Genomic DNA, 72,089 nt, shown 5'->3' with positions numbered 1-72,089 from the left:
AATAGTGCATTACAGATGAAACACAAGTATCTATCTTATAAGCGTGTAAGTAAGACCTTTGTGACCAGTCTTAGTTTATGTGTTTTGTGTCACATGGCAATTCTTGTTTTGGAAGACGCTGGGTTCACTGGTTACGCTTGAGACCATATGGCCAACCGTCACATTGTCATGGCTGCTCTGGTTTTACTGTTCATGCTGTAGTATTTTACATTGTGATTACTGGTCTCATTTTTCGGTGCATAGGTTGTATGTGAATGTGTAATCTCACAATGATATTCTATCATAATTAAAGATGTACAGCATAGAGAGTAAAACTGGCCAATGGTCACATGTAACCGGGGAAATAAGACATCTAGTCAGTTTGCCTGTCCGGGTTTTATTCTAACTGTTCAGTAAATGCATAAATGGTGCCGATTTACACGCCCCCTAGCACCACCATGACATATATGGCAAAGTACTCTTTTGCAATGCTTTATTCACTCGCTAATCATATATATAGATTAAGTGCCCTTTGGTTAGTGAGTTAATCAGCGTCAAGTCCGACATTCGTATACCACTCGTAGATCATGAAGCCGCAAGCCGATAACCACAAGACCCATTTCCAAAACAATAAGCTTAAAGCTTATACTTACTTAAACAGAGAACATTGACAGACATCCGTCTGACAATAATTCGAAAGTGATGATTTCATGCAAATATAGTTGTGGTATCTACATGTATCCGGCCATGCAGCCCTCGTAGATAGCCGACTATCTGCCTTCGGGTAGATTCTAAAACATCAGTTCTGAGTCAGAGCTTAATCCTTGACTGAAGATCGTCCATTCATCCATTCTGCCACACAGAGAAGAGACAATCGTTTAATGTATTGTTTGAAATAAAATATCCACGTCGAAAAATTCCATTGCGAGAGCGAGGTTTGTATTTTATGTTAAATGTGATGACAGAGCATTAGAGTAATTATAGACCAGTGATTTTTGCTTACCTAATTTTGCTGAAGTTATGGGGTTACTACTTAAGTCTTTACATGAACAGTTAAAATAAGACCCTAACTCAGGAACATTGACAAGAGGTCGTATTTCACCAGTTACGTGTGACCATTTGCCAATCATCACAATGCCGTCTCTGCTCTCGTTTTACTCTCTATATGCTGTAAGTCTTTTATCATATTGTAAGGAAGTAGCTTTGGTTGACTGTGTCTCAAATGAAACTCTAGCCAAATTCCCTGCATCGTCAAAAACTGCTGACAGCATTTTTATTTTACATGTTACTAGTTTTATTTACTATTTATTTATTGTTTCTTACATATTCCTTTTGAACTAATATTTATGTTTATATAAGCGTTACACGCAACATGTCTTCGCCATTGAACACTATACATTGACGCCCCTAAGTGGAATCAGATATCGTTGTGAAACAGATCGCCAGAAAAACCAGTCTAATCTATACTCCTGTCTAAGGTACCTGGCGTTGCGAGACAACTTTTGAATTTATACGAAGCAATTAGTACTCTTTAGATTTGTGGCGCACTGAGCGAAAAACCTATGGCTGTGATGGAAATGTCATGGTTTAATCTTGATTAATTCTGTGACTGATTTGTCCACTCAACCATGACACATTCATCAAAACGAATGCATGGCAGTGGTGTTTCCCGTGCATCTTTTTTTTTTCAAGTGTAACCTTTACAGAATGTAAATATCCCGACCAAAGACTATATTAACATTAAGCCACTGCTGGTGTTGGTTTCAAAGACCTTAATTGCGTTTTTGTTCGAGCACAGTTAATCACGATTGCCCGGGTTTTCGCCAATGAATGGACGGGGTGATAAATTGACATGGCGGAAAGACACCGAGCGAGCTGGTACGCTTTGAAGCCCAACCTTGATGGAAAGGGCATATTGTATCATGCCGTAAATCTGTTTGAAAAGCGGGTTTTAAGCAGCTTTTACCTGGGCGTATTTACAAAGCAGCAGGCGGCGGGTGACACCTCGCGTGACGGTGAGACATCAGTTGGGACGAACTTTCAGAACGTAAAATGGACGCTGGAAATGTACATTATTAGCTATTATTACATTTCCCGGGTTCATTGCTTTTTCCGGGTACCACTGGGTCTCGGATTTCCGGAAACAGTAAAGCCAGGCGATAAAGCTTTCCCTGCACCGTGAAGCACGTATAGTTTATCATGGGACGTGGCCTGATTGACCTAAAGATCTGTGTTGTCTCCCAATGAGAGAAAAGTAGCGTTGCGATGTTGGCTGGCTAAAAAAGACGTATCACTGTCAATTTAGAAGAAAGGCTTTTAAATGCATTCCAAAAAAAGAATAATTTTCCATTTGTTTAACCCATTCGATCATTTTATCCAATTACAACCGGTGGTTGATGGGAGAGACAACTTCTAAGCTCAGAATTTTATGTTATTTCTGTCCTAAAGGGAGACATCTTTATGGAGTAATCCAGTGACATTGAACTGGGTTAAAATCAAGACCGAAGACAGAAGGTTGTGACTCGCAATTTCCAACGGATACAAAGTTGATAAGTGGCAGATTCCACGTGTTTTCTCAATGGACTAGTTTCAAAGTTTGAGCTAGTCATAGGTCGAAATAACCCAGGTGATGTATTACTCTTTATCGACAATAAAGACGACAATCGTCAAGCCGAACGAAGACATGATAATTGGTGGGATGTGTGCGAGATCACGTGATACACCTGGGCGCATATTGGTTCGCGTGCATTTCCCGTCACGACTAACAAAAGTTATTACACCCTTTATTGCTATTGCTTGTTGACATAACAGGTATCACATCGAAGTTTTACCTGGTCAACTTGATTGTTCCTATGCTGTGTGTTTTTACCTGTAATATTCCAATTAGTTGTCCGCTTCCCGATATTGAAAGGAAATCTGCCATTACGAAGGCGCATGGTTGATGGCCGCCCATCGTTCATCAAACCTCGATAGGTTATTTGTAAAGAGCTTCCGGTGAAAACTCATACCTTGACAGATTTTAAACATTAGGTCTGCATGGAGTATTTGCTTTGCTTTTCTCCTGCACAATCACAAGTCGAAAGATCGGCGATGACCCAGGCGCGTTTAGATGAAAGTGGCTTCCTGACACAAGTAGGCTTTTCCCTACATGTCGATCAGTTAGCCCTCCGCCACGCAATATACCCATTGAAATCTGCTCCCTACAACGCCGATACGACATCTCTGTATTCTGTTACACTGTTGTCAGTACACAAATGGTTAAACAGAGACAACACTCAGACAACGTTATATTTCGTAAGAATAGTAATTTGTATTTTCCGATCGCGTGTGGTTTGATGATTTTCAGTGCATGAATTTCGCGTGGTGTACTTTATAACATGAAAACACGACATTTTGATGTCTTGTCACAATCTACAACAGACAACATTCACGCATCGTGATAATGGTACATGAGAGTGTAGTTGTTAGGAAGTGCACCCCCATAGCACTCGACAAATTTCAAATGAAAATGGATTCGGCATCATTGCATAACTACAAATATCATTTTATTTCAGCTTCAGAAAGACGCTGTAAAGAAATTGCCAATTGTCTGGTTGTTTACGAAAACAGACCGTGATTACATAGACACAAAAAAAAAAACAGAACATAAGACGAGAGTACAGAGAATAAAATCATAGCATCGCCGACAGTTTGCATGGCAGTTGGCAAATGGTCACACGTATAACCGGTAAAATCCTTCCCGTTCATTGTTTATGTAATTTTATAAAGTTTTTTTTCGTTCAACTCAATAATGCAAGGTGTGCATAAACAACTGTATACGTTTTATATATCAATGTCTCCTTTTTGAGAGACAAATTTCTCTGGTTATGGTGTTGATCTTATGTTTTGTCCCTGTCACAAAAACACAGGGTTTTTAGCTTTGGAGATCCAGTTTGCAAGAGAAGGCCTATACTTTAAAAAATCAATTTGCTAGATTTAATGGAATATTCTATTTGTTCCTACATGTAACTGTACAGAACTGAATAAGGCTTTACAGATACGTTGCATACTTTAAAAAAATTCTATGTTGGTACCATAGAAAAAGGCCATGCACATACACATGTATTCATATTCAAATTTTTTGATCATTGGATCTGTTGTTCAGAAGTGTATGAGAAGAAAAGTCATAGAGGACGGCATCTCAATTTTAATCATATTATCATACAACATCTATGTATAACATGTTAGTCGAGACTATAGCTATAAGATATTATAGCTATATATTATATAAGATATTATAGCTATATAGGGCAAATATCCAGGGCATTATCTAATGAAATCAGTCATTGGTACGAATTGTTGATTGCATACTTAATCAGTCAAGAGTATACAGTGCATAAGAGTCTCACATGAAGTTAACAATTATTGTAATCATCGGCGTTAAGAATTTCTGGCGTCCTTTTTCCATTACTACAATTTAATGGCGTGTATATTCATCGAGCTAACAGATATGGGAATATAGAACACGAATAGTTACCAATACTACAATTTCTTGCCTATACTTTAAAAAATCAATTTGCTAGATTTAATGGAATATTCTATTTGTTCCTACATGTAACTGTACAGAACTGAATAAGGCTTTACAGATACGTTGCATACTTTAAAAAAATTCTATGTTGGTACCATAGAAAAAGGCCATGCACATACACATGTATTCATATTCAAATTTTTTGATCATTGGATCTGTTGTTCAGAAGTGTATGAGAAGAAAAGTCATAGAGGACGGCATCTCAATTTTAATCATATTATCATACAACATCTATGTATAACATGTTAGTCGAGACTATAGCTATAAGATATTATAGCTATATATTATATAAGATATTATAGCTATATAGGGCAAATATCCAGGGCATTATCTAATGAAATCAGTCATTGGTACGAATTGTTGATTGCATACTTAATCAGTCAAGAGTATACAGTGCATAAGAGTCTCACATGAAGTTAACAATTATTGTAATCATCGGCGTTAAGAATTTCTGGCGTCCTTTTTCCATTACTACAATTTAATGGCGTGTATATTCATCGAGCTAACAGATATGGGAATATAGAACACGAATAGTTACCAATACTACAATTTATGTACACAGATTGAATACATATTATATACCAAAATGTATTGTGTTCTTTCCGTATGTCACGGGATCAATCTAATCGTGAAATCCGATATTCGTATACCAATTGTAAACCTCGAAAGGGTAAATACTTTTACTTAATTTCTTGCATTATTTACATTCTCACTTGTTCATATAGACTTATGCCTGAACAGATGCAGCGAAAGAAGGATTTATCAGGCATCATCGCGTTGCTTATTTGTAAAGATGAGAACAATTTGTTAATTCACGAGCCGACTTATAGAGTGTTCCCATTTCATGACTCTTTAATTCATTTATCAATGTTTTTTAAAATTACCCTTCTTGACACTTGGAGGTTAGGAACACAGACATTTGGATTTTCGCACAGTTATTAGTCAATGTTGTTTGAAACATAGGCCGAGACTGCAAACAAATGGCTACATCTTCACGCATATGCACCCACCAGATGTGACGAGAAACTCCTTCCGAAGCACTGGGAACTCGTGTTAAAGTGTTTAAATAGTCAACTTAACTTAATAATGGCACGTTCAGTTAAGTGGTACTAATAAAATTGAGCTGTGGGAAGGTCTTTCATGATTTGTCTCAGACCAACGTCTTCCAGTGTGATCTCTTCATATTGTGCTTGGACTAGGTTGAGTGAATAGGTATTATATAACGTAAAATAGCTGCGGTCACCGTGACCTAAATGGACAAGCATATAGTTACATCATGAAGCATACACATAATTGTAACGTTTCTCCCTGTGTTGCCTACGTAATATATTCAAGACATGAAAAAAATGTCAAATATAAATTTAGAGACACCATTAGTCATAAAACAGCACTATAATATTTCTTTTTTAATTATCTTTTATTGCCTGAGGTTGGTGCACGTTTAATTTTAAAAGCCATTTCTCCAAATCAATCATCATTTTTTCGAGAAATGTCAAGTCTTACTTATGCGTGCGAAGAGCAGAAACGCGAACAATCCCCACGGTGTTGGTTTCCGGCCGTCAGTTAAACGATCGACAGTCTATCATCTGCACGCGCTGGCTCGTCCATATAAGGCAGAGCACGTGCAAATGGCGGTTCCTTCGTGAACAGGTTGGAAGCGTGTGTCCGACCAAGCTGTCAGCTCGAGACCCTGATTGATAACAACTGTATCTATGACTTGGAAATGTCTCGCTTTATTTACATTGTTGAATGTCGCTCTGGCTGATTTGCTTGCGATTTAATCTGCCTAGATTGATTCCAATTGATCTAAACCTCATAATTAGATTGCGCTGACCAGCTTGCCTTCGATAGGGCGCCCAGTCCGCAAAGAGACCGTTATAATATCCTGCATGTTTCCTCGTGTTCGTAGCTGTTTAATTCGCCAAAGCACTTGAGGTTTGGCGGTCGTCTGGTGGCCACGTCCATCGTGTTACTCACGCACGAGCCTCGAGTTAATCTTGGAGCGATGATTATCAGCTGGTGAAAACAATTGGGACATGTTTCAGCTGAAGACATGATGGTGAAAACATCTGTAAAAAGCAGCGTGAACTGCGCCCTGCCGTATGTTCCACAAACCGTGGATTTGCCACATACTGGCATCATTTTATGCACAACCTGATCTCAGTTGTAACTGTTCTCATCTTGGCCATTCCCGTGCCACGCCAGCTCGTTGGAACCGATATATGGATGATGCAAAGGAACATTCTTTATGCCTGTGAATTGTGAACGTGACAACAAATCTAACAGGAACTTTTCCACCAAACATCCAAATAAATCACACTAATTGTCTGACCGAAAATTTTTATTTTATCGGTCCACTGTTTCCGGAAGCTGACTATTACTGTGATGAATTCCACGTAAGCAAATTATACACCATTATACGTACTATGATGTGATAAACTGTGGTCAAAGTTGAAAGGTCGAGTATTATTATGTTCCTTAAAAATAAATGTGGGCGCCAATTATTCGCTTAATTTCTACAGTATCAGTCAATTATAATTCATGTCGGAAAAAAAGGCCGACATAATCGTGCCAGAGCAGCATCGGCGCGTACGTCAACCTTCTTCTATACGATGTGCCTATCCAAAAGGCCGGTTTTTGATGATATTTTATTGGCAACGGTTTCTGCATGACAAAGACTTGCTAAACCAACTCCTCATTATATGTACGTTTATTTGGCGCGATAAAGCCCATAATCTCTTGTTATAGATCACTACATAATTTCCCCGGGGACAAACACCGCATAATACAAGCTATCGTCTGCGGCGAGATCGAGACGTGAAGAAGTCTTTTTCCCTTGAGACATTCGTTAACTCGATCCCGATTGTTTTTCTTACCCGCCTAAGAATTTTGTGAACGGCCCTCGTTGATTCGCCGCCTGTCCATGCATAAACCGGGAATTTCAATGAGTGTTGTTAAAAACTTCGTCGAGAGCGAATCTTTGAGTTGATCAACTCGACATATGGAACAATATGGCTCTCTACAAAAGGGTTAATGACGCTCTCAGGTATGTCGTTCAGAGAGTGAGACTTGTGACGATGAGAGCGATACTGCACCTAAAGCTATAGGCTTGGACAGACGGCAAAAACACGCGACTTTCGCCGACAGGCATATAAAGACTGCATATTAAGGTTTTGATGTCGATCTGTACATCCCTATTCCGAAAGCAAAGCTTAATGCTAACAGCGATGGGGGCACCATAGTGGAGAAAGGATAATAAGCACTGAGGCATTTGTTGAAGATGAATCCGGACTTGGGCATAATAGACAAAATATTTGTTTCCAACATTAATGAAATGCATTTCTCTTCATGTCCATTGAGATTTTTTTCAGTTGTTTGTGGAATTTTCTGTGGAATTAGGTTAGACTTTGATGGCTTGTGATATTGGACTGTTTATAATATTGTATACTACTGTGCATTATTTTAAATGTAGATTTTAGTGAATTGTTGATTAAGGCAGTGGTGCATTAGTATAACAAATACAGTGCAAAGTAGTACATACTATACAAATACTTATCTAAACAGAGGTGAGAAAAGTGTCTCTCTGATACCTTATTTTAATGGGAATGAAGGATTAAGAATCTGTAATATACAATGTTGAAACAGAATAGATTAAGTAGACATTTTCAAAACACAAAATTCTTATAATTATAAGAAATATAATATCTTATAAAAATATAATAATTATAAATTCTAATATGAAAAAATGATGAACCTTACAAGTTTGCGTATTGTTAAAATTGATAAAAGACTTTGGTGAGATGATATTTTTCAATATTATGTAATGTTCTTAATTACTGAAAGTCGTATGAAATATTTCCTTCTTTTTTACATCGTCTATTGAACGTCAGCAATAATAACTTATGTTTAAAACATTATGAATTTCTCATTTTATTTATCTCATTATTGTGTAATTTTCTTTTATTGATTCATCATATGTGGCTGTTCATATATTTTATGTGGAATTTAAATCTAAAATACACTGGAAAATTTAGCTTTTTTCGAATTTTTCATACTGTGTATTGCCAGGATACTGCTGACATAATGCTGTCTTGGCCTTACAATGTGGTCATATCATACATCATATATACTATAGCATGGTGCTGCATGTGTTCACAGTTTGTGTTTATACGGTACCTTAGACCTTCGTACTTCTTCAATAAAAAAACTTCAGGAATAAAATCATCCATTTCGAAACAAAGGAGACACATTTTGTCAGATTCGAGGGACTTGTAATCAACAATAAACATGTCAAATATTACATGGTGGCCTATTTTTGATTTATGCACTTTCTCAAAATGAGAATTTCGCAAGATGAACAAAGCCCGACTAGCTTTATTTAAAAAAAAATAGAAAAATGCAAACGCACTCTCTGGTCGATGTGGGGAGATAAAACAGAGCGGAAATGGGCTTTTAGTCGTCTGGCGTAAACAAATCTGCCAATCATTCACCCATAAATTTGCGTCATTTTCAGTCGTTTTCAGTGCTTCATATTATGCTCGCGTGGCTCTGTAAAACCTTTCAAAATCTGACCAATTCCGAACAATCAAAACAAAAGTTTGATGGCTACGAGAACAAAAAAGTGATAATTTGCTGCCACATGCAAAAATGTGAGGCTTGCCTGAGAATAGCTCAGCCACGGTTCGTGTCGCGTTTGTACAAGAGGACAGGGTCAGCACGATGACGGTAAGTGAAAAGACAATATACTCATTCGCCACGGGAGCCAGGGGACTGTCCGCAGGAGATGGCTGTTTATGCAGTCATTATCTTCTCGAAAGATTGCCAGCTGTTGACCTGAAATCATAATTCTCTAACCGCACTCAATTTGGCCACGCTGAAACTGTCCAATATTTACCCTGTTCGGACAACGGGCTGCGTTAGACAATACTCCATAACGTGCAATTCTTAAACGACTTGGTCACCAGGTGGCGTGATAAGTGACACGTGTTGGAACGTCATCTCTAAGCCCTTACAGTTCGCTCAATGTTTGAAGCTAGATATCCTTGTGACGAGGGATAACTCATTCAGAACAACACCTCGAAGTATGGAGATCGATAAGTCGCTATATATGTTTGAGGATTTCGACACAGTACTAAATCACAACAAAAATCCCTTTCACATTTAAATGCACGAAAAAATATATAAGAAAGCACAAAATTATGTTACAATTAAAACATGCTTTTAGTCTTTATGGAACTTCAATTCACTATGTGTTTTGCACGGGTCAGTGTTAAAATGGGCTCGCCTACACAAGGTGTGATTTATTAGTGCCAAATCCAAGACACTGTTTCACAAGTTTGGGTTAATGACTTTAAAAAATCAATGCCATTTTGACGTAAAGAATACAGACGCCATTTCATAATACACCACTATGCCACTATACGCGATTACTTACGAGAGTAAACTGGCACGCTTCATGGTATTCGACCACCGAGGCTTGATAACACAGATTTTTATCTGAAAACCCCAATCGACTGATCAGAAAGCGTGTACCAAAGTGGTGTTTACAAAGCAATACATGGTTCGGAAACAACGGCTTAACAATAATGTAAGGGTCTGATCAAAATCGACGGAAACAATACGGGTTCATCAGAGTAAAGACGGGTTAGAGTGCTGAGCCAATGCGATATGACAAGATTCAAAGCTCGAGAGAAAGGGATTCACAGCTTTCCAGTTTGATTGTTTGCAAAGCAATTACAAAGATCGCAAAACGCTTGTTTTGTGCTTAAAATGCTATAATAATAGAATGGAAAATTCAATCAGTGTGCAATATATCACAATCAATTAACTAAAAGCACTAATAGACCCATTTCATAATTTAAATGCGTCTCCGCTTAAACGAAGCGTACAGATGCTATGATCTGCCTATACGTGACTTTGTGAACCTAAGTGTTCAAAGTTTAACGTCATCGCTAAAATGCGATAACTGATGAAATGTATTTCACCATCACATTAATAGGTTTCAACGACAGCATTCAGGTACCTCCAATATGCGTTGTTTACTACCATAATGTTCATGATATTGACCTTTGATATCTATTACCCTCAATACATTGTTAAACTTATTAACCTAAATGTGTGCATCGTTCAAATATATTTAGTAGATAAAACTTTTAAAATTGTTCCCTATGTATACTTTAAACAATGGTACTGTATTACGCCAAATGAAAAGTAAAAACCGCCATTGAGTAAATATGAAATTGTAGTGTTTGTCAAGTAATATAATCATTGAGTATGAATGAGTATTATTTCCCAAAGATGTCGCAATATGTTAGTTAAACATACAGATACAACAAAGTAAGGGCTGTGTGGTTTTATCGAAACACTGAACCTTACGAATCCTGAATGGTGTACTCATGAATAAGTTCGAAAAAGAGGAAGATGCGAGACCTTGTCTTTAGCTTTGCTAAAGAAAGGGCGTGTCATACCCGTTATATGTAAAACATCTGTTGACATCAACATCGAGATTCATGAGGTAATTACGCAAGTGACCTGTGACTTACCTTCAATTAATTGATTGACATTTTTACATCCATAATACTTCTTCTCTTGCTACAATTCCATGCGTGGTGTTGCATTGAATAACCACTACAGAAGACACCCACCAGACACCAGCCCCAGTACACAATCTGTTGACAACCTGTTACATTTTGATTTCAATTAGAACATGTGTTATTCGACAGTAACACTGGGTGGCCAGATAGAGCGATGAAAATCTGATTTAACTACTGGTCCAATATATGGACTATTAAAAAGTATGGTGCATTTGATGTATAAACGGTTCCTAACAGCCAACTTTCAATATCTTTAATTAGATTTGTTTGCCGTGGTGCAGTAAAAATAGTTTATCAATAACATTGAGACATATCATAAAGGAAACGAATATATGTCTCAAAAAAGTTTCACTAGTGAATATGGAAACTGACTAACAAAATTTTCAATACAAATTTCGAAATGCACCACAACCAAAATGCGTGCACGGTATCGTGTTTTCGATGATTATTATGTCACTTACTTTTTAATTTACGTATAGTTGTGTATGTACATATTTTACGAATAATTTTTCAATAAATGGTAAAACAAATATGTACACTTTACTCGCCATGCGGTAGTCTTTTCTATTCAGCTAATTATTATTGAGGTCAATCTGAATATTCAGACTGGACGAATGTGAAGACCGAGTTCCAATTTACAGCTACATCATTTAGAAAGTTGATGCTTTCTGCATAAAATGATGGAGAAAAAGTCAGTCAGTCACAAAGCAGTTTCTAATTGGTACATATATGTAAAGAAGCGAATATGTAATTATATGTCATATAGAAATAAATATAGAAATACCATTCCAACAAAATGTATCATTTGCTGAGCGGTTAAATCTATAGTTCAGCATTGTGTTTGGGAGAACTTGGCTTGCTATACAGTGTTCTTGTATATGCAGTTCAGTTATTTAGATTTCGCAAGTACGTTTTTTCTAGTGAGCTAACAAACAGATATGCAACATTGAAATTTTGACAAAACGATTTACTTATATTTGTATATATAAATCAATGAGTTTCTGACCTCTTTTATGGGCACACGCAATTTGTACCATGCCACCTGCGACTAAAAGAATCTTATGACTCTTTAACTTTGACAGCATTACGTAAAACTGATCCAAGCCAACACAGTTACGACGAAGGTGGGATTATATATACATAACTTCTTCATATGTTCCTCGGTATTTCGAGTTGCCAAACAACAATGTTATTTTTATCATTGTCCGTGATTTCCATGGGATCTCTGCTACTTATATTGCTGTAAGTGGTATTCGCTCCGTTTGGTGAAATGGCAAGAAAATCAAGGTATAAAATAAAATTTAGTTGACCTAATTACATTTTTGTGTAGTACTGTTCATATTATGGACATCACTGCCTGTAATAAAGGATTGCTATTATTATAATTGCCCTTACTTTCGGCTTGGGAAAATTCAGTTTACACAGGTATACCTGTGTTAATGTAACATACAGTTTACCATCATTTTGAGTTTATGTGATTGATATATAGTTATTAGATCAAATGTACTAATGGCTAGATAATGTTTAAAATAAGATGAATGCATAATGGATATCGTGTTTATTATTGCATCCTTGTTGCATTGTGTCGTAACTGTACAAAAATGAAGACGGAAATCTTCCAAAGTGACATCTGTTATGCAGATTATTTAAAGAAATATTTTAAAGCATCGAAACTAATTTTGTTTTTTCACACTTCACGCGAAGATTGGATTTCTAACAGTACATCTCTGCATCACGCTAAGTTCATCACATATCTCTTAAAGAATAAAGCACGGAGAATATAGCTATAGCAGCGGACACCGTGTGATAGTTGGCAAATGGTCACACGTATCATGTAAACTTACAGCTTACAACACCCTAGCAGAACAAATTAGATGAAAACATGCAGTTATAATTGTACTGATTACAAAATCTTTTATTAGAAGGTACTTCATTTATTTATTCCAATTATATGTTTATTAATCACAACTCATAATTATATTTCAAAGAAAGTTATTTCGGTATTTATCTTTTCTGTTTTTGTTTGCGAAATAAGTTGCCTATATTACTATAATTATATTATTGTTATATTTCAACAGACACCAAGGGGATACTAAGATCAAAACTGTGGAGGAGTAAGTGCAAGGCTATGGCCGTGTCCGCTGTTAAATATGCACGAACAAGGGTTATGCCCCTTGTTTCATGTTTCCCGAATGCATCCGATATAGAACATGGGAGCCTAAAAAACTGCTGCTTCTGCTCAAACTAGAACTAAGATCAGTCTCCATATTCACGTAAACAAAACATGAATGGCCTTCCTCGACCTTTTCTTTCAGATATTGATATTATGACTTTTGTATTGTGTTAATGTGATTGTATGTTAAATGTGATGACAATACAGCATTTCGAGTACTTCTGGATTAGTGACGTCTAATAAATTGCATTTAACATCACTGCATTTTTTTTGTTTTTACCCAATTCTGTTTTTTTAAATCACTAAAGTGGTCAGGCTTGACCAGCCTCTTGAAGTATACGAAGAGAGGAATCATTTAAACCTTGATCTAAACCCACCTTCCACACGTATCACTTCATCAGAATATATGAGAATTTTGCCAAGGTTCTGATTTATCGAGGCTTTGTTATATGTGTCACAGTGGAATTTGAAAGCGGATGTCTCTATATATACTGGATATCTGCTCCCATTACGCCTCCCACCGCAAGACACACTGACGTTCTCCCGCCCAGGAACGGCATCAGTTTAAAGGATAACATAATGTAATGAACTTCATGTAAAGCCACATCAACATCGCGAATGGAAATATTCGATTTCGATGGTTGTAAAGAAATACACACGTCAACAATCGATCAGAGTCAAGTTCAATCGCATTTTGGTATCATTTTAGTATAGCCCAAATAATTACCTTTCACAAAATAAGTCTTTGTGCGTTTCACCGTTCACAATCGGTAATTAAGTTCTCAAAACTTATGATGAGGGTCCTTTAATAACTTTTTGAAACTTTTTAATAAATATTACACATATTAGTGAGATATTTTCTTAAAGACAACACTTTGAGCCATTCGTGGCAAATGGATAAAATTTTATTTGATTGGTGAATATGGATTTGTTCCCAATATCTATGATCATATACTCTCTTCAAAAAATAGTGAAAGACATGCTCTACATGTTTATGACATAAGGCATATTTTGACATCTTCAAAGTACTAAATGCTAAAATACTGATTGCAAAAAAATCGAACGACTTTTGGCAAAGAATGAAACCAATGTGTAAGTTACCGCCTTAGGAATCGGTGTCCAACTTTGATGATCACTCACCTTTGCCCTCTTTTTTCACCTTGGTCGCTTTGCGACCTCTGTGACAAACGACAGCTTCTACTTATTATCAGCTTAAACACCTCAACCTTACGCGGTAGCTCTTACCTGTTTTCATGGAAATGTTTATTTTATTATTAGTTATATATAAATGAGCATGTCAATTGTGACAAAATGTGTATATTTGCTCACTTTGTGGAAGACCTTCCAACGTGCGGCGAAAGCCAACGTGAGAGAAAGGGAGCATGAGCTGAACTTGAACTCACAGCAGCCCCATTCGTGAGAGGCATTTTCCCCTTTAGCAATGGTCTTCATCATTTGTGTCAGTTATGGCGCTGACAGCCACTATTTGTCTGAACGAATTATCTCCCTTACATTGAGATTTGTGACAGCTCATCTGACTTCGTCGAAAGTAATGCTTAATCACTTGAAATCCTGATCAAGTTGAAATCAACTCGAAATTGTAAAAGAATCTATCAGCGTGAAACACCTAAAGTGTGTCCAAAATGATTTACTCACAACCATTCGGGTAAAAACTCTGTAAACTCATATTAAAACTGATGCTCACACTCCCCCGCATTAGGCTGTGGAAATATATTATTTCGAAATAAAAAAAATATCCAGGTCCCAGGATCACGAATCTGTCTCAGATTTAAGTCAGACTTAGTCTTAAATTATGGCATTATTACAGAATTCAAATTTGACCTTAAACGCAAATTTTTAAGTTTGTGAAGAAAGTCTAAGAAAAATCTTAGTATTAATACAAGAATTCCTGCATTAAGTTAAATTTTAACACAATGAAGTATTTTGAATTCAAAATTATTACGCTTAAGTAAAACTAAAGACAGCTTTGTAAACTTGTGATCTTAAGGTTATCGAATGGGTCACCAGCTGCGGAATACGCAGGATTTGGGGGCTGATGGAGTGCAGATGAAAAGTATATTATTTGGTGCTGTGTCAGCTGGCAAGCTAACATATTTATGATGGGCGTCTTGCACTGTTTACTTCTCAAGACTAGTTTGAACTAGGGAAGGGGTTTTGGTCTGAGCTGGTGAGTGTTTTTTTATTTCACTTTTGTGCCAAAACGCACTGTTTAAGGAGAAAGACCGTGAAAGCCATATCCCATAAAAAACGTATATTGGTGGAAACACATTCGGCACAATACACCTACATGTTATGTCTTTGGCTTGACTCTGCAACAGAGACACCTTTTGGTAAACTCAGATCAAGCATACTTTTTCACTCGAAGTTCATGACCCACAGCACAGAGCAAAAGCAGAGCTGCGATCGACGACATTGCGATAATTGCCATATGGTCACACTAAGCGGTGAAATACTGCCCCTTGTCATTATACTCCACTCAACGAAGATGGGGCTGGTGTTGGGGGTGTAGGAATCACCCTGTATGTTCATCTATGTCTATCAATCTGAATGTTTGTAGACAAGATTCTTAGCAGGCGGTTTTATTGATTAAACTTAACATACATCTAGCCTGTAATATAGTACATTTTGACAATTACACCCATTTAGAACTTTTGCTTAATTGTGCTTTTACATGATTCATGTTTTGTCCATGCTACTCCTGTAAAGTACTCAACCTGTTCTATGAAACATAGCATACATTTTCCCTGTCATCTAAACTTGTGCACAAATCGGATAATTATTTTCATAATTACTCCCAGTACTTTGTGCAATAAAGGATTTTCATGTACACAGATTTTGTTCATAGAGCTCAAGCAGCTAAAGTATGGCACCAGTTTCACTGAAACAATGCGCATATACATCTTTTATATCATCTAAACATCTACACTTTTGATAATAATATGATCATTATTTTCATTTATATTATGTGCTTAGAACTTCAATTAGTCATTTAGACTACTCTAAACATACACAAATATTTCCCGCTGTATTCTCTTCTGATTGCTACATTTCTCCATTCAAACTGGATATACCAGTGTGCAATCAATACACACCACGAATGATCCATGAAACAATCTGTGTGAAGCCAAACTAAACCAACATGATGTCCTGTCAGTTTTTAAAAATGTTTTCTGTGGTTTTTGGCTCTATATTCATGGAAATGTTGAGGGATGGGTTGGGGTATTTCGGACAAACGGATTCTAGTTGTGTATCATTTTTGGTTTCGTTACTATACTTTGTTATACTTTATGCCAACACAACATTACATTCACGTACATATGCCTGTTCTGTAATTAACTTGTAAACAATTTAAAGGGATTTTTATGGTCCTAACCTATAAATCCTTTGTTGTACTATAATCAGTACAGTTACGGACGACTGGTAGAACTTTATTTATAAACAAAATGACAAGCGTCCGATTACAACAAAAATCTGGTAGTAGTACACGTTTTAAATAGGTTTCTTGCAAGAAACTTTTATTCTAAGTGTGTAGTTTGCATGTACATTTATATTCTTTTTTAGAGTAAGACTTTCGGTATATACAGGTAATTCACATTGTAGTCTTCCGTTACACAGTTCATATGAGATACCAAAACCAGTGTCTGCTCTTACGCCGCATCTGTGACAAACGACATAATGGTAAATGGCTTAATAGTTAAAGGCAAATACTATATAGTTACACAGTAATACCCTTGGGTACTGTATACATGCCCTTTTCCAGATGCTGTACGTCATGGAAATAATTATATTGTATTCTTGCGTAAACCAGAATAATGCTGGTGGGCATTTTCCATACATAATTTTGCTTATTCTAATCAGTACTAGGAACCGATTGATTTGCCATTTAAGCATTATAAGCGAAGAGTTAGAATCAAACCCTGAGGTAACCTGATTATATATGCCGGATTTCATCGGATTCCACAATGTCTTTACTGCTGTGATTTTACTCATCAAATGATGTGAAACCTAACCTGTACTGAAAGACTTTCAATGCTGCATTAATTGTAACATGACACTTCGAACTCCGGTTATTATGTCTAATTTACTTTCTGCTCACTTGCTCACTCTGCACAATGACAACCGAAAGGGATTCGTCACTGGTTGTGTCCTAACATTTGTTTCATGATAGCAGTGTTTCATGCAGTTGGCATCCACAGAGTAACAACAGATATTACAGTGATGAGTCAGTTATTCGTTTTCTACAAATAAGGTCACATGGTATTTTCACATGTGGTAGTTTTCATTGGGGTAAAAATAACATATGGTTGGTAATACGAAAATACTGTAGGGACTTTCAACAAAACAGATCGAAATAAAACTATAACAAAACTGATGCATGCTGGGACGTAGGATAATTCAAATCTTCTACAACCATATTATTTTTTAAATTCAATGAAAATACTTAAACTGTAACACTGAGAGAGTCTTATGAGTGTAATGAAATTAACAACACATCAATAAGCTAGTCTCGAAGTTTAAATATTTATAAGATATCACTATGAGTACTGTGAACATTACTGGGAATTCATTGCTATGTTTCGTTATTTTCGTCAGAAAATAAGTGGAATGCAAGAGAGGTCATGTGAAAATGTGCGTTACACTGATTTGTCGGCAGAAAAATTTCAGATGGGTGCGATAATGGTGACAGAGATTACCTTAAATAGGCATGGCAACAATTATAAAACTAAAACTGGTACAATAATAGGTTAATAACGCATTTTCCACAAAACTTTACCTACTAAAGAGGGTTTTTATTCCATTAAATGGCCTGCAGTTTTGCATGAAGGCACTCTGTATATAAACCGCGCTTCAACGATTAAACACAGACTCGAGCTTCCCAGATAGAGCAGTCAAGATGAAGGTTTATATCCAGTTGTGTCTTGTTGGTATTCTGTGTGCTATTGCCAGCGCGGTAAGTTTCTCTAACAGTCTTGTATCTGTACAAAAACGACAGCGATTTCCTGTCACCCTGCCTTTACCACAATATATAGCTTCAAAGTCAGCGTTGTAAATTACCCATCTGTGTTTAGTTAAAAATTTACCGAAAATATGGCATATTTCTGACGTGTTATGTCTCGCCTTGTTACATTTGTTTGATTTTATGTGTGTTGTGTGACAGATGAAATCATTGTCGCAAGACAATTACATCAAATCATAAAAGTGCAACTAGCATATTTTACTTGAAGTCTCTTAAATTTACAATAAGTATACGCCTGTATAATTATCCCTTGACCAAATATGGAATATGTGGTCCTTATTCGTTCATGCCTAATTCCACTTAACCTAAGGTAAGTGGGCTTTATGTCCATCGTTTTGAATAAAATCGCCATTATAAGCATTGAGAGTTAGCTTTGAGCTTCATCCTATTCTCTGCTTTATGTGTCTATAATTTTAAAGATAGTTTCATTATCGCATAAAGAGATGGAGCTTTCATTACCTAAATGTCACCCAACACTCTAACAATCGTGCACAACATTTTAGATTCCCTGCTTCCATCTTTCAACCGAATTGTGTTCTAATTTTCAAATTGTTCTATGTCGTTTCTGTAGATGTGCTATTGATAGCTGTTCATTCACATGAGGTTCTTTTCTTTTTATTTTTGCAGAAAAAATGCATTATATCTGCGGATTGCAAGAATAATCAAGGTCGAGAAGTATGCTACAACCAAGAGTGCCACAAAGACATACCGTGCAACAAGGACAACGACTGTTTCTTCTGGGGTATGGTTTGGCTGTTAACACCAATACTTTGAATTCATCGATTTAGCATAGTGTCTATGATTCTTTTCGAAGTTTGTTAGTTGAAATATGATGTGCCTTTGGACGCCATACTTTAAAATTTTGCAGTCATATTACCTCGATGATTCATTAGGTGTGTGTGCATATACTGTGTCTTATTGTGAGAGGGCAAGTCCATGCCACCAAACTTCTGGCGCCACTGAATTATCACGTCGCAGACGCCAGACATGACACTCCGCCCAGTCATATTATACTACCGGACCAACCAATCCAACCTGTTGAGCACCACGCGAGGCAGCAACAGGCACCAAGAATTTGGTTTGAACCTACCTGGTATATTGTAATGAGATCCAAGTTAACAGTAGCCAACTGTAGCGTTGACAGGGAAAACTCCGCACACCAAAGAAACCATGAATATATAAAACTCCCATTTAGACAGCTGTACGAAGTCCTCAAAAAAACGAAAATAGATCCATTGGTAAATTGGAAAGGGTTTTTTTTGTAGGTGCTGCGGATGTTGCTTACAATTTCCCTCACCCCAGATGTTATGATTTCCCTCACGTCCAGAGGGAACCAGGATACGGAACCTGCCTGCTCGTCGAATTCGCAGGTAAGGGACATGCACACATATATGCCAACGGTGTGGTCAGTTAGTTTCAGTGATGTTACTGAAGCAAGACTGTAATAAACAATCAAAGATATATATTTTACCTAAGCATTCTTTAAGTCTCCATATTAAATCTCCATATGCATTTGCCACTGTTATCACTTCAAACCTTCTATACACTGTTCTGTTTATCCATTTTGTTAATAAATTACCATATGCATTGCAGTCGGCGAAAAGTTGATTCCGAAGACATATCATTAATCTACGGCGAGTCTTATTAAAAGTAACGATACTAAGCAACACGACAACAGGACCATTATCGTTTAAACTGGAAACATATAAATAGAAGGTTTATGTAAATATGTGTGGTGCGGAAGTATATATGTATGCACGTTTTCACATATTTTAGATCACCTGTTCAACAGAATACCCGGTGAGGATGTCGCGAATATCAAGGAGGACGATCCTACGCAATAGAAAGCTGTTCCAAAATCTTCAACAATGGGATTTTCAACTACATGTAAAACAATAATAAGATAGACAGTATGCTTCAATGGTGATCACGACTTGTGCAGAAGTTCGTAATAAATAATTCAAATCAATATGTGGAACCGAATTTTGTTGCTTGATTTTATTTATTTGTTTTTCTTTTTTCACATCTTGCAAACTTTTCAAACGGACCCTTCGAGTATCCAAATGAGATATACTTGATTGCCTTTACGCCAGACACGCGAATGTAAGTAAAGTAATGAGTTGGCTTTACAAAGCTGTCGCTACACCACGTCACGTACCTTTACAATGGTGAGGTATGTTGTCATGGAAATGACGGAAATGACGGGTGCAAGTTGCTACTGTTTTAGTAGCAACTTATTTAGTATTTATTTAGTATATGATCAATTAATCGAGAGGCACAGAGACGTAAAAGTGACAACTTCAGAAAGAAGACTGTAAATAGAAAAAATATCAACACAACTTTCTAAGTTTTCAGTTATATTCTTTTCAGTTAAGTCGTGCTGACGGGATAACCGACTAATAGAAATACACAGTTATCTCGTGTGTTATTATTGTGTATGTCTCACGATATAATTATGTATTTCTCTCGTGATCTCGAGATCTTTACTAAGTCATGCGAACGAAATTTTGATAAACATAAACATAATTGAAACTTTCTAGCCATGTCACCTTTACGGCTCCGTAGAGAGGCTTAAGCCAAGATACGTCTTATTTCCTTGGAGTAATTTGCTTATAATACAGCGGTTCTTAGGTTACATCCATTATAATTGCTCCATAAGAAAAGGTGGAAATGAAGTTTTTTGATTGAAGTTTAACTGCGTTCTCGAAAATATTACACTTACACAACTGTGATAACAAACCGGGATCACAAAGCTGTCTCCAGCTTAACGCGTTTAACTTATATAGTCTTAACTTGAGGCTATATTCCTCAGCTCTTAGGTTTGACCACATTATAGTTATTCTTTGCGCTAAAATAAAAAATTGAATATATTTGGTTATAACTCTTCAGCACAAAACAGTTCTAAATTTAGCTATATCTAAGCTTAAATCAGCCAATTTTGAGTACTAGTAACGCCCAGTAAAGTCTACTTAGGCCATGGTACTAAGCTGTCGACGTGGAGGTGGCGGTGGAGGGGGGGGGGGGGGGGGGTGTATTGAACGTTGCTACTATTTAAGCATGTGCATAAACAGTTTATGTAAAACCCTATTACTAAGATAAAGTCGCTTATACGTGTGACCATTTGCAGAATATCACACTGTCGCCACTGCCTTGGTTTTAATGTCTGTGCTGATGTCTTTTATTATATTATGACCCTCGAGCCCGGTTTATTCATGGGGTATAAAGATCAAACAGCGATGGAAGCCACCAGCCTGTGTCCTGTCTGACAAACAGGTTGAGGAAATGCGCAATCAACACGTTACTAGACAGTAGTTTGTTAATCTAAACGCAGGTGTTTTTGCTGTATACTTTTACGAACAAATGTGTCAGTAAAGGGTATGCGTGTCTCGTTTAACGATTCTTTCATGTTAAGGCATACCACGATCACAAATGCACCTTACTTGCAGTGTCGGCAGAAAAATCATGATATAAGCCTTTATCATATACCTACCTGTCTTTGATATAAACGTTTCGTATCAGATGATGACGTCAACACTCATTCTCGGGCTACTTTGAAAACCCTGACCTTGCTTGCGCCCTCTACTGGGGAATCCCCTGAAATAGGTTTGCGAAGTGCAACAATGACAAACATGCAAGCAATGGAATGTCACCGACAATCCTACGAACTCTTTCCAAGATGAATCTTCAGCGTTGTTGAGAACCACAGTAATCGTATTTTTTATTCAAGTTTGTTCAGTCATGTTCCAGTTTGACATTTGATTTGTTTATGTTGTTGCTGTGAATCACACAATTAGTGACATTTCCACGGAACATCAACGGTGACGTCAGCACTGTTTCTGGGGATCCGTTTGGCGCAGTTATATTGTAATATTGTTTAAAACTATGGTTGTTCGTCAGGCATAATCGAGCAGAAAATTTAGGAATATTTTCGAATTAGTTCCAGTTGTTTTAATATCTGCATTTACTTTACATTGAGTAGTTTAATATTTATTATGAACTATGTTTGTTTGCGGGTTTACGAGTGACTTGATCAGGCACTTCGGCGCCATGGTTGAATTTGTAAGTTTGTCATTTCATTCTTGTAGACTTCGTTGAATAAATACATATATGATAAATAGATCATCAAGACAGTCGCGTGTATCTATGGGTAAGGTATGACTGACTTCGCTGGCCAGATGAATTTAGGATTTATTCCATTACCGCCATAGGGTCCGGCCCCGATAGTACAGTTGGTAGAGCGTCCGCTACGGGAGAGGTAAATGCAGTGTCAATCCTGGGTCGAGTCACACCTAAGACCTTAAAAGAGAAAGTTGTAACTTGGTTTGTAACCTGGTTTGGTGTTCAGCGTTAAGGGGATAGTGCAAGGTTGACCCGTATCAGTATAATGGCTCTGGCGGGGCGGCTTACTTCCCATACTTGCCTGAAACAGTAAAAGAGCGGTGGAAATCCGTCCTGCATCAAGGAGGCACATTACATGCATTCTAAAGTTTATTTCGTCATCACTCACTCACTCAATACCGCCATGACATTATACTCTGTTTCACAACACATAACCTACTCAAACACAATTCTTACAGAATATCGTCACTTGTATAACATCTCCCTTCTCTTAAACTGTAAGGTATATCAAACATATAATCTCTTGAAATAGTCATTAATCCTTGTGCATCAGGCTTATTCAATCCTATTAAACTAACGTTCATGATGTACCGCCTTATGTACCGATATCTGCCAAACGGTGCAATAAAAAGTTGTGAGACTGGCGTTCTCTTCGTCCGGTGGAATATGGTAAAATCCAGATGCAGCGCCCAATTTGGAAAAATACTTGGAATCGAACATCTGATACAATATGTCGTCGACAGTAGACAATACAAAACATTCTCTCTTCACACTTTTGTTTAATTGTCTTAAGTCCACGTAAACAATCCGTTGGGCTTAACAACTGGCACCATTCGCTCGGTTCCGTGGCTCTTTCGATTTTCGGTAAAAACGGAATGGCTACCCGTCTAGGTGCATGTATGGCGTTCGGAATTGCATCATCACGAAGTGCAATTTTCACTGGTGAACATGACATTAGACCAATGTCACTACAGACATTGTCGTATATCCTCTGGATAAGGCCCATGAGCACGGCTGAGTCTCTACATAGTAGATTGTTTGATGCACACTGAATAACAAACAGCTCAAGCTAAACCGCTTTAGTGTAAAGCTTTACGCCAGTAGCACACTGTCTAATAGTTTCCCTGTTCCACCTGGGCTCTTTGGATTGGACTCGGTTTATTCCAGTTTTTGGTTTGCAGAGATATGTAGGTCTGTTCAGTCATTATTGTCATATCGACTCCGGAATAAATGTTGAAGCGGACAGATTTGCCGGTCCATTTCAAGTTAAAAAAACATACTGCTTCAGACAAATCAGTATTATGCACCGCTCCTAGAAAATATTCCTGCTTCTTATCAAGAGTTTCCACACTTGTTTGCTGGGGCACACTGTCTATGTTCTTTGTAAAACAACAAACATCATAGTGTCCTATATTATGACATCGGTTACATATTGCCTATTTCGCTAGGCACTTGTTGCGCGCATGTATCAGGTTGCGGCGTGTACCTTTTGGCTGTTGCTGTCTAGTAGATTGCTCAGTACCAGCGGGTTGTTCGACCTAGCACCATGGCTACGGTAAACTCTGCCACCTCTATGTCTGTCATAGATTATACCTTTATTTCATCCAGCGTGACTTACTTCCTCAGTGCTATGATGTGGAGCTTTGTTTTGACTTTTGACAAGTTTTGCGTGGCGGGTGTAACATGTACTGATACACTGCATGTCACTTACGACATTGGCGACATTACTTTACGATAGTAAATGCACATATCAACCGGCGTGCTCGTCAACGTATGTCATCGTGTTTGTCTCATTAATATGGTCCAGTTATCACGTTACGTTGTGTCAGAAGTTGTGCTTGATATTATTCTACAAACAAATCCCCACATGTCCTGCCGTTGTAAGTAATCGCTCACCAAACGCAGATGACGTATAGGCCTACTGTGTGTTAGTGTACTGATCACGTACAAGCTTACAACAACAACACCATGTTAACTCATGTTAAATGTCACACCACTGATTTTGATGTAGATCTGTTTGTGAAAAACTGTCTAACAGTGAATGTCACAGACATTTAGGTTGTGCTTCCTGAAACTGAACGCTGAAATCTGTGTTAAGCCATGGCACAGTCACTCATGCAGTAGCAAGCATAGTATGAATGAACTGGCAGGCCGCCGATTTAGATAAGGACTGGAAACGCTTCAGACAGCACTGTGAGTTCACTTTTAATGAAGCCCTGTCAAGTAAAAGTGAAAAAGTAAAATTGAACTACTTAATCACAATTATTGGAGATAAAGGCAGAGAAATCTATAACACTCCCACATGGACCCCAGCAGTTGGTGATACACCCGCAGGGAATGACACTCTGGCTGGAGTATATAATAAATACAGACAGTACGTGGCACCAAAGTGTAATGAAATCCGAGCAGCTGTGAACTTCCAGAGACGTCGTCATCGACACGGAGAAAAGTTTGACAACCTTGTCACTGACCTGAGATTGCTCGAGAAAGACTCTGGTTATAGTGATTCTGAGCGTATGCTGCGTGACGCCATTGTTATAGGCGCATGTAATACTGCTGTGTATGAGAGATGTCTAGAAAAGATGATGAGATAGAAAAGATGGCCAAGATAGGCCAGAGCTATGAAACCTTCCAAAACAGTCTCAAAATAATGACTGCTGATGAAGATCCAAGTATTAATGCTGTGTCTGGTGCGGCGAAGGAGCAACATAGGTTAAACAAGGTTGTTAACAGAAGTCAGCAGAAGAAACAGGGCGATTACAGAAAACAGAGAGGGAAACAGACAAACTCTATGAAAATGTGCTCCAGTTGTGGTTATGAAAAGTCACACAGAAAGTGTCCTGCTGTTCAGTAAAGCTTTTCGTAAAAAAAATCGCTCGAATGTCGTGCAAGAGGTCAGTTCATCAGATGAAGACTTTACACATTTAATGAACATTGTGTCTGACAATATTACCATAGACTGGACAGAAGAAATACACGTAGTATCACAAACACTGACCATGCAGATAGATACAGGTGCTACTCAGTCACTCATACCATAAAGTATGTTCTAGTCCATGATCATTAAGCAATCAGTACTACCTGCAGACAGGAAGTTTCAGTCGTATACACGCCACCCAATAAAAGTAGAAGTGCGTGTCACACTTCCCACATGCAACAAAAATAAGTTTCTAGATGTTCAATGTATGTAAACCAGCAACCGTGGTTGTCTGGTCAGGCTAGTAGTGACTTGGGCCTTATTGAACGCGTACAAAATGTCAGATATGAAACAGATAGATATCCAGAGCTGAAACTGACTACACCTACTCTACCTGGAACTTGTTCCCTCAAAATTGAACCTAGTGTCCCCCAGTAGTGTATGATGCAAGGCGTCAGTCTAAAGAACTGACTGGTAAGATAATGGAAAAGCTGAAAGAGATGGAGAGTTCAGGTCATATAGCTGAAGTCATAGAGCCCGCAGACTGACAAAGTCCGGATTTGCATTGATCCGATGGACCTGAACAAGGCGATACGACGTGAATACTATTCAATTCAATAATAACCCCATAGTCAGATGTAGGTGGCTCCGACCCCGTTTATTATTAAGTCGGCTCCAAAACATGGACAACATGCTTGAAGGCATCTAAAGTGCAAGAGCACTGATAGATGACATCCTGATAGGAGGGGTGGACGATGAAGATGACAAAATCATCAAAGCCGTTGTAAACCGTGATACAGAGTACAATCTGGGTTTTAACTTTGACAAACGTCAAGTGAAGCTACCTGCTGTGAAGTATGCCGGTCATATTGTTACCAAAGATGACCTAAAACCTGATCCTGACAAAGTGCGTGCCTTGCGAGAAATGCCTGTGCCAAAGTAAAAAGAAGGGATCCGCCAGTTTCTTGGACTGTACAATATCCAAGCAAGTTCGTTTCAAATCTCAGTGAAGCTGACGCTCCACTGAGAGACGTAATTGAGGTTAACCTCTACTGGAATGGTGCACAACAAACCATTCTTGAGAAGCTGAAAGATTTGTGCCGCAGTGCGCCAAGCATGACTCAAATAAAGAGGTAACAATACACTGTGATACGAGTAGCTATGCAGTAGGAGATTTTTTGCTTCAAGGTTGCTGCCCATACACCTCTCGTGCACTGACAATCACGGAGAAGAGATATGCACAGATAGAAAAGACTCTCGCTCATGCAAGAAGTTTCGTTATTGTATATTTGGAAAGCCAGTAACAGTGGGCGGTGACCACAAGCGTTTGCAGGCGATCTTCTCTAAACCGCTTCAGTCCTCCCCAATGAGACTACAAGCAATGATGCTACGTTTACAACTGTACGATTTAACTGTCCAGTTCAAGTCTAGGAAGGTGATTCCCATTGGTAATGCGTTAAGCCGTACAAATCTCCCAGATACTGAGCCAGACATTACACCAGTGTTGATCAATATGATCCATTACATAGCTGTGACACCAGCTAGATACACTCAGTTTCAGAAGTGTACTGCAAATGAACTACATTCTATGACCTTGAAAGGTTGGCCAGACACCAAACCAGAAACCCTGCACTCTATTCGACAGTACTGGAACATTAGGGACGAGCTGTCTGTCCTTGATGGCATCGTGTATAAGAGTCTTAGAAGAGTGGTATCTCCTAGTATGAGAGCTGATATGCTCTCCCAAAGACTTGAGCCCCCGTAGATATCACTAAGTGTCGCCTGCGTGCCAGAGAAGCTGTTTACTTTCCTGGAATGGCCCAACAAGTAGAAAATTTTGTTAGTGACTGTCATGAGTGTAACAATGTCCAAAACAAACAACCAAAGGAAACACTACGTCCGACAACATCTCAAGATTTCCCCTGGTATGAAGATCGCGTCTGACATTTTCCACTGGGAAGACAACAATTCCGTGATTACAGTCAACTACATTATAGAGGTTGACAAACTGACAGTTCTCAGTACAAATGTCACTGCTACCTCTGTTAAGTCAGAAGTGTGTCGCCAAGGAATACCTAAAACCTTAAGGACTGATAATGGTCCCTAATTTTCATCAAAACAATTTACTTTTGTGTTCAGTACGATATTCGCACACATCTTCATCACCAAACTACCCGCAGTCAAATGGTGAGGCTGAACGAGCTGTATAGATAGTCAGACGCTTGTGAAGTTAAATGCAAAGACACTAACGAACAGCCCCGCTAGAAAGTTGTGGGCTTTCCTCAGCACAGCTTCCATGTACCGTAGGCCGAGAAATAAATTGCCGAGTGTTGTATCTCTGTAGTCAAACGCCCCTTAAACAAGGAGAGAGCAGGAGTATTACAACAAACACCGCAGTGACGACCTTACAGTATTGTTACCAGGTGACCCCGTGCGCATGTCACCTCTACCAGGTTCTAGACAGTGGCAGCCTGTTACTGTTCTTCATCACCATAGGCTATCCTAGAATAAATACCGCAGAAACAAACGTCCTCCTCGCTTGTCGACATTCAAGGCCCATTGCCATGAAACAAGAGAACAAACCCGCAAAGAGGCGTCACAACACAGAGTACCTGACCTGTGTGATTACCCCTTAATTCAGCAACCATCATGCACCTCTCAGCCTGATCCGATGTCACGAGCAAAACATCCCGGTGATAGTTGGGAACTTAAAATGACTATTACAGCTCCGAGACAGTCCATTACCTCACCAGTTGTGATTAACAGAGCTAGTCGTGCCAGTAGACCAACTAAAAGTTTGCACATGTATGACTAAACAGATATAAGTAAACACAGTTCTAGTTCTGAAGAGACTGTTAGTCTAATACTGCTATCACAGGATAGTTTCCTTTGTGCAGAGATTAATTTCTGTTGAAGTATTATATTTTGTTTTTCCCTCAACAAACACTGCCAAAAACTTAATTTCGTGCTACATAGCTCACTCTAAATGGTCTGCTCAATGTTCTTTGTTAAAAGGGAATGTAACATTATGATATTGGCTTATTTGTGTATTTATGTAGTTGGCCTCTGTTCGAGTGGCCTTTGAGACAATAAGCGGTCACTCCGGTTTCCGCCACCTTCAAACTTACCGCTCATCGTATCAGAAAAGTATTTGATTATGGAGTTACCACATTTGACCCTAATTTGGCGCTGAGCAAGGGAATAGACCACAAATTAGTGTCCCTACAAAGTACTTAGATGGATCATCAGGTCTGGTCTCTTATTCCAGTGAAGTAGTGCAACTAATTGGAGACAACGTCATAAAAAAAAGCAAATTTACTACACCTTTGGTAGTGTGTTGATATGGTGGAAAGTTTGACAACTGCTCTGTAGGCTTACTTCCCCTTGATGCTGCGGCTCTTGTAACGAAAATTCGGTCCATCTCACTGAAGAGATGACGAACAGACCTAATTTCCACTGCATTTATGGATTGTTTGTACATGTACTCTTGTAATTCAAAAGTAACATTTCCTAGGAAACTCACTAATGCTTGTAAGTTTGATAGGTTGTAGTGATTTTCAAAAAGGGTTTCACAAATAACTGTATTCAGGATGAGCAGAAATATATTGGCTCATGCAGATAACACTGAACAGAGTGAATTGCTGCGGCTCCTCATTAACTTAATCTTGTATGTGCAATGTATGCTGATACGTGTAACTGATAATGTGTTCTAAGTGCTAAGTACATATATAGCAGACTCTGTCACGAAGCTTCTGGAAAGCAATGGGGTTCCAAGAAACTCGAAAACAACGAAACATACAGATTCATTTTAAGGATTAGTGTTTAACGCTGTGCTCAAGAATTTCTACAAATTAGATTTATTCTGGAGCCGGAAACCACGAGAGCTTTTTTCGAACGCCTCATTGATTTAAGTATAAGATTATTGCAGCGAACCAGAAGATGATAGATAAAATCCATCACATCTTCGTGTACACTAAGCCTTGCACAAATATATGCATTGTAACATTCCCATAAATAGTTAGTGCATGATATCTAAGTCACCGGTAAAACAATATCGAAATTCCCATAAACAAGTTTCATCAATAAAATTAGCATACCATTTTTTAAAAACCATATATAGAATTTTAACGAAGAGAAGAAATAATAACGATGTCGGAGGTATATAATATCCAATGAGATCCATTCTGTATGTATAGTCCATCACATTTTATGTTTATGAAAGGAAAGGTCCATATTTGTATTTTATACACGTCATTGTGCTATATAAAGCAAGAAAATGCATAAAGGTATCTTAGTTTCGCATTTGTTGCAATTGTTCATATAAACCTAGTACATGATTAATTAAAACTGCGTCGTATATATATATATATATATATATATATATATATATATATATATATATATATATATATATATATTATACGACCACTAGCCCACCGGAATTATAAATACTAACGACGTATACAGCCCCACAGATCCTCCCCCCGCACATATAAGGTGTATAAACGCCGTGACTGTAAGTTGCATAATGGCTGGCATAAGAAAACAATTAATGGAGGCGTTAGACAGCCAAGAATTGACTTAAAGTTTCAGCAGAAAGTTTATGACGTATAGATTGAAATTGTTGATTTTTAGTATACGCTATTTCATATGCAGCTATACATATGCCAATTCATATGAAGGGCTTTCTGGTGGGGGGGAGTGTTGGGGGGGGGGGGGGGGGGGGATTTCCAATCATAAATGACTAGCTAACAATATCTTTATAACAGTATAGTAAACTTATTTCTCTTATCATACAATCGATGTGAGAGGAATCCTTGGTCATTTAACGTTATAAAGTTTGGTGAATACAAAATACAGAGCTTTATAGGAAGTTGCATATTGGTAGAGCATCACTAAAACCCTCTGGGCGAAATGACTTTAATCAATGTCCACAACAGTATTTACAAATTCATTTGTTGAACAGTCAGGTTCAGCGTGATGCTTATGAGTGGAAACAAAAATTGCAGATATACTTTTTATCCTTGACCTTACTATAAGTGTTCGTATATAATGCTATAATCATTATTCCCTCTGACCCTCGGTTATCTCCGGGTAATTCAAACTTCGTCGGAATTCGACAAATATTTGTTTGTCTAGTAAGTTATTTATGATATTAACGACAACGACAGTTGATAAACTGGAGGTCAGGTATTTATCGACGGGCAGTTTTATGAGATATTAGATAAAAACGTGCTCAACCACCGGATGAGGTTCAAGTAATTTATAGGTGGCACAGTATGTTAATAGTAGTTTTGTATTAGTATTAGTAATTACAATGTATTTGCTATTCTAATAATATAATTTGGTCCGTTCATTGAAACTTAGAGGGTCCTAATTTAAACATTATCATACCTATCCCTGCTAAATGGAGACCCACATGGAACAAATAATGAACACAACAAAGGATGGTAGATAGATAATGGTACATTAAGCTTATGATAAATCTGAGACCACTAATTATTTATATATGTCCACGCTAAGGTAGCCGAAAGTAGAAACGGGAGTATACAGTAAGCGGGAGAGACGTTCAAGCCATAACCGCATCATTCCTAAAAACCCTGTTTTCAGGGCTACAATATTGCTTTAGAGACGTTAAGTCAAAATCATCCAAAACCAGTGTCATAGTACAGTGACAGGATAGGGCGTTGTCTTCCGCATGGCGTTCAAGTCATGTAGCATTATACTATATCGTGTTAAGGAGACACGATGATAAACACCACATTGAATCTCGAGCATAGAATCAGAATCTTTTCTGCGGCTCTTCTCTGTGTAAGGACAACCTGTTCTTCAACCTGTATAACTGTTAACTAATGCAATCTACTATGTTTTAACGTTGTAAAGAAAAGAAAACAGTGACGCTTTGCACCTTGTGAAGTGATGTTTTTTTTAGACACATTCCTTCGGCAAGTATATATGATACGCTGTAATATAATTCATCTACCAACATCAGCCAGCTATTATTTTGCCTTGTTTAAGGTAACAGCATTGTATGTATCTATTAGCTGCTGCATCCTCTATTCGTTTCAAGTTCTTTTTTTCTCAGGAATACACTCGATATCCCCATAATATCATTAAAGTCCGAAGATGCGTCTGTATTTTTTGCCAGCTTGATAAGTATACGTTTTCCAGATGCATCAGCTGACGAATATAAATGTCAAGTTTGTTTGCCACAAATATCACCATTACCTACAGGTTAATGAAAAGTCAAGGTCATTCTAGACATCACAAAACCGCGGCAAAAGCAGCGCCGATGGTTTGATGGAAAAGCGAAATAATCGGCTGATTGGCAGAAAATTGCTACCCATTTATTCTTACAGAAAACCATATCACTGGCCCAATGACTGGACAAGTCTCGATGTTATCATGTGCATCATAAGGGAGCAAAACTTTGGTGTTTTCATAAATGTTGTTTCAGTATGAAACACCCTGTGCGGGGGATATCTAAAACGGAATCGAAAATTTTTATACATGTATCTTATGTTTTACCTCATAGAAGATCTAGCGATAAGTATAAAATGACAAAAGGAAAATATAGTAAAACTTAAAGCTATGTCAGTATAAAAAGGTTATAGAAAATTATCTGATAAATGCATATACTTAAAATAAACGTGTAATATTTAGTATTCATCTGCGATACAAGGTGTAGTTTTAGGGACTTTTATACTCAGTGATGTATCCCCAAGGTCATGACAATGTAATTGACAGTATGACTCATTACATGTTAACCGTTCATTGACAGTAGTGTCTTTGACAACAGCGGGTATTTCGTTGGCCTGACCCGACACAGTAATGGCCTGTGATTAGTAGATATGTAATTAATTACAGACAAAAAAGCCCAACGGACCGATGCACCAGACATTCGCGAGAGAAGCTCACTACACTCAACAGCGACAGGATGAAGGTTCTGGTAGCCATCTGCCTTTTTGGCCTCGTGGCCACATCTATGGTAAGTATATTTGTCATTTGGCTTTTTCGCCACATATGTAAACTGGGGTAGTGTGCACTCAAATGGAAAGCGATAAAGCAAACTAGGACAATCTTTCCCTGGCTCTGCTTGGTAAAAGATTTTCTCTTGTAAAGCCGATATATTAAATTCTAGCGGTTTCACTATAAGAAATAAAATTCAATTTTTGTTAGATTTACTACACACACTGGAAATATACACTGAGGAAATCACACTGGCACTGCGAGAAGAAAATAACAAAGAGCACTACAGCATGCATAGAGAGTAAAACCAGACTGGTGAGGAGAGTGTGACAGTTGAAGGCAGCTAATAAATGGCAACATCACCACACTGTTTTACTTAATTCTGCCATGAATCTAGGCAGGCGAGAAAATTGTCACTATTTATAAGCGTTTAGAAGAACACCTAGAATACGATCCTATCTAGAATAAACTAGTAAGAATTCGTGCTTCACTGGTTACACTTGACCATTTACTGGTTACATTTGACCATTTCACTGCTTACGTTTGACCATTTACTGGTTACAGTTGACAATTTCACTAGTTACGTTTGACCATTTACTGCAGATTACACTGTCGTCGCTACTCTCATCTATGCTGTAAGTCTTTCACTCTTAAGCCCAAGTAGTAGCCTACTTACCAAAAACATCATGTCACGTGACTCCAGTACTATAATGGAGTAAGGACAAGAAAGGCGGGGTTTTTAGAAACCACCCAAACGAATCAATAAATCATGTTGCTTAGTTATATTCCACCTGATGCATATATGTGTCAGATTCTCCTACAAGTGTGAAAGGATATTATTTTGTGATTGTCAAAATGATTAGCCCTGATCGCCACGTGAACTGATACACTACCACCTATTTTAGTAAACACAACTTCGAAATAGCTGGGGCATACTGGATAAGGCCTACTCAGGCCCATGTTAAGTGAATGACCTTTATTAAAAAATGGGATGTCCAAAATTTTACGAGACATGGCGACGGACAGACAGCAACTTAAGAGAGTAATTTTTGCGGTTAAAATGCCGATATGAATGGCTTATATGATTGATGGTACATGTACTTTATTTACACATTGATTTATGAACTGATCGCTTGCATTTCAGGCTGAGGGTGAATGCGTGATTTCGGAAGACTGCAACAACCACGATGGAAGAGCCCTGTGCTACAACCAGGAGTGTCACAGAGACGTGCCTTGCAACAAGGATAACGACTGCTTCTTCTGGGGTACGATATGAATTTTCTTCCATCCAAACTTGTCCGTATATCTTATTGAGAAGAACCGTATTCATTTCAAAGTACAAAAGAAATTCATCTCCTTGTTGATTTTTGTCTGTGCATTTACAGATACGTAAGCGCGCCTAATCTGTTTCCTGCATACTTTAAAGTTATGTTGTTGTTTTTATATACATTTACAATATTCATTTAAATAAAGCGCTGAAAATAATTTTTAAACGATATGTCAGACAAGTAATCCGTAAGACATGTAACATTCATGAATGACGGCTTTCGCCACAGCTGCTGCTGATGTAGCCATGGGTCACCCCCATCCTGAATGCTATGATGTACAGGAAGTGAAGAGGGCTCCTGGGTACGGCACATGCGTTCTGAAAGAGCATGCAGGTAAGACATTATAGATGTTTAACATAGGAGCAGATCGTGATTGAGTAATTAGAAGAATATAGCCTGAGAAACGTTACGCATGCATCAGCTGAAAGATCTTGCTTTGTTCTTTTCACAGCTTGTGTTCATACTGCTATTCTTTTGAAATTAGTTGAATAGTGACAAAATGTGACGAAGGTATGCCTGATGGAAGAGATTTGTCGCGTTGTTTACGTCAGCTGAGCAGTTCACTACACTTTATTATGGATGAAGTTAATTTGACTGACTGCTTTTATGGTCATGATATTGCTTCAAACCGATATACACAAGCCATTTGCTCTCGAACCCAATCGTCTCTTATTAACAACTAGATAAAAAGGATAAAAATATGTTTTAATAAGAGCAGCGTCAAACATTTAACAGTGGCCTTTGTGGAATAGCGATTTGTGTGCCAGCGTGGCTCAACAACCCATTGCGATCCCTGTGAGTTAAAGTCCAGCTCATGCTGACTTCCTATCCACTCTGGCAGCAACCTGCGGATGTCTTGTGTTTCACACATTCCCTGTACGGTTTCCTCCCACCATAATACTCGCCGCCATCGTATAAGTGAAATATTCTTGAGGACGGCGTAAAACACCAATCAAAAGAATAAATAGATAAATCAAACATTTATGGTGATAAACGATGTACATTAGGTTATCTCACTCGACACATTTTTCTTCTCTGATTGTTCTTGAGGTCTTGGTGGCAACAAGCTGTCGTTGGTGCTTTCTCATTTAATCTTACTCTGATCAATCTATGCATTGAAACAGACATTCGTATACCTGCTGGAAACCACTAACTTTCCAGCAGTATGACATATGTTACACATGGGAAAGTTTTGAATACGGTTTATGTATTGTGAAATTTTGCTTCTTAAGGTGAATTTTCTATATCGTCATGTACATTATTTTCCTGAAAATTATAGGACTGACATATGAACATGAGTTTATTTGATTGGCATGTTTGCAAATTTCGCTCTGTCATGTGAACACGATCATGGATCTATCTGATAACATGCAAATCTCTCTGTTCACCGTGACTTCACCTTGCACGGATTCCATGCCAACAGTTTGCAATTTTAAACTGCCAAAAGGACAGTGCTTTACTCCTGATCATAATATAAACCGGCAGCCGTTGAATTACCGAAAACTTCATCAGTACGCTGTTAACAGTAATCAACAAGACATCTGTTCAATGGGTTACTCTTTACTACGTCATTTCCTCTGCGGGCAGCAATATTTCTTTCACTAAAATTTATATGCCGTTACTGAATTTTTTTAACTGTCCTTATCTACAGAGAATGTTATTTGACCATGTTTTATTTATTTATATATTTTATTTTTTGACTTGACACTTTTCTTAATGCCATTATGTTGTTTTACAGGCAACAAATACGACCGAATTCCAGGCGATGATGTCGCAGCCCTGGAGGATTTCCAATCCTAGACTATCACTTTCGCTGGATTCTGCATATCGCAATAGATATGACTTACCTGTAATCCGCATAGTCCTAAAGCTAAGTCATCCGCAGAATTAAGAAGTCAAAAGAGACCAATTATATTGAAGAATTATTTCATGACTATGAAGAGTTTCTTTGATGGAACGTTAGTAAATACCCACAGTAACAGAGGAAAGAGAAAGGAGATGTAAAGCATTCAAATAAAGATATCTCTCCTGACAATCCATACTGTTGTTTTGGCGAGTGCTTGCTTGCTTGCTATAACTGTGAATAGCATGTGGGAAACCGTGGGAAATGATCAGCGTGACTTCTGGTAATGAGTTGACGGTTAATAGCTGTACATACAGTAAGAGTGAAATAATGATCATTTAGACCCGCAAAACTGACATGATCCACGCTATCAATCTAGTATGATTGTTACAATTATTTGCCTTTTCACAAAGTGGCGTACGACGACCGTTGTCCTATATGTGCGATTATCGTACATGTACATTTACGACAGCCCAGGAGTGCACGGGATAAATTAAGCACTACCTAAGTTTCCAGAACGTAAGCTATGCAGCTCACATACTATTAGGTGGAAGACAAATGCTCTTAAACGGTCAGTCAGTTGCACAGTGTAAATACATGTGAACACATGCTTCTTCCATAATATCCAGAGGCAGAAAAACAGCTTAAAGCATTATTCGACTGGGACTCCGCTATGTATCAGATTCATACATGTACATTTCCCGTTCACGTTCATGTATTTCTGGACAAAAGCCACACCACTGTCGATCGCATCGAATCTCGAAATAAGCCAACTCTGTAAAGAAGCTGTTTTCAACAATTTTACATTCCATTACCACTAATTTTAATTACAAGGAACTATGATGACGCATTGGCGAAGGGCGAATGCGTGGCGTTTACTTTGTACCCAGTGAAACGGCAGTGTGTATTGACATGAACGTTTTCAAGTGCGATCACAAAGTTTTCACATAACATACTCACGAATTTTTCAGCCATATGACGCCTGTCAGGTTTATGGGTGGGTGACAGTCCTACATGACTCCATTTTCGCATTGATATTGTATAACATGGAGCGAAGGTGGAGGCATGTCAGACTGTGTGAAGGAACAACTGACAAGTCTTCACGCTGTTTGCTCAGAAATGAATGGTCATAATTGGGTGTATAATGTTATTGACTCATCAGTTCTTTGCTCTGAGCAGCAACTCGCTATGATACCTTACACACATCAGGGTCACATATGGTTGCTAACCTGTCAGCGAAGGCTTTGTTTTCATGTTATTGTTTGCTAACAATAACAAATTTGTGACAACACAGCATTTTGAGTAATTAGGTGATGCGCCATCTAACCACAGCTTACTTTTAGCAACGTACCATTGAAACGGGAAAGTTACCTCAAGGGAGATAATTCGGCGCGACTCTGTTAGAATTAAACCATGATTGAAATAAATTAGTAAGACACCGGATTTGACCTGTTAGCTGTGTTCATTTGCAAGCTATCACATTGTCAATGTTGTGGTTTGCTTTGTTGTATATATGATAACAACGAAAGCTAGAGGTCGCTACTTTCTCATATGAATCGTTCATTATCGAGGACTATATATATACATCCAATGACTCCACGTGCTATAATACGACCTATAATCTAATCATACATACATAAATACATACATACATATTTCTACTTCTCAGTGATGTTCTTTATGAACTCAGCTCTCATATTCCATATTTTGTTGAAGCATATGGCATTACCTAGCTTCTGTTTGTGTTTTGAATAAGTTCAGGGACATCGAATGCCTCCTCCAATTCACTCATCAATTTGTACGATTCATTTTGACATCGGTAAGACTAAGGGTTTTATTTGACGGATCGCCTGCCATAGTAGGGCCCTGCATATGGTATGTACATATACTTCTTTGCTCTTTGGCAGTTTGCGTTAAACGCCGTTTTGGGAATTGACCTTGGGCTTATTGACCTCGAACGTCCATATTGTATAGTTGAAGGCTGGTATACGAATGACTGTTTCGACGTAGAGATTCACAAACCACAACCTGAATAAACACAGTTATACGTTATCGTTGATAGCCAACATTTTGATAAAATATCAAACTACTGTAGTCCTACTTATTAAACACGACAAACGGACACAACGGATTGATAAATGTCAATCAATCAATTTTCATCTGCAAATATCACAGCATCGTGATGTTTAATACTAGTAATATTGGGCGCACATAGCCGGAAGCGTACCATGAATCAATCGTTTTCTTATATTTCCTATCTTGGGCAAAATCACCACGTCTTTCGCAGAGATTCCCCGAGATGTGCAGTGTTTCCTTGTTTCCTTTCAGCACGTCAAGCAGTGTAGGTAAAACATACATATATCACAGCAGAGACAGGATTGCCTCTCTGTTGCTTGTTGACCCATTTGTGAAGCCCGACAGATTCTTCCAATGAAGAAAAAGACGGTTACCCGCAAATGTTTAGTTATTGTGAGACACTACACGCTCAGAGGAAAAGAGCCCAAGCATTTCCTTCGTGTATTATTAGTAATTAACGTATTGTGACCTACGCTCAGGAGGGATTGTTTTTAAAACACCGATCCTTTCTCAAAGTAAGGCATTATGCCACTATGCAGCTATGCCACTATGCAACTTTGCCACTATGCAACTTTAATGGATTCCAAAAAATTGTAAATTGTCCTTTTATATAACAAAGGTGCACGCCGTATAACAAAGATTATTGCATATGGCGTGCACACCTTGCCTTGTAGCATTGTCTTTGTCTCTTTTTACGTGGCTTGTATTAAACCTCGTTTTAAGAACATGCCTTGGAATTATAGATCTGTAATATCCATTCTGGTTGACAGCTGGTATACAAATGTTTGTTTGACGCCAACATTCATGAGTGATCTTTTCGGATCCTTCTGTGAAGACAACGTTATCCTCAAGTGAGTGTCAGAAACTGTTGTAAGTTTCTAACGTTAATAACAGGTTATCGACAGAGCTTGGAAAGACAGCCACGCCGTTTCACCAGGGCTGTGGGAGGACAATTCACGGGGGAAACTTCGTGAGAAAATGTTGCTTTTTCTGAAGTCAGATCTGGCCTGGCGATCACTCGTCGTCTCCACTGGTTACCTCTGACAATGTGGTCAGGTTACACGCATTCCGGAATATACCTCCATCAACCACCACGTAAAAAATGCTTTAACTCACCGAAAGGTAAATCATTAAGCTTAGTCGACCCCTCCTCATTTGTTTATACGTTACTAGGCTATGCATCACGCCGTGAGTTGCAGCCTTCCAGGTAGTCACGCTCAAGTTCGACAGATTGAAAGGTCAGCTTCCACTTGTAAAAGTTAATTTTTTGTTCATACGAGACGACAATTCAGAATAATTCAGAAAACCTGGCTTCTGGAAATTCAGTAAAGTCTTCTGAAATTCAACGGACGTGAACAAATTTCTCTGTGGACTGGAATACCACCACAATGGATGTTTCCCCAAGGCATTTTTTTCAGTATGTTACGATCTATTGCTGTACACTTTGGATATTTCATGTGACAGGTACGTTCTTTACACATAGTAACAGTTTGATGTGTTTATTAGTTTTATTTTGACAAGTGTTTGTTTCTCTGCTGTTTATGCAACATTCTAGATGTATACACTTCTATTTGAGACCAAACCTGTCATTCGTCTGAAGTTGATATATCGTTGATCAGATGGATAGTTTGAACTTTCATGCGTATTGTATTTGAAAGGTTTAGATAAGCTTTATCGTTTCTCCTAGCACATTAGACTGGTGCAGGCATATCAGAGGTGTGTAGGAAGAGCGAGTCGGGGAATTGCTATAATTATCTTTAGCCGAATAGCCTGCCCTAGCTATCACAACGTCTGGTATAACTGAAGCAGTGTTTGCTAAACCTGAGCCCAGACACGATCTCGTGTTTACATATTCAGACGATGTTGAATTGTTTTGCTCTCTGACGAAGACATCCTACACTCTATGAAGTTGACGTTAAAATGTTCAACCACTACGGTGTTCATAATCTGAAAGTTTAATTGTCATCTACATTGCATATCCGTGTTAAAATGTACAGATAGTAACCAGGATGATGTGAGCCTTACCGACATCACAGATTTTTAGGAACTTACGTGGCTTACATGATGCAAGAGATAAATAAGAAATGTCACAAAACAGCTATTTGCATATTAGTCAAAAGCTTACACCTCAGCAAGCTACCTGTATATTTACAGCTGTGTGGAGCTTTCTTCTTTTTTTCAAACAAAAACATTTCTTAACCTCGTTGATAAATCCGTTTTTCCAGAAGCACAAACAGTTGGAGGTGTGTTACAATTTGACGGCGAGGCCTATGCTTCTTATAATACTTCAACGACAACTACAAAGCGGTTCCACCTAGGTTTTCGCTTCCTCTCTCACAATGGACATGGCACAATTCTGCAAAACGAGGACAAGTCGTTCCAGGTGAAAGTAAAGGAATATCGTCTTCGTTGGTACCAAATAAATGGTTAGTTGTTTAAGGCTATCGACAAACATTGTGGAATTTTACAGTTGCCGAATCCCTTTATCTTTCGTCACTATTTGCAAAGAATTACCAGTGAATGTATAAGGTTTTATTTCTTCTCTAAAACCACTAATTACAATCGAGATCTGATAATGAAGTTTACAATTTGCTAGTATTAAGTACCACTACATTGTTTCTTGTTGTTTTCTGTAAAAATATTAGCGTTCTTATACTTCATTTAGATAATGTCTTAATGGAAATGGCGTCTCTGCCGCTGGACGTAGAGCGTGAGTGGCATGGCGTGGAAATCACCTACGATGGTGCCAGTGTCCGTCTTCAGCTTGACTCGAACACTAAGATCATCCAAAACTTACAATACCTGGAGCTAGGGAGTATGGTATGGAATTACTTCCACACATTTTTTTTCAAATATTGGCCTCAGAGCAGGTATATTTTTAGTATTATTACCATTCAAGGTAAGCTAGAAATTACTACTGGAATCTATTATCATAACAGCGTAAAATATGATTATTATTTGGAAACTTTCCGAGCCGATTCTAAATGCCTATATATGTGTAATTTTCCGTTTATTTTTCCGAGTATAGATTTATATTGGCGGCGCAGACCCAGGTACATCTAACCCCAACGCTCTAGAGCCGAATTTCATTGGATGTCTCCAGGGCGTATTGTTGAATGGCGTAGCGTTGTTTGATGGCATTCAAGGTCAAGAGCCACCAGCAGACTTTCATGGAAACGTTCAAAGCGGATGTAAAGTAAGTTGCGTTAAATATTAATATCCATACTGGCTGCTGTAAAGTCAGAACAAGTCAAAAATATCCGGAATTGCCAACTTAAAAGAAGCTTTGCAAACTACGACATGTAATTTTGTTATCTAATGTACTATGTTGAAGTATCCTATTTCATAATTCAGATCCCAATTAAACATGTGACGTACCATGGGGATAACTCTTACCTGAGAATTCCTTCTGAGACAAAAGGGGATAATTCTGTGTACAGCGCCGCATTTGACCTAAGGACGTACGACATCAATGCTACTCTGCTGTTTGTGGACATGGGACATGGAGTGAATATTACAGTATGTTTCTGTTTGACTTCCAACGTATGTTAAGCTGTTTATTTAGGTTAGCGAAGATACACAAGATGTAAACCTTACAAGTGTGGTCCATGTCAGAAATAACTGTTTTTACGGGAACATGTTTTGAGAACAAGAACCACCTAAGCATAAAAGTATATCGCATTTAAGTAGTACACTTTCCCAACATTTCTTGCTAATACATTGTCTCTAGCTGGTCTGATGCTCCAAAATTTACATTACAGTCAGAATACTGTAGAATACTGACGGCGATCCTATCTTAAAATCGTCCTTGGCCTTCAAACTGTGCTTCAGTTTTAAAGTGGGGTGTTTAAAGTACACATGTTTTTTACCTCCAGGTTGATTTAGAAGATAACATGCACTTACTGGCGATATATATGGATGGCGAATCCGTTGTGCAAATTCTTTATGAATTATACACAGGTAAGGCTGTTGTCTGGTTCATGTTCTGTTATTGATGAACATTTCTACTTGTCTCCAATTCCTCAATTCCGAAAACCTTGATTAATACTACATTCATGCTTTAATCTTCTAATGGCTCTCTTGTATTATCAGTGAACTTTGGTGGGGTCATGAAGGCTTTGCCTCTTGATTTAATTTTGTTCATTGTAATTTAATTGTAGTTTATAGCTATTCCTTGACTGTATTTATTTATTTATTTATTTATTTATTTATTTATTTATTTATTTATTTATTGGTGTTTTACGCCGTTCTCTAATATTTCACTCACACGACAACGGCCAGCGTTATGGTGGAAAGAAACCGGGCAAAGACCGGGGGAAACCCACGACCATTCACAGGTTGGTGACCGGCCTTCCCACGCACAACCGCATTCGTGTGAGGCTTCTCGGTCATTGCGCCATGGTGGCGTGCTAAATAAATCGGCCACGGAGATTCCCCATACTCAAGATTTTTTGTCTTATACCATGACTGCCAGTATATCATTTGGCAAATTATGGTGACGAACTTTTCCACGTGTAACATATGCCATATTGATGGACGGGTATTCCAGATATGTTTTTGTCTGTTTTTTTTTTTAAGTTTTGTTTCAGGTTCTCCATTAGATTTTTTGGGACATAAAGGACACACTGAAGCGAGTGACGTCGCCGATTCTTTTATGTCTTTAAACATTCTATAACTGCTAGTTTCACATCAAACAGAGATGTAAACGTAGTACTACATGTGTACTGATGTTGAATGTAAAATATAGCAATCAGAGCAATGTTTAACAACTGTAAGGAATAGGCGACGTGACTGTTCTTTAGCTGATACGTATGATTCGAAAATCCACAACAGACCCCAGGGTCACGAACCTTAGACTTATGTCAAAATTTCAATCATTATCCTTGGTATGCTCTTCTCCCTTATTTTTGCTCCAATTTGTAGTACAATAATTTACTCAGAATTCACAACGTCAAGAAATACTTTGACCTTGTTACGTAAGAAATAACAATTTTAAAGTGATTTGAAATTTTGATTTAAGTCTAAGATCTCTCGTGATCCCGTGGCCAGAACCTCAGTCTTCACTTGAATTGTATTGCTATAAAAATAGATAGAGCAAATAATGAAAACCATGTTTAGAATCAGCACGAAATGGGCTTTTAGATATTGCCGATACTTTGTAGAATGTTGGACTAAGATAGAGTCTTCCTTGAAACCCTACCAAAGCTAACTGTTCATAAACAATTGTAAATGATTCTTCCACGTTTTTGGACTCAAAGGGCTCATCATAAGACCAGCTGACGGACAATGGCACAGATTTTCATTTGAACTGAACAACTCAACGGGGCTTACTATGACCCTGGACAAGTGGGCAATCGTAGACGAAAAGATAAAGAGCTTAGTAAACAGCGAGACGCGGATGTTCTATTTAGGTATTTATACAGCAAAATCGGAAGATATCGCCTAAATTTAGTCACTCTCCGTAAAAGTATAATTTTCTTATACCTGTTAAAGTCAATAATTGTTGAAGGATCTAAATCAATTCTCGACTACGGTTATAACACCTACCACGACTCCTTTCCAAGTTGATTCTCTGAGAGGGAATACTTTTATAGTGATTTTGTACAAAACCAGAATAGTTGTAGTTATAGTATAGTAGTCTTCTCACATCCCTGCGATATCATTGTGGCTGGATATCTCACCTGGAAACTTAATGTTGTCAAGCAAAGATGTTAAAAGTATTCGTTATCTTCGAAAATATTACTACTGTTTTATTATAGGTGGAATTCCTAACTCGATGGGTTTCAAAGGTTGTATGAAAGATGTTCTCATTGATGGTAAAGACATGGATCTGTCTCGACTTAATCCACAGGACATCACAATGGCGACTGTTGGCAGATGTGATCTTCCAAATACGTAAGTGTCTACAACACGACCATCCATTCCATAACAATTGCTGTTCAAATCATTTACGGAAAACAGTTTCACATTTGAGAAATTGTAAAGTTTTAAATGCCACCAAATAGGCACAGATAGACGGCATGTAAATTACCCAATTCCAACACATAACAACAAAAATTGCCTATAGGAACAAGTTACTTTGAACATATGGGCAAAGTTAAATTTGACAACATGCTATAGTCGAGGCTTTCTCTGTGCTGCTATAAAGCATCCCGAATCTCACCTTTGCTATTAGGCCGCAGTGCAGTTATCCTATAAAATTGTCACGACACATACCATTAGACCTTGACAAAATTCACAATATCTCATGTTCTTGTTCAGGTCACGATTTTTACGCACGTAAAATATTACTCCATTCCTTGAAGTTGTAAGATTTACCCAACCATTCTTTAATCCGGTAGCTGTACTCTATCGACCTTAATAAATAAATAAAACATGAATAATAATAGAAAACGCATTTGAACATTGAAATATTGCATTAACAATTAACAATTTCACCCTTTTGGGCACAGATGTGCTGAAGAAAGCTGCTCTCATGGAGGACAATGCCATCAGACGAGGAGCGGATTTGCCTGTAACTGTTCTGATACAGGGTATACCGGTGCCATTTGCCATACACGTAAGTTACACGTCAGACATTAAATCATGCTCTAGTTTGCATTTGCATTTCCCAGATAGGTATCGTACTTCCATTAAACCAGACTATGCTGTATTTAAAAAGAAACATCAGCGGAAATCATATAAACTAAATTTATTTTGTTACCACCGTATTCGACAGACATAGTGACTTCATCTGTCCCCATTCCAGCGTTATACCGACAGTCTTGCGACCTTGTGGACATTCCATCCGGTACCAGGTTCATGCCTACTGTCCTTGATGTTGACGGGTCAGGACCAATCAGACCACAGCCTGTTATTTGTCACAAAGGTCGGTTATGTTAATAGCATGGTTACGCTAAATATGATGCTGCTAGAGAATATTGTAGGTGTCCAAACATTTGTTATGGCTGTAATGAATACTTTATGCATACGTCCTAAATCCCAGCGGTTTTTGTACGCCCCATTGTATCACTTTATTAGAATATAACTAAAGAAGCATAGATGCTTATCTGTTTTTTTTTTTCTTTTTTTTTTTCGCGTGCTTTTCAGAATATCCAAATCGTCCGGCGCAAACCATTATTCGGACGATTCCGTTGAATGACACCGTGGTGGATGGATTTCAAGCCCCGGGGTCCTTCGTAAAGGATATCATATACGAATCTGACTCATACGCACTTTATGCTCTTATCAATCGTTCAGCAAGTTGTCGGCAGTTCATCGAGTACAACTGCACAAATTCGAAACTGCTGTCAAACGGAGGTAATTCATTTTTTCAACTTGAAAATATGTCAGCCTTAAAAATTCTTAAATTTTTTAATTTGAAAGTAGTGATATATAAAGATTAACACGGCTAAATGTTTAACTTCGGTTTACGCTCTCAGATGGCCCTCATGAATCTCTCAGTTTTGGATGGTGGGTAGGGCGTAATAATCAGTCCCACACGTACTGGGGTGGAGCAAAACCAGACACAAATAGTTGCGAATGCGCCAGTGAGACCAAGGGTTGTTTGGACAAACAGTCTTGCAACTGTGATGCTGGTTCATCGGTGCCAGCCTCGGATAGCGGATACTTGTCTGAGAAGTCCCACCTCCCTGTCACACAGGTTCGTTTTGGCGACACAGGAACTATTGATGATGACAAAGAAGGAAGATTTCGTGTTGGCCCAGTAGTTTGCCAAGGTGACAGTAAGTTTTATAAAACGTTCTTCAAACTACTGGTTCTTGAAGTTTCCCTGTATGCATAGCAGAAACCAATTAATATTTGTAACTCAACATGCAACAAGAATTGCTCTGTAATACCCCCGAAATATTTGTTTGTAGCAGCATAACGCCCACGTTATGGCCAATATGTGACTTTTGCACAGAATTAGACCGAACGATGATATAATTTGGCTGCTCGCAAATTGCATATTACCTTGAAATATCATAATATTTGTTGGCTTCATATTAATGGCACTGTGTTCCTTTTATCATGTCTACTCACTTTCAGCTGTACTGGACAACACAGTGACGTTTAACAAGTTAGGTGCCAGCACCAAACTACCTCTGACATTCACGGAAACGCCTCTCGACCTTTCGTTCCAGTTTAGAACAGGGATTAGGCGAGCTTATTTAATACATGCCCAAGGTTTGACAGATCCAAAAGATGGCGCCATCGTCAACGCTTTGGCAATCAGATTGTCAGGTAATTGTTTGTTCTGTATAAAACGATCAAAATTTACTTTAAGCTTTGAAACGTGATTTGGAAATAACACGTTGCTGTGTTTTGCAGGTTTTCCCTTCTTCATGTATTATTTTTGGATTGCTTGCTGGCTGACTTGCTTCATATTGAAGTTTAAGTATGGCGACTATTTCAATCATTTCAGAAAGATGTCTCCTTGCAGCAACCATTGCACTTAAACTGCATGCCGAAAACACTTGACATGATACCAGAGTCATCATAACGCATAGGGGCGATCAGTACTTCTTATAAATAGTTTATAATACAAACCAAAAACCACATCATGGAGAGTAAAACACGAAATGCGACGTCAGTGTGATAGTTGGAGAATGGCAATACATAACCGGTAAAATCATGCCTCTTGTCAGTTGTCATCCGTTAGTATTTTATTCCAGCTATTCATTTAAATGGTTAAAATAGTACTAATTTGCACACCTCCCAATGTCATCTTGGGTCATACCAAAAATATGGTACTTGTTGCTGCTTTGCTTGGGGCTCATCACTGAGAGTTTAGAGCAAGGAAACAGGACTGGTTGGCCCGTTGTCAATATAATTTGACTAGTTGTGGTGTCATGTCTAGTGTCTTCTGTGTAATACTTCACTGTCGGCAGCACCAAATATTAATTTTTTAGACGTTACTGATATACAATTACTTAAAATGCTACGTTGACGTCACTTTTAACAAGCATTTATACCAGAGAAATACCACGTAATTATACCAGAGAAATACCACGTAAGATTGTTCATATTGATAAAGTCTTCATATAATGAATTATTCTTATAATCTGACGCTGACTAGATCCCGGACCTCTTACAAAGCTGTCGTTATAACATTCCCGCCACAGCAGTGCGGTCCATCTTTATTATTTTCACCTCCTCTTTCAGCACAGACATAACCTTTAATTAATTATTAACATTCTTGTCACAGGTTCTTTCTCGTTGGTGGTTGACTTCATTTTAAACAAGAAGAGAATAATTTTTAAGAAAGACGTCACTTTTCGACTAAATGACAACAGGTGGCACAGCGTTTATTTTGAGTTTAACGTCATCGAGGCCACAGTCATCGTGGATGGAGAAACTGGACGCATATGGAGAACTGAAGCATGGACTCCAAAATACGATTTCCGGACAAAGGAACCAATTGTCGTTGGTAAAGCTTGTATTAACTACAGCTGGACTTCTAACTCTATATCACCACAGATTCATCTGTATCTATGATACCATTCCCTTGACCGTGGAGATAAGATGCCTGTTTCTGAATCACTCTGCATGTCACAGATTTTCAATTCCAGCCTCGCATTGGAAATTTTCCAAAATACCGTGTGTCCATTATCTTCGCAGGTTCAAGATATCTGCATCAGGTCCAATTAAATATTAAAAATGGTCACAAACAAGAGGTGAATCCTCTCTGTTGTAAGTTTTGCCATAGAGTTTAATGTAATTCTTAAAAGGCATGGCGTACGCATGTTCACATGTTAAACAGGGACATGCACCAAGCTTCTTGTCATCAAGTGAATATCTGAAGGTCATTTAAGGCAAAGTTGATCAGCTACTTCCCTGATGCTGATGGTTTAATCCGGACCCTGGGACTTTCTATCCCCATCAAAATGAAATATTCCTGAGTAAGACACTGAAACGCTAATCACCAAATGAATAAAATGAAATTAAACTACCTAGTAGAGCGCCTATCAGTTCTATTAAATGTTCAACAGTTTCTCAGCTGTGGTAAGCTTTTGTGTGTCCATAGTGGATTAAAGTTCTGTAGTTTCAATTCTCCAATCCGTGAAATAATTGTTGTATGCATTTTAGGCACAGATAGAGGTTGAATGCATAATGCTATTACTAATTTTATTTCTCCAAACCATTTTGTTTGAAGTGCCTTGCTATAAAACGTACCAGGCATACAATTTACTTTTGTACTTTGTTAGGCAATTCCTTAAAGGGTGTGAATGGTTTCCTTGGTTGTATGAGAGAGCTTCAGTTGAACGGTCGATATGTGGATCTAATTGGTGCCAGCAAACGTCCAAAAGTTTCCACTGGTGTACAACCAGGTAAAATATTTTTATTTGAAGTTTTACCGCATTTTACTTGCTATTCATATACGATAATTTGACATTGTAAAGGGCTGGGTTTTATAAAGTTTTATTTACATCTTTTGATTCGAGATCGGGCACACGCGTCTACTTACATGCGACAGTAGTTAGCAGACGACAAGGTGAAAAACAATATGGGAAAGTATAGAGCAATTAATAGCACCGGGCGATATTTTCAGAATTATGACTGATAATAATCGGAAATTAGAGTACATGAGACAACAGATCAATGTGTATAGCATATGTCAATTGTGAAGGTCATTAAAGCTTCCTGTTGGATTTATGAGGCTTTGAACCAGCGATTTGTATTCTACCATGTTGTTTAGACAGTTTTTCAGCGCCATGTCTGTGCGAAACTTCTATTTTATTTTGAAAGCGAGGAGAATGAGGATCTTTGTTAATAATAGAATGTGTTGATTTACCTGTGCGTTTCCTACAGGTGATAAAATAGAAGGTCAACTGCAACACCGCGATATTGCAATTGAGTTAACATTTCATGATTTCCTTTGTTATGATGTAGTAAGACCACTAATTACCAATGTTTAGTGCACAATTAAAGAGGTGGGCTCGTAGAGGCAGTCGCAAGACTAAATTACTGTACTCTCGGATAATTGGATCCACGCAGACATCCTGATAAAAGTACACAATTAGTGTAAATGCTATCTTCACTCAGTGGCCTATTTTGGATTATGACCTTTTCAATCTAAAACTGAGTAGGATGCTGCAAGTCCACGGGAGCAAATACCGCCAAGCCATAAATACTGTAGTTTTTCCAAAAACGCCCGTCGTTGCTTGTAGCTTAGTTTTCACTTCCATCAGTCAAAGAACAATGCACTGTTAATGTTATTACGTCCTACTTTTCACATAGCTTCAGGAGTGCGAGTGTCTGGCAACATATAGCTAAATTTTTGACTTAAAGAAATTGTATTAAAATTTGATAAAGTCTTGCAATTAGTCTTGACATTTTGCAGTGATTCTATATTGGTGCCTTTGTAAGCCCTTTCCCGTTTGAGTTAACATTATGTTACTTGTGATCTGAAATGACCGTACACTGAAGGTAAAATAAAATGTAAATTATGTCACTTTTACTATAATACAATCGTAGATGTGGTTCTAATCATAGGATGTCAAGGAAAATGTGACCACGTGTCGAATCCGTGCATGAATGGTGGGCGATGTCAGGACTATTTTGCAACTTACATGTGCGATTGCTCTGCCACGGCTTTCACTGGATGCTACTGTGGGTTAGGTAAGGCATTAATTGCAAGGGAACATTCAATATAAAATGTTATCTATGATGTGGTAGAATCTATTTGAAATTAAACAGCATTACATTTAAACAAAGACAAATATCGTATGCAAACACTTCACTGAATAGTAACCTTTCAGATCAACGTAAAACAGTGTTTGTCTTTATTATGTGTTATCAGATCTCGGCGCCCATATAAAGGCAGACGGGGGAATCATGTATCGTTTGGACAAACGTCTCAGCGAAGAGGAACGAATCTTCCGAACATTAAAATTTGGTTTTAAAACAACGAGGAACCTAGGAGTGTTAACACACATCACTAACGCTCATCCTGGGTTTCCAGACTTCATCTCCATAGAGCTTGGCACTGACGGTATGGTGCAGATTTTCATTGCTCCATCTTTTCTTTAGAATAAATTACGATTCTGTTACTCTAAATAAGGTTTTGACAAGATACAACATTTACACGCAGGTATATTTTCCTTATATTCCATTTAAATTCCCGGTATCCGTAATGACATGTAGCAAACTCCTTCACATGCATAATACGCCAGCCATATGGGGAACTTGAGATAAAACTGTCAATTAGGGGCACAGCTCTTCTCAATCGGCATCAAAAGTGAACGTTCTGGGTAAATTATCAAAGCAGTTGTTGTAGCCTGAGAAATAATTATTTCTTGGCACAATCATTAGCCTATCGATAAGCTTTGACTGGCATTTTAATCTATGCAGGCCGTGTATTGATATACATTGACGTTGGTCATGGGGAGGATACCATCCACAGTAGTGCGGGCAAGGTGAACGACGGCAAAATCCATCATTTAGTTCTAACCTACAACAGAAGTGAAGAGGAGATCGTTCTTAAGGTATGACTCTATATGCAGTCAGAGTACGCTGGGTTAATTGTCAGAGATAAAGAGCCACGCTTTCCCAAGAACACTGCAGTAACAACTAGTATATAATCATATAATCGTTTTTATACTTTTAAACTGATAATAAGGTGTAATTCTGCGAGGAATGGATTAGGAAGTAGTCGGAGTAACTAAATTAAAATGATTAACCAACCGATTCTCCTAACGAGGCATGTAGGTTAAAGATAAATATCAGATATGTACTGTTACCGCTATATTAAGTTGTTTATACTAATGCAGTCTTTTTACACAGGTAGACACTGTTACCGACGTGTTTAATCTGACCAGAACACCAACTGGAGTGGACACCGTTCTGGACACTCCGAAGCGCTTGTATATTGCTAGAGTAGGTAAGAAGTTTATCTTTGTTCATCCCTTATGTTGCACAGATCATAAGTTATTAATAATCTTACTGCTCATCGTGTTTTAACCAGAAACTAAAAGGTGCGCAATGAAAGGTGCCCAAAAATAAAATTACAGACTTATTTTCACTCTACTGCTGTTGTACTTACTTCTCAGCCAGAACGGTTCCTGGTGCAGGATTTGAAGGGTGTATCTTCCGATTACTTTACAACGATCATCCCGTTTTACAGGATGTCTTTCTGAACCCTACACCTCAGCATGTATTCCTTGTCGGACGTGGTGAGTAGCATGGTGTGACACACTCTTTAATTGTGGCAATAAATATACAGCAAATGTTAATTATGAAAGAGAAGCTACTTCTTGGCAAATGGTATTAGAGGACAGCGTACATTTTTATAAAGGAAACCAAGCAAACCTAAGCGACAGTGGCTAAGTCGAACAGACAGTTACTGATCAAGATTCAGTAGCCAGAATTCCCTCCAAATAATTTCTGTCGAAACGACTCTTAACTTTAGAATTTTTTGATTTTGAATAGCCTATATGATTAAACTATTAAATATCATCATTTTCCGAATCAGGTAAAATACGAAGGAGCTCTTGTGGATTGAGTGAAAGCGTTCCTCGGGAAATTAGACAGCTCCACGGACCTCAGCCTCTTCCTCCAGGAAACACAGGGGTATCTGGTAAGGATAAACTGACTTAGTATTCTGTTATAGGCATATGCGATCAGCAGGAAATTATGACACTTCCTCCTGCGTCAAGAATCTTTGTATGCTAAATAAACACACAATTATGCCACTATATTACCTTTTCCTCATTTCTGGTGTGATAGTAAGATACTGTCCATAAGACATATTACGCAACTGTAACTGTTTCTTATAATAACATATATAAGTGAACTTTTCATGAGTAGGCCTACGTCGTACGGCAAAACTTGTTGAATTTCCCTTGTCTTTAAACCACTTTCTTTTTTTTTTAGGATTCGATTCCAAATGCTTTGAGACAGAACTAATTTCAGGTGATGACCTTAAAATGATAATGACAAAGCCACTTCTTTTTAAGTGTATGATCAGCGAAGGTCAACCTATTACTAATGTATCGTTTCTCTTTCTTAAGCACCACAGTCGCCAATTGTGACGAACCTCACGGCTCGGGTGTCTCTGGACGTTGTCGAAACCCTGGAAAGATCACATGTGATGGCCGGTTTCCAGGAAGTTACTTGTAGAGCTAACGGTGCACCTTCCCCGATGTACGTAAAACCTTGTAAGATGACCCTGTTTAGTATACGTGTGATGGAGACTGCTATAGTACTAACGCAAGAGCTTCCCACTATGCACGTGTACTGCCGACCTATGACAAGCAATCAACAAACACATTTCAATGCTTTCCAAAGCCACTGCACATTGCAGCCATTCAAATAATGTTGTGCTCATTATGTTTGGCATTAAAAATATGCCTTTCATACAAACATAGGTTAAAGTGGGATAATATGGACTCTCGGATAATGTGGACACCTTGAATATTTCAGAATACAGTGTTTGTCAGTGCTGCCATCAATGTTGCTGTGATGTACCTGTAGACGACACCTTCAACGCACTGCTTCTTGCTCATTTGCCAAGAAATCTAAAAACATACCGATTAAAACGTGATGACCCATTTTCTTATTATGTTAGTGACATTCTCAACGGTCTTTAAACTATGAGTAAATGTATTTTAATCATGCTATTTCCATGGTTGTAGCCTAGTACAGGCAACAGTCTTCGGGCATGAGTCTGCAGAGGAATGGTAAAGGATGTTGCTATCACCATGGCTGTCCGAACCAAAATTATACACCTGGGGGATTATGGCCACCGTGGGTCATTTATAAAAGGACATTTACCCAACAGTTATTTTCTTCATTCTTTAAAGAATTTAAGGAATTATACTCATGTAGGCCAGGACCAGGATTTGAACTTGGATCTTCACATCCGAAATTTAGCACTCAACCAATACTGAGCTCCACACTTCTTGGACACTGATTGGTTACGACACATCACCTGAACCAAACTGTACTCTCGGTGTTTTAACATTTGCTAAATTAAAAGGTGATCCCATTTAGTAACTACTATTCCAGTACCTTTTCATTTGGTGGAGGTTGGGAGGGGCATATTACCCATACCTATAATGTTCATTTCCAGGCGTACAGTAAGTTTTCTTGTTCTGTTTGCTCAGACGAGTTGACAGTGTTTATTTATGTATGCTTGCATACATAGTCTTTCACACTGAATAAATTGTTTCCGGTTTCCATTTCAGATTTTGCCTTGCATGTTAGTATATTGGCACCTCTGGAAAAATTTTCGTGTGTTCGTACATAAAGCCACATTAAAATTTCATTGCCCTTTGATGCACTACAGATGCCTAACTTCCCAAGGTACATGTAAGGATCATATTCTACTCAGCTGGATCCAGTGTAGTGGGAAAACTACCCTACTTTACTCTGGGCAGACTAAATCCTTGATAATGTTTTAAGTGTTAAGTTTTAAGCAGTGAAAAAAAAAACAGATATTTGTATGACAGTTCAACTTTCTGTGTTCAAAAAACCAGGCACAACCAAGAGTAAACAACCGCGCCACGCGAGTGTTACAACAAATATAACGACGTAAAACGTCATACGAGCCGCTGGGGACACTGTACGCCATGCATGTTCAATATTTCAGTTACACCTGGTTGAAGAATGGTGGGCCTTTGTCCTGCCCACATCTTGTCGTACCTGGTGGGCTCCTGCTTATGCCGGAGGACGATCGGCTGGACGGAAGTTACCAGTGTGTTGCTCACAATGCCAATGGTAGAGCTCTCTCCGATAAGGTTCATTTCCAGGCGCCCAGTACGTTTTGCTGTTCTTTTTTTTTTTAAATTTTGTTAATTTATATATGCCAATCTAAGTTAACTATAAACTATACATAGTCTCTCACAATGAATAAACCGTTTGCAGTTTCCTTTTCAGATTTTGCCTTGCATGCTCGTAGGCCCTATATAGTGACAGTGAAGTCTAAACATCGTCTGAAAATATATCATTTTCTTGGTATCATATTAGTGACTTTTCCGGAGTAAGTCTTCCCTTTTGACTGATTTTATACATTGCAACCCTTTAAGTGCGTGTACATGGATATATGTTTTTATACCCCTCCAGGAATAACTGCTTTGCGATCGGTTCGACGCCACAAACTGGTCATTAGAGAAGGTGGATTCCTCCGGTTAGAATGTAGCGAGCACGTTGACAGTCTACCAGCTACAAAAACATCATGGTTATACAAATCTTCGATGACCAATAACACACGAATTTTCCAAAGCCCTACTGGTGAGGATATTTCCATATGTTCTGCAAGGTTCAGCTACTTATTTCAAAGATTCCTTTGCCAAACCTCATGGTCAATATTTCGGAGAGTTGAGAAGTCAGATCGTAAGCAGCATTTGACGATTTCTGTTTTACTTAGATTTGATATCATTCTTCTAGGGATTAACAAAGTTTTTAATCACGGTGAACATATTTACCGTCGTCTTATTTGAGACTCCCATCCTCACTTTGGATATGGTTCCGCTGCCCCTGAATCAGGGCCAATATTTATTCTATATATAGAGGTACTTTTCTGTTCCAGGTGCGTTAAATATACTGCCAGTCATGCAGTCAGACACCGGATCAAATTTCACCTGTGTGAAGACCAACGAACTACTGGATGTCAGCATCAAGGTCAAGGTTATAACGCTAACCGTTATAAGGGTAACAGGTGGGTTAAATTCTTATTGATGGCTTATTGGGTGAATGGAAAATCTGTTGTACTATTAATGCAGGCTTCTTTGCTGAACAGAAACGAATGTTATATATGCTACATGAAACCATGACAAAGCTCTTCAAAAATTAGCGGAAGCATCCAACGTAGATTACCTGCTACTTGATATTACAACAGCACCACAGCACTTGCGTGGCAATGCCCATCACCTAATTTACACTAATTTACCTGCCTTGTTGTTTTGTCGATGTTAGAGAGTAAAGACTGCTTTAGCCGTGTGCTGATTTTCCTGTCCAGGCCATGCCGAATGTTTGCAGAAATGAGTAAACCGAATAAGCCAATAGATATAAACATCCTTATAATCTTGCGGTTGACGGACTTGTAACTTCAATGAGCCTTTTCTTTTCTCCTCAATCAACAGTGAAGGATTCCAGTAAATCTGCTCAGGTTGACACCCGTTTAGTATACAAGACACCTCCGCCTCTCACAGCTTTTATCGGACAAACTGTGCGGCTGGAGTGTCTGCTTAAAGGAGAGTGAGTACACATAGACTATTACAAATTAAAACAGAAATTTGATATCTTGGAATAATTGTTTGTGATAGTGCAAAATTACGAGGCTTCCCATCGATTTTCACAGCTTGGTATTTTGTTAAATTGGCATTTCTACGCCGTTTTATGTCTTTTTCAATAAATAGTAATTCTATCTTTAGTTGGAATGCAAAACGTTGAAGCATGCTATGCTGACAATGAGCCCTTACTATAACTGTAAGACTCTTCAAATTATTGGTTCTTCATGTCTTTTGGTATTCATCTTTATCTATTCACATTGTCCTTTGTGAAGGGCAGCACAAGAACTAAAATGGCACAGGCAGAACATAACTGACGACGCCACCTTGCGCTGGGAATTTGAAAACAACGGGAGACAACTTTTAATTACAAATGTAACAGAGAGTGACCAGGGATGGTATTTTTGTTCAACCAGTATTGCAACATATGCAAGGTTCTTTGTGGACATAACCTGTAAGTGTGTACCAGTCAAGGTTTCATCTTAATTGTGTCTTGCGCGTTATTAATTTGAAATAACCTTTTGGATTGGCAGGTGGTATATGAATTTCGGATCTGGAAATTGCAGTTAGCCAAATCACTATATATTCTTTGATCTATGCTTTTTAACATAAATTTGAATAAATTGGATAAAACCGTCCAGAAGTGATTAAAGATGTCTTTTATATGAAGCTTCAGACTACGGCGTCCACAGAAACTATACCTGAATAACAGAAAGCTAAGATGAATATGAACACTATACAGCCCATGAATGATTATGTGCATATTTTAATTTACATGTCACAATTTAAACATGTGTATTTCACGGAAAATGTAATTTAAACAAACTTAATGTCATATACATAGCTCCTCCAATTTGGACGAAAGGGTTAAAGTCCACAACGGTGTATCGTGGTGACCAGGCAAACTTCACCTGTGTTTCTAGATCAGCGGCTGGCGAACCGTTGCCACGAAAGCCGCGCTGGTTCAAAAACGGGAGGCGTTTGTTAGGTATGTAAGCCAGTTATATTTTAATACCAAACGCCTTTATGTTGTATAGCATTTAGTTCTTGCACTTAGTGTAATCTTCATTAAGCAGTGCTAATAATAAACTGATAGTCTTTAAGATAGGAAGAAAGGTTCACGAATTTTGTTACAGACCTGAAAGATACTCAATTTCAATTTCTAAAAAAAGAAAATGATTTCCCTTTTAACATCATGATGAGTTAAGTGTTTGTTGGTACCTTTATCCCAAAGGCTTAAAATGTGCTGTTTAGTATCTATTCTTCAGATTAAATATGTCTTTTCCCAGGTGATAAAAGGCATACCTTTAGAGAGAACAACACCATACTGACAATTAAAAATGTAACGAAAGAAAAGGACTTTCAAACTATTCAGTGCAATGTGTCAAACCACAGGGGCTATAGTTTTGCCGAAGCTGTGCTGGATATAGTGGGTAAGTCAAAAAGCCTTATTGCCTACTGGGCCTCCATCGTTAAGTCTCGGAATGTAACCAACGGCTTGAGTGAAATTTCTTTCTGCACTTAAAATTCCAACACCTAATGTGAAATCAAAATTATCTGAAAATGTGAAACGCGGCAATCCATTTCTAGATGCATCCACCGGAACTCAGTTTTGTCTGTTTTCTGGTTTACCACCAATTCTCTTATTTGATCTATGTAGTACTGTGCTTAAAATTTCATTTCACTTATTCACCACATTATTTTAACATAAGCCTTAATTTCTACATTATAAGCTGGCATAACGGATATGAATATTTATTTGCGGTGGATTGCTAAACAATTTCTGGATATGGCTTTTTATAAAGGTAAAGGAATATTGTTTTTCAAAGATAACTACCAATGGGCATGAATCTGATCCGGATTTTCCCACAGAACCATTACAGATTGTGGCTCACACTCGGGAGGTGTCAGCGACAAGAGGCGAGACTGTGTCAATCCAGGTTTCCGTTACTCTGGACAAAAAATTAGATGCCACCTTCACCTGGTTGAAAACAGACCAGCATATCGGCAAGTTGAAAACCACGAACAGCGATCCACGCAAAGTCTTCAAGGTGACGTCCACGCGTAACACCAGTACGCTGACGTTGAACACGCAGCACGTGGCTGACGAAGACGTCATGTCCTACACTGGGTATTACGTGTGCGTCGTTACGGATGGCGTGGGCGAGCGAACAACACAAGGGAAGATTGTGATCACGTTACCACTGTCACCTCAACCAGGAGGTAAACAAAATACTAACATATAATGACTTAATCAGTGCATTACAGTCATTATCTAGAGTAGGAAAAAATGAAGCTACCTTGTTATCTGGATTGAGCGTTAAATTATTCTGTATAATTGTCGGTGGTCGGCTGGAGTGTAGCTGATACACGACGAACAAAAACACAAACAGCAGGGTTTCACTATTAACATGAGGCCGACTGTTGCAGAAAGTTCAGCCTGTTGACTGAACACGGCAGTTAGAACTTTATTTTAACTGTTCATGATAAACAGTAGTAATGGGCATTCCTCGCCCTTCCATTGCCTCAGTGGAATTAGGTGACAAGAGAAACGCTTGATTATACTATCGCAGTTCACTTACAGACAATTCTCGTCTCCGCTAAAAAAAATTAAAAAAAAACATTACTCCTTCTTATTACTGGAAACCAGCGTAATGGAGTTGTCTTCTGTATGCTCAATCAAAATATGTGCTGTTATCGGGTTTTTCAGCTGTACTTTTATTTTCCAGATGACTCTTCCATTTTATATGGATTGGCTATTGCCATCACTCTAGGCGTTGTGTTCATTGGAGCTGTGGTCGGTATAATCTGCATAACGAGGCGGAGGAAGAAAGGGCGTCAAGATGAAGGTATAATATGTAGGCTCAAGTTACATTTATCTGTATTATGTCGATGAAACTGCCCGCATAAGTGTCCATTGTGGATTGGGACTAGCAAGATTCATTTGCAGAACAAATAGTGTAGCATTACATACACAGCATGGATGACATATGGACGTCTTACAATGTTTAAATTTGCACTATTGTTCCTAAAATGGTACAGCTGGTGCTTACCCTATTTTACTCTAGAAAACTGTGTTATATTTTACAACAAAACTTATTGTAATTGTTCATATAATTTTAAAACTGGGGATATTATACATCTTGCGCATTGGATGGAGCAAAGTATGAACTCCGAAGAGAAACATTTAACCATAGTAGGCAATCAGTTTCGTCCTATTAGTGGAATCTTTCTAAGATTGTTATTAGAAAGCCAAAAATCCTATTAAAATACCTATCTATACTTTAAATAACGTTATCTTCATCACTGCAATAAAACTGTTAATAATAATTTAACATCGGTGTAATACGGCCGTAAAGTTCAATTCTGACTATGATTTACTAACAAAAAATGCATGTTTCCCTTCTAGTTGCTGAACTTCCCTTGAAGTCGCCCGTGGGCTCTACGTCATGAAGCTAAGCACCAACCCACTGCTGTCTTATGAAAGGCGTGGACCACTACGACGGAGACTTCCTTACCGTTCCGTTATTTTATAAATAGGAGTTTTCAAGCTTAACTATATGACGCACGTTGATCAAAATTGCATTATAAGCCAACAGCAGATTCTTTATGTAGCGTGTGCAGTGTGCAGCAAATATTTAATAGTGTACGGTATAAGATTTTATATTTTAAAACCATGGTAGTTGGGTTGTCCTTGTCTTGAGAAAACGCTTTACAGATTTATAATCACCGACACCTTGGTTAGCGTCATTTTTTTTTTTTTTGTGTGTGTGTTCTGGTTGTTGCTTCTAGGGCACTGATTCTGTGCCAAATCAACACAAATCAAGAATGACTAAGTGATATGTTGCCCGTGAATACGACCTGGCACGGCACAGTTTCGCTATACACAAGGAATGCCACGCTTGAAGTCTGTCATATTCCTTTCCATGCTTGCTAAAAGTTTGTTCCCTGATTTTCTGTGCTCTTCCACATTTATGATGCTATGTAACCCCGTGTACATTTGTGTATATATAAAAAGTTTGAAATGTATACGTCTCTCTATTCTGTGTGCAGGAAGAGTCATATGTATAGGATCGAATTACTAATTAACTGACCGGCCCCGATAGTACAGTTGGTAGAGCTTCCTCTTCGGAAGTGGTAGATCCAGGGACAATCCTGGGTCGAGTCACACCTAATGCTTTAGGAAGAGGAAGTTGTAACTGCGTTTGGCGTTCAGCTGGTTGACCTGTATCAGTGTAAAGGCTCGGGCGGGCCAGCTTACTTGCCTTCGGTAAGGGGTCTCAGTGAAGAAGCACCAGATAAAAGAGCGGTGGAAATCCGCCCTGCAACAAGGAGGCACATTACAGGCACCCTAAAGATTCCCTCGTCGTCATATGACTGAAAAATTGTTAAGTACGACGTTCAACCCTAAACAGTCACTCACTCACTAATTAACTCACTTAGCGTTTCCCACAAAACTTATATTTGTCAAATGGTGAGATCTTCAAGACTATCTAACCTTTGCATCGAGTTATTATTCAAACGTTGAATGACACTGTAGCCTATCATATGGGCTTACACTTATCATCCCACAAGAACCTAGAACACCTTGGAAGCTGATGGGGACACGCTCTTAGATGACTGACACGCTGACAGGATGCGACTTGACTTATGAGCTTGTGGGTTCAAACCCAGCTGTTTCTGTGCTTTGACTGCGGCTTTTAAGTAAAGTGGTTTGTTATCCTGCAGATAGCCATGGGTTTCCTGTTGAAATTAAACTCTAATATTGTACATTAACATCACTTTCAAAAAAAAAAGTTTGGGTATGTAAACTACATGTAATTTGCAAATCGAGCAGTGGTCTAAGGGAGGTAATGAAATATATTTCTACTGAGTTATTTCCCTTCGTTATGTTAACATATTCATTAACAAATTATTGAATAATCATAGACTAATAATAAAGACTACAGGAAACCAGAGCAGCTACGTGCGATAGCTGGCAAATGTTCCGAGGAAAGCCGGCCAGTAGTCAATTTACCACAGTAAAAGTATCCTGTAAATGCTTCAGTAGCAGTAGCAGTAACATATACGACCCCTAGAACCATGCATGGTTTAAGAATAGTTAGATAACAGAAACTGCAGTGATGCAATTTATTAGATGTCCTGACTTGTTCAGAATAATTCAAAATACTGTGTTGTCTTCAGATTTAGTAAACAATCACATTAAAACAATGCTAAGGGACAAAGTCTCTGGTGTAAAATCCATCAGCAGGATCCTGATTTATGCTGGCATACAGAAAGATTACAAGATATAGGTTCAGGCCAATATCAAATGTTATAATTCTGACTGATTTAGAATTTTTAGCAATTGAACCAAACAGCGGGTTGCTGTTAATGTGAATCGAGATAAAATTGGTTTCTGTAGGCCTACTGTTTGAGCAGTCTCCTGAGTAATTAATTACATTAACTTTTTACGGTATACATGCCAAGGTAAATAATTTCTAAAATGTGTTAAAACATTAGTGGTCAAGACAAACAGCGACCAAGTCCATTCTTGCTAAGCATTGATGACCTTGGAATAAAGCACTTTAGTATCTGTTAAGCCATATAACTCCCAGAAATTTGTTACAAGATTTAAATTTCAGCTAAATCCTAAAACGTTATAGCAGGGCTCGAATCGTGCTCAAGCAAATATCTTATTGAGCAGCACTCGAAAATTGAAATAAGGTTTTTGCTTCTTCTTCTTTTTTTTTTTTTCTTTTGTTTTTTCTTTCATATATATGGAAGTGCATCAAGTGGCTCCTTTTGGTGAGAGGCGTCGTTTGGTAATATCAACGGTCAAAGGGACGTAACACATGTTCATTCCACTAATGATTATCTCCCTTCGCAAGCATTTTCGTTGGATTGACAATGCGCTCGATGAAATGTAATCCTTTTGCCTACAAATTCTACCTTTTTGATTTAGTTTTATAATTTACACTGCTAACAGATTAGGATATGTTAAAGAACATTTTTAGAAAAAACGTAACTAAAAAAATTCCTTACCTTTTAAACTGAGTTTATACTTTTAAAATGATTTTCAACGGTTTAGGAATGATTTTCACGGTTTAGAAATGATTTTCATTGATTCAAAAATGATGTTTCACTCTTAAAACAAAATTCATTAAAGCTTTAAATATGATTTCCCATGCTTTGAAAATGATTTTCAAAATGAAAATGCCTTTAAAGCTTAAAATATATGACATAAGTAGAACAATGGCATCACATAGCCCCTGCAAGACAGTGGAGCATGGTTCTGGACAAAGGAACATTAAATACCGGTAAATGTTTCGGCAAATTAATTTCAACTTAATTTGGACTATAAAAATTATAAATTTTGGAAATCTTTGGAAACAGCTTTGGCCAAAAGCCCTCTCACTGATAAATTATCAGGAAATACAGACAGGCCAGAAGTGTTGTTTGACATTTCAAAAATAAATGATATTACCTTAGATAGCTATAAAATGAAAACAAAATTTCTCTACACGCTCCCGGTGGAAACATATTCCACCAAAGTTGATGTCAAGGATATACCTGATAATTTTCTTGTTACTGACGATTTATTGTGGACTCAGCCTGAGGTTGGTGTATATAACAAAGTGCAGTCTATGCAGTTTAAACTGTTACATTGTGTTTATTCATGTATCAGTTCTTTTGTTTTCATTAGCAGTTTTGGAATACCCTACCTGTACCTGGTGTGACCAGATACATAGTATTGTGCACAATATTGTTACTTGCTCAGCTGAAAGGCAGTTTTGGGATTTATTACAACAGTGGCTGTCTCAGTGCCTGAACTTTAATATAATGCTTTCTAAGAAACAGAAGCTCTTTGGTTATTTCAAAGAGGATTTCTTTAAAGAAATTAACTTTTCCATTTTGTACGCTAATTACTGTGTATATGCAATCCATGTTTAACAGAGGCCAATATACTTCATCTGTTGTCTAGCTTTTTCAAGCAGAAGTCACTACTCTTTTAAAAAGTAATGGAAAACATGATTTTTTTGCAATTATTTGGGTAGTATTAAGTTTAATGTTAACGTTCAATCTATATTCCTCCTTGTATATTAATAATTAAGTAGAAGTTTTTTATTCATGTGTGCAATTATACCATGATATAGTTTATTAAATAATACTACTGGCTGATGTCCCAATTTACCTCTGAACCGTTCACATCGATCTTTAGTAGAATATATATATATATATATATATATATATATATATATATATATATATATATATATATATATATATATATATATATATATATAGTGTCGATTTTTCACAGACATTTGGCAAGAGAAGGGGGGTAAGTATGTGAAACTGTGGAAAGATGATAATATTTACCTCCCTTTGATTGATATCGCAGACTAAAGCTAGTAAGAGTGACAGTTTTCATTTTCCATTGCCCTTTAATCAGAACATTACTTCAGCCTACGTTAGGTAATACTGATATTGAAAGAACTATAATTAATGGTGAAGTGCCTTCAAACACAGCTTTACACTTGGCAGACACTTGGGGTAATCACACTATCGCGATACAGAAGGCCTACAAAGAAGTACATGTAGACCTATCGATGTTAAGGCCATGCATGATATCGGTCCAACCTCAGTCATTTGTGTAATTCTAGACCAGTGACGTCTAATAAATTGCAATTAACATCATTGCATGGTTTGTTTGTTGTTGTTTTTTGTTTTTTGTTTTTTTTTTTTGGGGGGGGTGGGTTTTTTTTAACATAATTCTGCTTAAGCCATGGTGCTTGGGGTGTGTAAGTTGCTACTATTTATGCATTTACATGAACAGTTAGAATATAACCCTGACTGATGTTAATTGACAAGAGGTCGTATTTCACCGGTTACGTGTAACCATTTGTCGCTTGGCCTATCACGCTGTTGGCGATGCTCTGGTCTCACTCCCTCAGCCTTATGTGCCGTACAAAATCCTCATAAAGCTATAGGACAAATCAAAAGTGTAAAACTTTTTGCAGTGGAATAAATTCATCAGTTCATACCATGCCGAATAGGCATGACTCAGGTGTTAAAAAAGACTTCAGCTTGGAGAGTAAAACACGACGATATATCTATATCCTAACTGAGGTAAAAGTGACAAGAGGCCGTATTTCACCGGTAATGTAGATGTTTAATTGAAAGAAAGAGAGCACGGGCGATATTTGGTGAGAAAAATTTGCCAAGTGACAAGACTATGACTGGTTTAAGTGATCTTATTGTTGTTTTAATATCCTCAGAGCTCCTGCACGTCGTAACACGTAAGAAAATTAAAGAATAACAACGCTTGGTGGAGTATAGAAGATAAACAGTTGCGAGTCCGTACTTCCTTCCATCATGCATTTGCCCGCAGACAATTTTACGCTTGTATAGTATTACTCCAGACAGTCTAGTGTATAAATACACATAAGGTGCACATAGCTTTACAATTTCAAAGACCTTCTAGACATCGAAACTTACACTGATATGGAGGTTAGAATGATTAAGGAATGGTTTTTCGAAATAGACCTATTTGATTATTTTCCTGAAGCGTGCATCCCACAGTATAGAAAAGTCTTTAATATAAAAAAAAGCCATTTTAAGGATTTAAAATAGCATTAATGCTTTTCAGATGATTTTTTAACCTTTATTAATGGCCTATTTGTGCAAGAATTTTGTAAGCGATTTTTAACCGTTTAGTAATGACTGATATTTTCAATCCCGGGATAAATAACTTTTAAATGTTTATTATTTGCTTTATTATCCATAATTTAGTGTTGATAAACTACTATGTGTTACTCTGCATTATAAAAGACTAAGGCATATAGCCTAGAGAGTAAAACCAAAGCAGCGACGACAGTATGATACTCGGCAAATAGTCACACATATATATAACCGGTGATATACGAATAAGGGTTTTTTACTCTAACTGTCCATGTAAAGGCTTTAAAAATAGCAACTTGGAAACTTTTTGCTGCTACAGAAAGTGGGACATGTTACAGAAAAGAAGCAATACATTAAGATGTCATTCGGTGGCTTTTACGACAGTGACCAATTGTAGACATAACATTTCACCGCCATATTTATTTATGGATTTATTTGATTAGTGTTTCACGCCGTATACGCAAGAGTGTTTCACTTATATATCAAGGCGGCCATGCAACATTATGGTAGGAGGAAACCGCCCAGAGCCCGGGGGAAAACCACGACCATCCGCAGGTTGCTTTAGACCTTCCCACATGCGGCCGAAGACGAAGGCAGCATAAGCTGGACTTGAGTTCGCTGCGACCGCATTGATCACATATGTAGGCTTGTGCATGGTCGTTGCGCCGCGCTCTCACACTCACCATCTCGGTCACAGAGGTCCCCACCGCCATATTATTGTATTTAAGCATGATGTGTTCCTGCACTATCAAGTGCTCATATTTCCCCATAATGACTTACTTAATAGTATTCCATCACTAATTGCTTCGCTGTAGAATAAAACTGGTCCCCTCTATATTAGAACGTCAACGGTAACAAAGCCTTCTTCAGTCCCACTACATGCAAGGTTACCTTGGGATGTTTCGATGTTCAAGTTGCTTGAATTTCTTACTATAATAAGATCTATGTAAAATTTGGGGAAAGCCTATATCAACAGTGTTCAAATTGTGCCCCTTCTTTGAATGAATATATATACATGCACAATTATCCATTTTCATCAGGCTTGATCTTTCTGATTCACTAAACGATGTATGAATGATCTGCTTGCTTTAAACAACGCATGTCCTTCGTTGGATTTAAATGAAACAACTAAAGTCTCTAGATGGCACATCTTAGCTGGATCTTATACGTATACTAATGCCAAAAAGGATCTCTTCTCACGCCGACTTTAGGACAAGGATAGTGTTAAGTTTGACATTGTATGCTACCCTTGTATACTTTGCTTAGCAATATATACCGAGGGGTCCTGTATATGGCATGTATGTGCACTGTTAGATGCTGTGTTAGGTGACGATTCCAATCAACGTCAAAATTTATTACTGCAAAAAGTGGTATGTCTTCACTCTAAGTGTCTTTAAGATTTACAATGAGTAAATTTCTCTCGTAATCAAATATGAAAAAGGTGCCTAGTATCTCTGGCGCTCTGCCTCGTAACTGTCTCATTCCGCTCCCATCGCCACGCTGTATATACGAATAGTATATACATCAAAGCGCGACTGACATATATATTTCGATTAACGACAACTATAGTATGGTATACGATTTGGATACTGACTTAAAACGTGGTCTGTTGGTTTGTTACACATATGTGTATATATTATTTATCTATTTGATTGTTACTTATCTGCATACTCATATATCATTTAAACTTATACGATGGCAGTCAGTGTTATAGTTGGAGGAAGCCGGAGCGACGAATTGCTGACGGGCTTACCCACAGATACACACCATATTGGTGGACTGCCCTACAACCAGACAGATTGCAGGAATCAACAAATCTGTCCAATGCCAGGTTTGAACCCACTCCACATTGTGTTGCAGCGATTGAAAAGCAAACACCTCATAATTATTGGTCTTTATGGGCCCGCTCCAAATTGCACACGTAGGTCTACACGTGAAATAACACTGGTGGGCAGCCAAATACAAGGATATGGTCTTAGTCGATAACACATTACAGATTTCTTTATATAAAACAAGTATCTACCCGTACTGTGCCTATAATAGGGGGCCTATAAAAGATATATATATAGGCCTTCATGAACGATTGATATACCTTATCAATGCCCCAATCGTTTATATATTCCTCATAGAAATTAATCTTAGATATATATATTTTTAACCTGTGTATTAAAAGTTTATGAAAGAAAAGTATGAAATGACACGCCGGAACTCAGACTGCACGTACTTCTCTGTTGAAACTGCTATCGATGGTGATTGGTTGTTACGCGTGGATCGTACATGACTACGTGTAACCTATCGTTACGAGTCGACGGCTGTCAAGGCTGACAAGCTGTCGCTCAGTCTGCTCGCAGCAGAGCGCAGCAAGCATTCCAACATGGCCGTCGTGTCACTGCAGGCGCGCTGAGGTGAGTGCTTTTCTGTTCGGCTGTAGCTAGTCATAGGGAATAGTTGGTGTATTCTGCTTGTGTGTAATCGATGTATTAGAACACAGATATTATACACAGTAATATACAGGAGAATGTGTTGTGTTGTTATAAAATACACACACCAAACATCAGCGAGTCCGTGGTCTAGGGTGCAGTGAAGGATGTAGCCTTGTACGCAGGGCAGGTTTGGGCGAATTAACTCCGAGCCTGCCCGGGCCTGAACCTTCACACTGTACAGCCTGTAAGTCTGGATGGGCGTATAACGGATAGCTCTCCATTCTCGGAGGATCAAGAACTTTATAAACCTAAATGTTATGATTTTATATTCAGTCTAAAAGATAAAAATAACTTGACAACTTTCTTCCCTTAGTATGGCTAAAGATCGATATTCACATGGGTAAATATATGTAGACAGGCGGCTGACTGACTTGTATTACTTTCAGGTGCGCCCTCCCCCTCCTTCCTCAACTCTCTCCCAAGAGCAGTCTAACCCGCATAAGCCTTGTCCCTCACAGAATTGCAGTGAAAGGAAGACACTCCTATATTAGGTCAGATGGAGAGAAGTACTACTGGAGTAAAAAATTGGTGAGTGGCCATTTTCTTGAACTTTCAAATAGAAGCTGTTTTCAGTCATAAATATTTTCTTGGTTAATGTAATTTGTCGCTTGTCTTTGAGAAATAAATAAGTTGAGGCTCTGATTTATGATTGATAGATTCTTCAGTTGACCAATCATCATAACGTTTAGAGTTTTAAAAACTTTTGTGGAATGTGATTGGTGAAAAGAAGCGGCTCATTATTCATAAATCATGATCATTTGCTGTGTGTAATTTGTATTCCTAATAACGAAGACCTAGTGATAAAGTGATCATCAAAAGGTTGTATGTTAGTTGCGATGTGTTTGTAGATTTCTGACGTTTACATTTCAGAAAGCAATTCCTTGGGAGAAAGTTTTAATCTTTACTCAAGTATTGGCTTAATGAAATGAAACTGGTCGTTATTTACAAATTCAAGAAAGTGGATACATGATATTTTTGGAGTAACAAAGTTCTTATTTCACTATACAAAATATTCACATCTTCAGGTTTTATCATACGTGAGAGTCTGTGAAACCTGTTTGAAGTGAGCGTGTAGATAGAAGAGCGAATGCTACTCAGAAATATCATCGATCAGTATCATTGAACACATGATCAATACATATGTATGTAGTCATTTGCAGCATAGTGCCTAGGAACAATGAGAGTGACTCCACCTGAGATCTGCCATATTGTTTGGACACCCTCCAACCAACCAGGTGATAATGGCCCGACTTTTTATTTGAGGCAAAACATCATGAAAAAAAAGACCAGACCTTTTATGTGCGAGACAAAATATCATGATTAAGAAGACCCCACCTGTTATGTGAGACAAAACATCCTGATGAAGAAGACCCTGCCCTTTATGTGAGAGATAAAACATCATGATGAAGAAGACCCGACTGTTGCAAGCTGAAGACTGCAAGGCCCATTTAACTGGATTACTCTATAAATGTATGGGCTTAGTTTATGTACAGCAAGTTTTTATGCAGGCAGCAGTGCTGGTATCAGTGTTCTTTGATACCTGCTCTGTTACTTGTCCTAAAACCTGCTTTAACATAAACAGAAAAATAATGTAAGTTCTCTGTGGAATTTCATTATCGAAATAAAGAATGTTATTGTTCATGTCCAACATCTCTTATTGTTGTAAGAACCTTTCAAATTTGCACTCAAGTTGAATTGCGAAAATATTCCTTCCTTAGTTGTATTTTCTCTTATTTGAAGAGAAAAAAAAAACACAAAGAGACATTATTTTCGCTTTTTTAGGGGTTTGCAAATTTGTTTACAAATTTGAAAAGTAGCCAAGATGGAAGCACCTTTAAATTATTAAAAGAGATTGAACTGAGATCAACAAAGTTTACACACTTTTCAAAGAAAGACCACCCACCCTTCCTTCCTTTTTAACTTTACAAGGTCGTTTTTAAAATATCCTTTGGTCTCAACTGAGACATATTGAAGGTAAGTCATATCAGAAAAATTGCACAAGTTCCCGAACATTTCAGCATACAAAGCTAACGAAATAGGTAAGTCATATCAGAAAAATTGCACAAGTTCCCGAACATTTCAGCATACAAAGCTAACGAAATAGATACAACATGTACCTTGAAAGAGTAAACAAAAACCTGTAATAGAGGTTTACTGATAAGCCCGCACTACCAGAGCGTGCAGTCATAATTGTGTTAACAATGAGAAACCAGTCACCTTTCCTGACTCGCTGGCTTTAGAAAAGCATAACCCGTACCATCAGGTATATCAAGAAAGCCATTGTTCACGTCTTCATATAGCAACACAAACTCCGAGAGATATTCGACTAAAAACTCTGCAGTCTAGTCCGGTTTTGTCGACATTTTTACATTCTTTCCTAATTTCCTATGAAGACTGCTGCATATTTGTCACAACATGTGATGGGTGTAGTTGTTTGTTATTGACAGATAATTCACTACACAGCGAATTAATTGTTCATTGTGATTCACCTGTTTATAATGAGCTTAAGGGTATATTTTACCCTTTGTAACCATTTTTCAGTATATACTAGATGTTCTATAATTATTGACATGTATTCAATTTGATTGAAAATTCATCCAGACAACTGAGAGAGGCATGTGGCCATGTTACAGGCTCAATTCTCCAGCTTGTGTGAAAACAACTATGGTAATTTTAGCAAGCAGACTGTAATCTTTAATATCGGGGGTAAACCTATCCTTCAGTAAAAGTACTTATCTGAGTCTGAATCAATGACGACCAAGCCGGATCACCAGTAACCCTGGTGATCAATACTGAATTTATATAGCACTCCACAAAACCATTCCAAAGGCATTCGAGATTGAGCATTATACAGCATTGGACAAGCACCAGAAATACCCTCTTCCCTCCCCATCTAATGCACAAACCGTACAGATATGCACCACACTATAGCCCCCCCCCCCACCCCTCCCCCGTCTACCATGACAGCGTTGCTTACAGGTAAAACCCACTTCTGTCTGTATAAAATCTGATATACCAACATGTTTGAGGCCACAAGGATTTAAACTATTAATATCGTGTAATTAATGTCAAAGACTACAGCATGGAGAACATTAAGACTACCAGAGAACATTGATGTGATAGTATACTTATTCTTTGGATTCAAATAATAAAGTGATTCTTGTAGTCACATGGGCGTTTCTTCCCTATGCAAATATGGCTCGAGGCATTTGTCAAACTTGGCCGATTCTTGCCTCTATATTTTTGAAATGGCATATCGACTACTATGGGCAGATAATGGCAACCTGTGGCCTATCCAATAATCTTTATATATTTATTTATTTACATTAATGGTGTTTAAAACTTATCATGTTAAAATAGGTATTTAAATAATGCAACAGCTAAAAACAACAAACATTTGTAGAATTATACCGTGTATAAGTACAAATGTATATGCATGTAGGGAGAGAGAGAGATTAACAGCTGCATGTGTACAAGCCGCGAGGAATACAACTCTGTCCGATCTCTGCCCTTCATAGATAGCAGATGTTATCTATATGCGTCTGAGCAGTTTATTACGAGTGCTATAGGCGCAGATCTTACAAGGCCCAGGTTATAACACTAGACTCGATGAGACTGGTCACGTGATGGGCAATAAACGTGCACGTGACCTGTCCAGGTATATCCAGTACAAATTTGCAATCATTCTGGTGTGGTACAATTAAATAAGCGATATATATATACCGTATTGTAATTACGCCATCGCAAAGGGGTTTGTCATCCTCTGAGTAATGAACATGTAACTTGTGTATCATGTGTCTTGTGTCGTAGACATCTGGCAAATGTCATCGCAAGATTCTGCAGAAACAGTGAAAAACCGATTGGCCTACGGCCGCAAACCTTCCATGTATTCCCCGGTAGAGCTTAATAGTTTAGACTAATATTAGCTTCTCTGGATTTGTGCACAAATATGTCCGGTCTAAGTACCCAGACAAGGGTCAGCAACACCAAATGATGATCTATACAAAGCTCAGGGAAATGTAATTTCATAACCACTCGTGATATTCATGAATACTGGAGATTTATGTAGAGATACGCCTATTCAGACATGTGGTTTTGTGTTTATAGCTGGTTACTCTTCAGGAATCAACCCTATATTTCTGCGTATATTACCAAGAAAATTATATACAAGCATGCATACTGCATCCAGAAAGTAGAAGTGTTACATTTTGAATATTTCATCGGGATAGTACCAGCATGATCAGGGGGTTCCCAATGTATATGAAACTAAGCGCACGGTGCGTAGGCCTATATAAGCTATACTATAGCTAGGCCTACCCATAGACTATACACGCCGAGTGCCTGCTCTCCGGGAATCTAAAATCGATGCCATCCACCAAAACTAATACCTTGCATGTGACGTCAATAAGACGGCCACATAAATTCCAAATGTTGCCACCGACAGACATTTGTAGGGGAATGTTTCTGTCAGGGTTACAAAAAAGTACAGAGAGAACTTACAGTCGTTCTGTACACATCGAAAATTCAATGTTTTCAAATTTTCACCAAAATATATATATATACAATACAAAAGACGAAGACAATCTTGCATGACAAAAACGTGAAGTAAATATCTACTGTGAGGATGAAGCATGAGGTATAGCTTGTAAGCAGAGCACAAACATTCCCGCACGGTTATAACAGATATTTCTCAGTGTCGAATGTCCTGTTGGAGAGACGAGTTTAAGGTACCGGTGAGCTTATATACGAGTATACACGTTAAATGTGTTAGCTATACACACCAAAATGAATTTGTTCAGCTACGGAGCTATCGTTACTTGTTTGGTTTTCTGTTTGATTCATTTAATGTATTGTCATGGGTCGCTCTGCATTCCACACACAAACGTTACGAGGCGACGAATTAATACTGATGCACATTTGTTGTTGAGGCATGCTAAGATTGTATACCGCGTGACTTTAAGATAAATGCAGTTCAAATAGCTCTCTAATTCAGAAGACATGGTTGAGTTTAATTAGGTTTCTGACAGAAAATAAGTAGCATTCAACTTAGAAAAAAGTTCACATAGTTGTACTATTCCGATGTTAAATTCATATATTAAAGTTTTTCTTCAAACACCTCTCAAATCTGGGTACAGGGTTCCAGGAACAACGTACATGCCTGGTCAAACCATAATTGTATTTATCGATCGGTTTTGACTGACGCACTCTGGCCACCCTACGCCAAGTCGTATGCTGTAAATTAATGGAATGGGACAGTCTTGCGACAGAGAGAGATAATTGCTTCTCAAGTCCTGATTTTTCTCAACATAACATATCTTTTATGGGTTTGTGAAGGATGGTCTCCATTCGGTATGACAATGTTTGGACTCGGGAAAGTTAACCGTGTCGTAGCGCTATGAATAAATTATGACCGGCTTCAGAGTCTGTCTCCCCTGGGATGAATTTGAATTTCACTTTTGCACATGCCGTTGGGCTATCCAGCACATGGTTATTCATGTACAGTTATCATCCAGATGGTATATAATCAAGAAGAAAAGACACTTCTGTAGTCCAACACAGTTAACATTCACTATGTGAAGGCTCAACATTATGCAAATCTACATAGCTGTGGGGTTTACTGGCTGCATGTTTAATGCAGGGGATTAACTGTGGGGAACCAGGATAAAGATTGAAGGAAGTGAACTATTCATGAGTAAAAGGAACTGTTTCTACACAATATAAAGTCACTACATCCTAATTAAACGGTTAATATTGTCGACAAATCAAATGTCTTTCTATAAACCCCGCATCCCAAAAAGCTATTGTGTCACTCGGCTTTCCCTAATATACACCAGAGAGGTTGATTATTTACCCGGATACACTGCATGAGAAAATATGACACGCCCCTTACTAATTAATGACTGTATCAGATCCGGGACAAAAGAAGATAAATATGTAGCAATTGCTGAAAGCATGTATACAGGTATACGCAATATTATATATTTGTATTGCTACTTGCTTTATGTTAAAACCATTAGCATAAACCTTCGACATACCTTGGGAAAACTCTGATTTATACGAAATAAACACAAATTTTGGTCCCTTAATAGTTTGAAAAAAGCAATGTGTGGATTAATTTAAAAATGAGTAG

The 72,089-nt window shown here is 38.1% G+C and overlaps 3 protein-coding genes across 3 annotated transcripts; all 3 read left to right on the top strand.

Annotated features, from left to right (window-relative positions):
- The first annotated feature begins 18,145 nt into the window (after positions 1–18,145).
- Positions 18,146–20,319, top strand: LOC135471831 (uncharacterized). Its single transcript, XM_064751210.1, has 4 exons — positions 18,146–18,284; positions 18,978–19,092; positions 19,616–19,720; positions 20,127–20,319. Exons 1-4 carry the CDS (start codon positions 18,228–18,230, stop codon positions 20,192–20,194), a joined length of 345 nt encoding a protein of 114 aa, XP_064607280.1. The 5' UTR covers positions 18,146–18,227; the 3' UTR covers positions 20,195–20,319.
- Positions 20,320–32,298: 11,979 nt separating this feature from the next.
- On the top strand, positions 32,299–35,722 carry LOC135471653 (uncharacterized). The gene is made up of 4 exons (XM_064750962.1): positions 32,299–32,374; positions 33,500–33,620; positions 33,912–34,016; positions 35,422–35,722. The coding sequence occupies exons 1-4, from the start codon at positions 32,324–32,326 to the stop codon at positions 35,481–35,483; spliced, it is 339 nt and encodes a 112-aa protein (XP_064607032.1). The 5' UTR covers positions 32,299–32,323; the 3' UTR covers positions 35,484–35,722.
- Positions 35,723–40,284: 4,562 nt separating this feature from the next.
- Positions 40,285–58,841, top strand: LOC135470954 (uncharacterized). Its single transcript, XM_064750003.1, has 25 exons — positions 40,285–40,422; positions 40,957–41,121; positions 41,478–41,562; positions 43,362–43,481; positions 44,055–44,161; positions 45,161–45,326; positions 45,631–45,825; positions 46,790–47,011; positions 47,790–47,912; positions 49,385–49,576; positions 49,936–50,069; positions 50,368–50,464; positions 50,634–50,756; positions 51,056–51,160; positions 51,594–51,726; positions 53,174–53,340; positions 53,647–53,814; positions 54,113–54,241; positions 54,666–54,780; positions 55,088–55,266; positions 55,657–55,800; positions 56,102–56,245; positions 56,685–57,035; positions 57,542–57,661; positions 58,222–58,841. The coding sequence occupies exons 1-25, from the start codon at positions 40,285–40,287 to the stop codon at positions 58,263–58,265; spliced, it is 3,666 nt and encodes a 1,221-aa protein (XP_064606073.1). The 3' UTR covers positions 58,266–58,841.
- Positions 58,842–72,089: the final 13,248 nt, after the last annotated feature.

This window comes from Liolophura sinensis, chromosome 7 (genome assembly GCF_032854445.1).
Source record: "Liolophura sinensis isolate JHLJ2023 chromosome 7, CUHK_Ljap_v2, whole genome shotgun sequence".
In the NCBI taxonomy this organism is placed as follows: domain Eukaryota; kingdom Metazoa; phylum Mollusca; class Polyplacophora; order Chitonida; family Chitonidae; genus Liolophura; species Liolophura sinensis.
Note: the sequence above shows the minus strand (reverse complement) of the source record. Positions and strands in the feature narration are given on the sequence as shown.

Coding starts and splice junctions, on each gene's coding strand:
- LOC135471831 (XM_064751210.1), top strand. CDS start 18,228: ATGAAGGTTTATATCCAGTTGTGTCTTGTTGGTATTCTGTGTGCTATT. Junction 18,285..18,977: donor TGTGTGCTATTGCCAGCGCG/GTAAGTTTCTCT, acceptor TTATTTTTGCAG/AAAAAATGCATTATATCTGC. Junction 19,093..19,615: donor CAACGACTGTTTCTTCTGGG/GTATGGTTTGGC, acceptor TTTTTTTTGTAG/GTGCTGCGGATGTTGCTTAC.
- LOC135471653 (XM_064750962.1), top strand. CDS start 32,324: ATGAAGGTTCTGGTAGCCATCTGCCTTTTTGGCCTCGTGGCCACATCT. Junction 33,621..33,911: donor TAACGACTGCTTCTTCTGGG/GTACGATATGAA, acceptor CTTTCGCCACAG/CTGCTGCTGATGTAGCCATG. Junction 34,017..35,421: donor CGTTCTGAAAGAGCATGCAG/GTAAGACATTAT, acceptor GTTGTTTTACAG/GCAACAAATACGACCGAATT.
- LOC135470954 (XM_064750003.1), top strand. CDS start 40,285: ATGGCGTCTCTGCCGCTGGACGTAGAGCGTGAGTGGCATGGCGTGGAA. Junction 43,482..44,054: donor AATGGCGACTGTTGGCAGAT/GTGATCTTCCAA, acceptor TTTTGGGCACAG/ATGTGCTGAAGAAAGCTGCT. Junction 54,781..55,087: donor GAGTGTCTGCTTAAAGGAGA/GTGAGTACACAT, acceptor TCCTTTGTGAAG/GGCAGCACAAGAACTAAAAT.